General features: G+C 40.6%; 1 protein-coding gene across 1 annotated transcript; it reads right to left on the bottom strand.

Annotated features, from left to right (window-relative positions):
* Positions 1-30,374: 30,374 nt before the first annotated feature.
* mtpap (mitochondrial poly(A) polymerase) lies at positions 30,375-67,848 on the bottom strand. The gene is made up of 9 exons (XM_072253914.1): positions 67,715-67,848; positions 57,624-57,796; positions 56,777-57,010; positions 51,974-52,198; positions 47,375-47,586; positions 45,183-45,409; positions 37,169-37,258; positions 35,716-35,789; positions 30,375-31,671 (listed from the first exon to the last, which is right to left on the bottom strand). Exons 1-9 carry the CDS (start codon positions 67,836-67,838, stop codon positions 31,306-31,308), a joined length of 1,725 nt encoding a protein of 574 aa, XP_072110015.1. The 5' UTR covers positions 67,839-67,848; the 3' UTR covers positions 30,375-31,305.
* Between the last annotated feature and the right edge of the window lie 4,241 nt (positions 67,849-72,089).

Raw genomic sequence — 72,089 nt, 5'->3', positions numbered from 1 at the left:
TCGCGTGCTGCTTTTTTTTCGTAACAGTGAAAACACCCCTGAAAGCGAAAACAGGGTACTAATGTAGGTCTTTCGTAACAGTGAAGTTTCGTAAAGTGAACATTCGAAAAGTGGGGGACACCTGTATTGCATACAACCCCATTGTAGGAAGGATGTCGAGGTTTTGGAGGGGATGCAGAAGAGGTTTACCATAATGTCTCCTGAATTAGAGGTCATATGCTATAACGAGAAGTTGGACAAACATGGGTTGTTTTCTCTGGAGCGATGGAGGCTGAGGGGAAATCTGACAGAAGTTTACAAGATTATGAGAGGCATAGAGTAGACAGACAATATCTTCTTCCAAGGATTGAAATGTCTAATACCGGAGGGTGTGTACTTGAGGTGAGAGAGGGTAATTGCAAAGGAGATTTACCTGGAGAGTGGTGGGTGCCTGGAATGCACTGCCTGGAGTGGTGGTAGAGGGAGATGTTCAAATATACATTTCTTATTGTAATTTATGGGGTTTTTATGTATTGCACTGTACATCTGCTCCAGAACAACAAAGTTCATGACGTATGTCAATGATATGAAACCTGATTTTGATTCCTTGCTGAGGTAGACTCTAACATTTTGCAACGACAGAAAGTAGTTAGTCACATGATACAAAGTGATACAACCATAAAACAAAGAGCAATGTAACCATATGCGATGTGTGTTACGGAAGCCATGTCAGATACCTTTGGAGTGAAGATCCTAAGCCAAGCCACAGCTTGCTGCTCTACTCATTGTATATGTGCTGATTATGATGAAAAACTATACATGAACAGGAGAAAGAATGACAAACAGCCAATGTACAAAAGAAGATAAACTATGGAAATAAAATAATCCTGAGAACATGAGTTGTAGAAAGTCATTGAAAGTGAATTGGTAGGTCATAGAATCAGTTCAGATTAGTGGTGATTGAAATTATCCATGTGGGTTCAGGAGCCTGATGTTTGTGGGTTAATAATTGTTTCAAGCTGAAGGGCCTATTTCTATCATGTATATCACTATTACTCTAAAAATCCCTGATTAGTCAGAAAAGAAGAGACCACTTTTGAAGAAAATCTTCTCTCTCTGGCAAAGAGGAAAGTACAAAAACTGTCTTTTGGATATTGTGACTGAACCCTGCTTTTGACAACAGCTGCAATTCGTGCGAACATATTCACAGTTCAAAGATTCCTAAGTCACTTAATGTCCCATGAAAAATAAAACCTATTAAAAAGATTAATCTCAGCCCAAGGGATCACCAATGATGATGTTATTCTCCAAGGTACAAAGACTTGATTTTGCTGTGAATTGATGTGAAATGATAGATTGATTGCCAGGCCTCAGGAATTTGTTTGTACAATTTTGTACTTTTGGTCAAAAGCAGGAGGTTGTTACATGGCTTTATGTCTATTGCTAATCACAAAGGGGGCAGCACAGAGAATTTGTTTCAGCAGGCCAGCGTTTCTGAGATTACCATGGCTTCTCATTGCTGGTATGTACTCCTGTGCCCTGATGTACTGCCCACCCAAATAACCCAATTTACTCCTTCCACTCATCAATTCCCACCCGTCCTCACCAATCCTCTTTCAGTGCTTTGGAGACATATATTTCAGCTGGTCACACTCTAAAGAAACAATAAGGACTTTGCCACACCTGCATCTTCTATATTCTTATCAGCTCCGGTGACTGAAGTGTAACTGCATAATTTACCGTACATTCGGGCAGATGTACATTTCTGTCATGTATTGAAATTGTAAGGTCAGTTAATGTAGCTTGACACTTGTCAAGTTTGGTGATGATTTCGTTAGAACAACATATGATGTGAGGGAGCATGGACACATTCTAAGCATGAATCATTGAGTTAGTTAGTGATATATGCACTAACTAAGTACTGAGCTAGGTTGCAAATACACAACAGTATCGTGCACATTTCTCTCATGGGGCATTTCCTCCTTCAGTTCCCAGCATCTGAAGATTAAGATATAACTTATGAAACAAAAAGCTGCCTCAGTGTACCGTCATTACCCAGGTGACAGTCATTGCAGGAGGCATGTCCTCCCATACTGAAATGTTTCTGATGATGTTGCATCAACCTACTTGCTTGGAAATTGCACTCCAATGCACCAGGGGCAAAGGTAGAATTCAATTCTCATTGTGTGTCTCGAATTCTTTGCTTCCAGTTTTCCAGTTTTCCTAACATAAGAGGAGATTTAAAAAGCCTGTTCTTCCCAAAGCTGCAAGACATTTTGCATTCTTAACTAAAACGCAATGATTTCGATGCACAATGCTTCCGATGGTTCCAATTTACTTCCCACCATAGATGCTGCCTGGCCTGCTAGGTTCCTCCAGTGCTTTTTGTGTTTTACTCCAAAGCACAATCGGCCTTCCAACTGAACCTCTTCAACTGGTTTGCCATGAGAGGAGAGGTTGAATAGGCTGGGCTGATTTGGCCAAATTTAGAAGAGTGAGTGTCAAACTCAGTGGAACTTGAAAAATACAGGAACCAACTGACAGGGTGAGTGATCCTCTATCTCCTGGCTGAGGAATCTAGAACCAGGAGTCAGAGTATGAAATGGAAATGGTGATGATTTATTATTGCCATATTACTGAGTCAAAATGGTTGTTATGATGCGTCTACTGTGATAGTGCAGTGGGTAGTGCTTGTCGCTCTCATTTTCAGCTTCCACCGCTGGCTGGCAGTCTTGCGAAAAGGAGAGCTGAATGTGTAAGTCTCTCCCTGCAGGTACACAGCCTCTCCAACAGTAATCTTCATGTAGTGCCTCCTCGCTGGCGACACACGGAAACTAGGCTCCTTTCAGATTCAGGCTGAACTACAGAGGACGGGGAGGAGGTCTGGCCCCTGTATACGTAGCATGCAGGCCCACCAGTGTGTGGACACACCCTGGTGCCTCATGAACCAGATCCCCAGCTATGGGTAAATAGCCCCACTGCCTTGTGGGCAGCCTCGGAAGAGACAAAAGCTACGGGAGTAAACCCAGTCAGCAAATCTGGAGTGGAGCCCCTAAGGGTTCTTCTGGAGTCAAAAATGGCCGAGCAGTCTTAATTCCAAGATTTCAGTTTATTTTAGAGTATAAACTGGCATACAAATAGTAAGCAAGGTAAATAAGGAGCTGACAAACAATGCTAAGAGGGGAATTAATGCTTAGTGGTGTAAGACAAAGGAATAAAAGATGGCACTTTTGAAAAATCTATCAGTTTTATAGATAAGGTAAAGAAAATTCCTTAGATGGTGATGAATTAATTAGTAGGCTACATAATTAAAACAAGTACATCGTGTAGGTGATATGCTAATATGTAGCCAATGAAAAATGAGAATGGTGATACACCATTAGTTTAGCTGCTTTACCGTCTTCTGTCATTGAGTGTGAAAAATACATGATTTTGTTATAAAGTAAAAATCTTATAGAAAGTATTCCTAGTGGTATCCGTTAGTCTTGTGAGACCATGGATCTGTACCTGGAAAGTCTTGCTTCAGCCTGTGTTAGAGCAGCATCTGTTGTGGCTGTAGAGGCCCACACGGGAGTGATAGTCTCGGCTGCATGGACTGCATTTGAAGGCACTGTCCTCCAGTGTTGTCTTGGTGCTGTTTTTCTGGTGAGTGCGCTTTTCTCCAGCAGCAAGCCTCAGCTTCTCTTCTCCTCTTTTTAGACCTCTGTGTAGTTCCAGCCTCCAGCGAGAGCAATTGCTTGCGATGTCCTTCCATCTCTCGATGTTCTCCCACCTCTCGATGTTCATGTTCAGTGACTTCACGTCTCTCTTGCAGACATCTTTGAAACCAAGATGGGGCCGCCCTTGTGCTCTCTTGCTGGAGGCCAGTTGCCCGTACAGCAGGTTTTCCGGGATCCTCCTGTCTGACATGCAGTGTATGTGGCCCAGCCTGCAGAGACGGCGTTGTTGGAGCAGGGTGAAGAGGCTGGATATCTGGGCGTGGGCCAGGACCTCATTGTTGGTGACTTGGTCAGTCCACGTGATGTCCAGGATGCGTCTCAGGCTGCGAAGGTGGAAGGCGTTGAGATGCCGCTCTTGTCTGGAGCAGAGGCTCCAGGTCTCGCTGCCGCAAAGCAGTGTGCTGAGGATGCAGGCCCGTAGACTGCAACCTTGGTGTGCGTCGTCAGCCTTCTGTTCTCCCAGACTCTTCTTGTCAGCCTGGCGAATGTTCAGGCTGCTCGTCTGATCCGTCTGTTGATCTCGGGGTCTAGGGAGAGGCTGTCCGTGATGGTGGAGCCAAGGTATGTAAACTCGTGAACTATCTCCAGCTCGTAGTTGTTGATGGTAATGGCAGGGGGATGCTCAACGCCTTGGCCCAACACGTTGGTCTTCTTCAGGCTGACGGTCAAGCTGAAGTCCTGGCAGGCTCTTGAGAAGCTGTCCATGAGGTGTTGCAGTTGCTCTTCAGAGTGTGTTGCCAGTGCTGCATCGTCTGCAAACAACATGTCCCTGATGAGTACTTCACGAACCTTGGTTTTCGCCCTCAGCCAGGACAGACTGTACAGCCTCCCGTCTGATCTGGTGTGGAGGTAGACACCAGCAGTTGATGTTCCAAAGGCGTGTTTCAGCATGACTGCGAAGAAGATGCTGAACAGGGTGGGGGCAAGCACACAGCCCTGCCTCACACCGCTGCAGATGTTGAAGGCCTCCGACGAAGAGCCGTCGAACTGAACGACACCCTTCATGTCTGTGTGGAATGATTGAACTATCCTGAGGAGCCTCGGGGGACAACCAATCCTGGCGAGGATTTTGAACAGACCGTCTCTGCTCACAAGGTCGAAGGCCTTCGTAAGGTCAATGAAAGCGACGTAGAGTGGTTGTCTTTGCTCTCTGCATTTCTCTAGTAGCTGTCAAAGGGAGAAGATCATGTTGATTGTGGAGCGTTCTGACCTGAAACCGCACTGAGACTTGGGATATACCCTTTTGGCTATTTTCTGCAGTCTGTTCAGGACCATGCGGGCGAAGACCTTCCCAATGATGCTCAGCAAGAAGATTCCCCTGTAGATGTTACAGTCGCTTCTGTCCCCTTTGTTCTTATATATGGTGACAACGTTGCAGTCTCTCATGTCCTGCGGCACTGCTCCCTCTATCCAGCACTGGCACAGTAGTTCGTGCAGGTGGTTTCGCAGGATGCCCTTTACATATTTGATGGCCTCTGGTGGAATGCCATCCAATCCTGGTGCCTTCCCAGTGGGCAGGCTGTCGATGGCTTTACTCAGCTCTTCAGCAGTCAGCAATGCATCAAGTTCCTCCATGACAGGCAGGCATTCCCCGGCGTCTAGCGCGTTGTCTGAGATGCTGTTTTCTCTGGAGAAGGGTTCAGAGTAATGCTCCACCTGTCTCTCCATCTGCTTGACTTTGTCATTGATGGTCTCGCCTGTTATGGTTTTCAATGGTGCCGTCTTGCTCTGGGTTGGCCCGATGGCTTTCTTGATCCCCTCGTACACTCCACAAATGTTGCCTGTGTCCAATGATGACTGAATGCTTTCGCATAGTTGTAGCCAGTAGTCATTTGCACAGCGTCTGGCTGTTTCCTGGGCCTTGCTTCTTGCTGTCCTTAGCGCTTGCAGTGTTGCCTGGGTGGGGTGGCGTTTGTGCTCTAGTAGTGCAACACGCTTCACCTTGATGACAGCGGTGAGTTTACTTGAGCTCGCTTCAAACCAGTCCTGTGTCTTGTCCCATTTCTTCCCAAAGGCCTTGAGTGCAGTGCTGTGGATAGTGTTCCTGAGAGAGTCCCATCTCTGCTGAGCATCTCCTTCTGGTGGGTCTGCAAGGAGAGCATCCTCCAGTGACTTGATGAACTCTGCAGCTTTGCCTGGGTGTTGTGTCTTACTGGCATCGATGCGCTGCTTGCCTGGAGGCTTGGCACAGTGCATCTTCTTTGGCCGAAGTCTGATCTTGCAGTAAACCAGAGAGTGATCCGTGTCGCAGTTGGCACTCTGAAAGGAGCGAGTCGTGAGCACGTTTCTCAGGTGACGGCGTCTTGTGATTATCAGATCTAGCTGGTGCCAGTGTTTGGAGCGGGGATGTCACTAAGACACATCATGCTGAGCTTTGGTCTGGAAGTAGGTGTTGGTGACACACAATTCGTGGAGCATGCAAAGCTCGAGCAGTCGTTGCCCGTTGTCATTCATGCTGCCAATTCCATACCGCCCCAGGCAGCTTGGCCAGGAGTCGTGGTCGGCGCCCACTCTGGCGTTGAAGTCGCCAAGTAGCAGCAACTGTTCCTGACTTGGGATCTCCTGTATCATCAAGTAGCTGGTCGTAGAACTTGTCCCTTGCGTTTTGTGTAGAGTAGAGGGTTGGGGCATAGACGCTGACAAGGTTGACAGGCCCGTCGGATGTGTGGAGTCGAAGTGAGAAAATCCGCTCCGTCTCTTTCTTGCCAGGCTCTACCATTTAACAAAAATCAGTGGTTTCCAACAGTGCATTGTAGTGGCACAAGGAAAAGCGATGGCAGAATGCAAAATATTGTATTCCAGTTACAGAGAAAGTATAGTGCAGGTTGATAATAAACTATAAGGACCACGCAGAACGGACCTGACAGGCCGTGTGGTCCACTCCTGCTCAAGATTTTTATGATACTCCAATTACATGGGCTAGCAGTGAATGCATGGCACTGAAAGTTTGTAATCCTTATACTTGCCTGTAGGCTCCTGTGGGCCTTGGAACAGGAAAATACTATAGTTTAAAACCAAAAGGAGAGTCTCCAGAGTAGTTAGGACCTGTGTGAGCAGGACAACCAAAACAGTGAGCCTCCGTCACCAGCAGGGTGAAGAAACCTTACCAACACCAAAGGAGACTACAGCAGGAAGTGTCAGAGTACAGGTCATCTCCAGATTTCAGCAAGGGTCCATTCCTGAGAATTGTTTGTAACCTGAATAGTTGGCAGCTTGGAAATGCGGCTTCCAAGGGAGTTCCCAAGCAGTGGTAGATACCTGTCGCTGTGCAGCTGGCAGCAAATCTGTCCCACTGCCCTCTGTTCATTTGAATAGATAGGCTGTACAAACGTCAGGCATCTGTAAACTAGGGAGGATCTGTAGTTAATCCAATTCCAAAATATGGGCAGTTAAAAAAAGAGAAAAGGAAGGATTAAGAATTAAGATTGAAGGAAACAAAGTAAAACATCAACAAACTTTTTTCACTGTTTAAAAATCTCCAAGAAAAATTGCAGTCTGAAAATTATGAACTGTAAGATATATATTTTTCAGTGATAAAGAGATTACCAACTGGAATTAACATTAATTACACCATTTGAATTTCAGTTGCAGGGAGGTGGGCTGGCCCTGAGTTTTACAGATCTGTTTGCTCAGTGGGTATCCATCATATAAACAGCCCAGCTGTAAACTGGTGCATGCATTTCTATACCAACTGTCTGTGCCAGTTACACAATTTTAAATCATTCATGCAATGTGGATAGATTTCCAGATTTAACCCAGCTAAACTTTGGCTAGGCCATATATAGAGCACTGAGTGCAGTTCTGGCCAATACATTATGGAAAGGATATGGGGGTTTGGAGAGGCTGTAGAAGTTGTTCACCAGGATGTTGCCTGGATTAGCTATAAGGAGAAGTTGGACAAACTTAGATTTCTTTCTCTGGAGCATTAGAGGCAGGGGGAGGCCCGAAGTATATAACATTATGAGGGGTAGAGATGAGGCAAATGGAGATTTTTCTCCCCAGGGTGATAATGTCAAGCATTAGGGACTATAGATTTAAGGTGTGGGGGAGAAGGGTTATGAGGCAAATTTTCCACACAGAGAATGGTCCGTGTCTAGAATGCAACGCCTGGGAAGGTGGTAGAAGCATACATTCTAGCAAGGTTCAAGAGGCAATTAAACAGATATATGAACAGCAGGAATGAAGAGGTACAGACCGTGTGCAGGCAAACAAGATTAGTTTGGATTGGCATCGTGATTGGCACAGACATGATCGACCAAATAGCCTGTTCCTGTTCTCACTGTTCAATGTTCTATATGCGGGCGCCAGAAGTCTTTCTTTGGTTTGCTTTGTAGTAAAAGTGTATTTGCAGTTATCTTGTTGCCTCTACTACATACTTTGGTATTTTCGGCACCCAATTGGCTTGTGTATAATTTATAAGATTTTCTTCGTTTGTAAAGTCCTCTTCTGACCTCTAGTGGTAGACCTAGGGCTAACTTAATATAGTCAATGAAGTTTTGCACAATTTCAATGGTTTTAATTTACCTTGACAGAGAGCAGATTTTCATTTCACAGAGTATTAATAGAAAAGCTATAACATATGCATAATACATACTGTAAAGACATTATGTTAATTATAGATATAATCAGCAATACTGCAAACATTCTAATATCACATACTTCCTGTAACATGCACTCTTATCTGGTAAATTTTATGGAGCACATGCAACTAATGTATTAAGTACTCTGCTATCTTTTCAGTATTTAATTACATCACTGGTGAATATTTCCAAACAGAAGCCTGCTGTGAAAGTATGTCATCAAGTGGAAAGAAAACTACACTTGCTACACGGTAAATTTCATGTCTTTTGATCAACTTGCAATTAGAGCCTCGCATATTACAGAGTGAAAGCTTCTTTTGGTTGCCCAGTTTACACCAGCACGTAATGGGCAGCAGAAAATCCAGGTTGTAATTAGAGCTCAAGCTGATGCTTGCTTTGGTGTGACCTGACAATATCGGGGCTCAGACATTCCCCCTACAAGATGAATTGGCGCCTCCTTGGCCAAGTCCTCACATTCATTGAATCATAACATTCCCCCATGTTTCTCCAAACGTACTTTGAATTAGATCATCTGCCCTCTTGCTCGTTTTGCTTGTCTGTGTTAAATGTTTGATTCATTTTTACATTCAGTATTATCTATCGAGGTTGCAGAGCTGAACCTAAATCATTAACTAAGGATTAGGAACAATGAGGACCCCCACTCTGCTTTCTAGTACTCTCTTGGCAGCAACTTGACGGTATGTTCAAAACTCATATTCATATGTTTCACTCTCTGAGCTAGTTCCTTAGCAATTTCCAGGTTTTAATTAGATACTCTATCTCTCAGGTTTAAGTGACATGCATTCACCAGAGGTGTCCTGGAGTTCTGGGTATGTTACATCACAGGACTTTGCAGCCATACAAAGCTTTGAGGTGATGTAATAGAAAACTTTAAGACCATGAAAGAATTTAATGAGGTACAGTACATTCTGGGTCTGTTGTTATTTGTATCAACGATTTCAAAGTTCAAAAGTTCTAAGTAAATTTAATATCGAAGTACATATAGTCTTTTCAAGTTAGATCGGGAGTAAAACAGGGATGCGTGATTGCCTCAAATTTGTTCACCATCTTCATTGCGACAATCATCCACATTATCAAGGACGACCTACCCCCAGGAATCGAAATTGTCTACAGAACAGATGGCAGACTTTTCAATCTTGCCCGTCTCAAATCCAAAACGAGTTCCCTCATCGAGTTCCGATACGCAGATGACAACAGTGTTGCAGCTCTTTCAGAAAACCACCTACAACAGATTCTGACTGCCTTCAACTGTGCATACACGAAACTTGGACTTACCATCAATTCCAAGATGACTCAGATCATCTATCAACCGTCACCAATTGAGACAAATCAGATAGAACCATCAATTCAACTTGGCGAAATAACCCTGGAAAACGTGGACCACTTTCCGTATCTTGGAAGTCACCTCTCCTCCAATGTCGACCTTAATGACGAGATCCAACATCATCTTAAATGCGCTGGAACAGCTTTTGAACGTTTCTGAATAAGAGTCTTTCATGATCATGACATCTGAACAGACAGCAAAATGTTAGTGTACAAAGCAGTGGTAATCCCAACGCTCCTGTATGCATCAGAAACCTGGACAACATACCGACGACATCTGAAGGCACTTGAAAGGTTCCATCAACGCTGTCTTCGAAACATCATCTGGGAAGATAGAAGAACCAACGTCAGTGTGCTAAATGAAGCAAAAACAACAAGCATTGAAGCCTATGTCATCAAGAACCAATTAAGATGGAGTGGTCATGTTGTTTAGATGAAAGACAAACATCTGCCGAAACGAATCTTCTACTCCCAGCTTAAAGATAGCAAACGTAAAAGAGGCGGACAAAAGAAGACATTCAAAGACGTCTTAAAAGCCAAAATGAAGAAATGTAACATCGACATCAACAATTGGGAAACCAATGCCAAGGACAGGAAACTCTGGCAAGCCATCATCCGAGAAGGAACAGCAACTTTCGAAGCCAACAGATGAGCAGAATTAGAAGAAAAGAGAAGAAAATGGAAAGAGAGGTGGCAACAACCAAAGGCTGATCTGCCATCTGGAACTACCTGTCCTGAATGCGGAAGAACTTTCAAAGCCAAGATTGGACTCACAAGCCACTTGGGAGCCCATAAGTAGATCAACAGAACGAAGACCATCATCCTCGACCTTGAGGGATAGCCACGACGGCATATATGTCACCATATACTACCCTGAGATTCATTTTCTTGCAGGCATTCATAGTAAATACAAAGAAACACAACAGAAACAGTGAAAAACCGCACACAACAAAGGCAGACAAACAACCAATGTACAAAAGACAACAAACTGCAAGTACAAAAGAATAATAAAATAATAAGTAAGCATTAACTATGGAGAACATGAGTTTAAAAGTGACTCCATAGGTTGTGGAATCAGTTCAGTGTTGTGGAGGGTGAAGTTATTCTCTCTGGTTCAAGAGTCTGATGATTGAGGGCTGATAACTGTTCCTGAACCTGAGGCTTCTGTGATTTGGATGAGGATCTACAAAACATGACTAGTAATTTTGCCGATGGCCCAAAAATAGATAGCACCTTTGAGAGTGAGGAAGGTTATCAAAAATTACAGGGTCAGGTGAGTAACTGAGCTGAGAAATAGCAAGTGGAGATTGATTCAGGTAAGTGTGAGGTGTTGCATTATGTAAAGTCAAATCCAGTTAGGACTTTTGTAGTGAACAGTTGAGCCCTAGTGAGAGTTGCAGAACAGAGGGAGTTAGGTACATGGCACCCTGAATGTGGAGTCACATAGAAACAATGTGGTGAAGAAAGCTTTCAGCACATTGACCTTCATCAGTCAGGACACTGAATATAGTAGTTGTGACGTTATGCTGCAGTTGTACATGATGCTAGTGAGGCGGCACTTGGAGTATTGTGTTCAGATTTGGTTACCATGCTATAGGAAAGATGCTATGAAACTGGAAAGAGTACAGAAAAGTTTCATGAGGATGTTGCAGGGACTCAAAGGACTGAGTTAAGGAAGAGGCTGGACAGGTTGGGACATTTTTTTTCCCTGGAGCATGGGTCACCGAGAGGTGATGATGTTAAAATCATGAAGGGCATTGATATGGTTAATAGCTTCATTCTTTCTCCCAGAGTTGGGGAATCAAGGACTAGAGGGCATGGTGACAGAGGGAAGATTTAAATGGGAATTGAGGGAAAACCTTTATACACAGAGGTGATAAGTATAAGTAAGAAAAAAAGGTGGAGCAGTCTCGATGGGCCAAATGGCCTAATTCTGCTCCGGTATCCTATGGACTTGTGGTTTATAGAATGAACTGCCAGAGTGAGGGGTTGAAGCAGGTTCCGTAACAACTTTTAAAAGACAATTGGACAGATTCATGGATAAAAAAGGTTTACAAGAATATGGGCCAAATGGGCAGCTGGGGCTAGCTTGGATGGGCATCTGGATCAGCAGGGACCCATTGTGCCAAAAAGACCTGCTTCCCTGCTGAATAATTCTATGACCCTACGTACAAATATTTCCATGTAAGAGACACCAGGACCAAAGGTCACGAATGTGTCAAAGTCACTAAAAATAGGTGAATTGGCTCTACCCATGTAGTGGTTGGGATATAAGACGAACGCCGGCAGACAGAAATGGAGCTAAATGCCATGGAACAATTTATGAATGTTAAATAAGCCAAGCCTGTAATGAAGATAGGGATAGAAGTTAATACTGCTGGGAAGGGGAGATTCAAGGTAATTCTACCATCTACAACAAAGGAGATTTTTCTCTGTACTGTAATGTTGAGTTCATTCTTTGTAAGCTTCGTGGTTTCTAGTGTGTTTCACTTATGGGAAATGTTGCTTTTTTATGTATCCACAAGCGTGATGATCCTAGTGGACAGCAGATTCTTCTGGTACACCTGCTTGTCATCAAGAACTCGGCAACTCAACATGTAAAAATTGTGCTGCCTTGCAACTAACATCGGCACTTTGGATATATCTATACCATGTCAAATGCACTTTAAAAACTTTATTCAGCACTGACTTGCTTATGCTAGGCAGTGCAGAGACTTTTACTCTCTTAGAATCAAAGATGTTTATGGCACAAAAGGAGGGCATTTAGCCTCTGACATTTGTACTCACAATCCAGAACCACTTCCTATTCCTTTCTTTCCCAGATTCCTATATCACCTTCTGGATTATGTGCTTACAAATCAAGCAATAGTTTCAGCATCAGCCAATTCCATCCGCCCCCACCCCCCACAGAGGTTCCTCAACCGGCTGAGTTCATCCAGATTGGTCCAGGTTCCAGCATCTGCTGAGGAAATAATCTTTCATTTTTCATATTACCAAACCCTTAATCATTATATTTATCTAAATGTTTGAGATCTCTTGCTGTATTTTCTCAAACCTTTTGACATTTAGTGTAAATAGTCCTTTCATCCAAACACTCACACAGAATCATTTCAGGAGAAGGGAAATCATCCAGTACATTGAACCTACTCTAGACTTTCAAAAAGGCATTCCAGTGCATCTAAATCACTGGCTCTTTTTTATCTGTAACCCTACTGACTTACAGAGTCATAGAACACTACAGCACAGAAACAGACACTTTGGCCCGTCTAGTTAGTGCTAAACTATTATCAGTTCCATCAACCTGCACCCAAACCACAGCCCTTCATTCGTCTAATCCATGTACCTATCCAACTTTTTCTTAAATGTCGAAATGCAACCCTCGTCTACTACTTCTCACCCCCTTCTGAGTGAAGAAGTTTCCCTTCATGTTCTCCTTAAAATATTTCACCTTTCACTCTTAACTCATGACCTCTAGTCCTAGTCTCCTCAATCTCAGTGGAATAAACTTGCATGCATTTACCCTATCTGTACTCCTCATAATTTTGTATACTCCTATCAAATCTCCCTCAATTTACTATGTTCCAGAGAATAAAGTCCTTAAGGTACAGAATCCTGAAGGCACACACTCAGCAATTCAGGAACAGCTTCTTCCCCTCGACCATCCGATTTCTGAATGGACATTGGACCCATGAACACTACCTCACTACTTTTTTATTTCTGTTTTTTTTTTGCATTACCTATTTTATTATAACTATTTAACAGATATTTATATATATACTAACTGTAGTTCAGTTTGTTTTTATTCCTTCTATATTTATTATGTATTTCATTGTACTACTGCCATAAAGTTAACAAATTTCACCGGTGATATTAAAGCTGATTTTGATCTATCTTTCCTCAAATTTTTATCTGCTTTCCTTTGGAAAGCTAAGAAAGATTCTGTTTTCAATGCACTTTGGCTGTGAATTCCAGATTACAACTCACCGTATTGTAATGACTTCCCCATGTCATGGTGTAGCAATCCTTTAGCTACAAAATTAATAGACCTTGAATTCCAGGCTCTGATTCTTGCGGTTTCCACGCTTCTCTTTAGAGTGAAATCGGCATAACCAGAGCAGGATTCTGCTCTAATGAAGAGTTGTGTTAAATGGGGTATTGAAGGACCTGGCATGCCTCTGCTCCAGCTGTAGAGTAACCTGCACCCTCAGGACATCTTACTGCCCATGTGAGGGAGTAATTCCATGATGTTCGTCACATCTGTGGCTGCTCCCTTGAACAGGACTACCCTAGCCCTCTCCTGGCTGGGCGGTGTGAGCATGGTTCTCTTGGTGCATCTCAGAGTTCTGTCCCTTCCTGTTGCTATGTACCCGTTCTGGTTTGTCTGCCTTTAAGGGCTGGTATGCCTCTGTGAGTGCTGTGCAGCAAAATGTCAACAGCTGTGCCGAACGGTGTGAAGTTCTGTAAAGTTCCTCTTGGGTGTATTACACCATGATGTTATTTCAAACATTTTTAACCGATTTTAAATGTTTTGTAATTTTTTGAGGGAGTCAAGGTTTGTTAATGACAATAAATGCAAGTACACATTTTCCAGGCTTATGTTTTTAAGCCCTCAGCGTCACCTTTTCCTTTACCCTTCAGCAGCTTTCTATGAAATGAATACCTTTATTCCTTTATTCTTTGCTAATGCTTATTACCCCCCCCCCCCCCAGCCACACACACACAAAGTTTTGGTGCATCTGGCTGAAAGTTAAGGCCCACAATTGTTCTGTTATTATTCACTGATTTTTTTAATATTACTGTTCAGGTCAATGGGACCTGTTTCCACCTTATCTCCTCAATATTTTCTATGATTTTGTTTTTTTTCTGTGGTTAATGTAATGAAGATGTTTAAACAATGCACTCAAGGAAAATGCTTTTGCTTGTGGGGCAGAGAATACCCCATAAGCCATTAGTGTCAGATAGCCATTCCGCAATCCAATATCGAATTCAGAATAAGCTTCTTTACCTGAAAAGTTGTGGATGAGTGGTTATGTGGAGCTTGCCAATAGTGTAGAAATATTTAAGGTGAGGCTGCTCAAGCAGACAGGAGTTAAGGGAAGGGAAATATAACCATATAACAATTACAGCATGGAAAAAGGCCATCTCAGCCCTTCTAGTCCGTGCTGAACTCTTACTCTCACCTCGTCCCACCGACCTGCACTCAGCCCATAACCCTCCATTCCTTTCCTGTCCATATAGCTGTCCAATTTAACTTTAAATGACAACATCAAACCTGCCTCAACCACTTCTGCTGGAAGCTCATTTCACACAGCTACCACTCTCTGAGTAAAGAAGTTCCCCCTCATGCTACCCCTAAACTTTTGCCCTTTAACTCTCAACTCAAGTCCTCTTGTTTGAATCTCCCCTACTCTCAACGGAAAAAAGCCTATCCATGTCAAGTCTATCTATCCCCCTCATAATTTTAAATACCTCTATCAAGTCCCCCCTCAACCTTCTACGCTCCAAAGAATAAAGACCCAACTTGTTCAACCTTTCTCTGTAACTTAGGAGATGAAACTCAGGTAACATTCTAGTAAATCTTCTCTGTACTCTCTCAATTTTCTTGACATCTTTCCTATAATTTGGTGACCAGAACTGTACACAATACTCCAAATTTGGCCTTACCAATGCCTTGTACAATTTCAACATTACATCCCAACTCCTATACTCAATGCTGTGATTTATAAAGGCCAGCATACCAAAAGCTTTCTTCACCACCCTATCCACATGAGATTCCACCTCAGGGAACTATGCACCATTATTCCTAGATCCCTCTGTTCTGCTGCATTCTTCAATGCCCTACCATTTACCATGTATGTTCCATTTTGATTAGTTCTACCAAAATGTTGCACCTCACATTTATCAGCATTAAACTCCATCTGCCATCTTTCAGCCCACTTTTCTAACTGGCCTAAATCTCTCTGCAAGCTTTGAAAGCCTGTTATTATTATTATTATATAATAAACCATTATCCAGAACTCCACCTATCTTAGTATCATCTGCATACTTACTCATCCAATTTACCACCCCATCATCCAGATCATTAATATATATGACAAACAACATTGGACCCAGTACAGATCCCTGAGGCACACCACTGGACACCGGCCTCCAATCTGACAAACAGTTATCCACCACTACTCTCTAGCGTCTCCCATCCAGCCACTGCTGAATCCATTTTACTACTTCAATATTAATACCTAACAATTGAACCTTCCTAACTAACCTTCCCTGTGGAACCTTGTCAAAGGCCTTACCGAAGTCCATATAGACACCATTCACCGCTTTACCCTTGTCAACTTTCCTAGTAATCTCTTCAAAAAATTCAATGAGATATGAAGGAAATAGAGAATTATACTGGTAGATTTAGACGAGGAAATTTAGAGGGAGGATTTAATGGACCATGTGCTCTACCCTTGACCTGATGGGCTGCATGGCTTATTTCTGTGCAATGAAGTATATACTTCAATTCTTTCAATCTCAGCAAGATGTGTGTGGAGGGATAAAAGATTAAAACCCTTGTCCAATAGCCATTTCTCTCCTCAATGAAATTCTAGTTTAGTGAGAAATTAGATTCCATAAATAGGGACAAGTCTATCTGGGTAAATAATTCAGTCAACCAGGATTTATTCTTGGTGAAGGACTTTGGATTATTCTATTCAGAGGACATATCTATGAGCATCACATAAATAATTTATAACTGAAACTTAACTAGTTATAGTCAACCTCATGTCCACTAGAATGTTGAGAATGAGCACTCAAGCTGGTTGTCTTTGGTGGGGGAGGGAGGGGGGGTATCAATAAGAAAACACCCATTCCAGAAAGTTAGCTTTCTCAGTCTGAAATGAAAGTTAGATACGAGGCCTTGGTAGGTGTGCAGAATGGTTAATGGACATCTGTGTGAATTATATTTACCTGTAACGTACTGAATCTTCAGTAATCAAACTCAAGATTGATGTAAAGAGAACCCCAGAAAAAAAAACAGAAAAATGATTAGACGATTTTTCCCTCTGAGCCTGCTTCTCTATAACATATTCCCAGTCTCTTCCCAACCTCTTGAAGCTTTGGGACCAAAAATCTTCTTGTCTTCTTCTGAAATATATCCAATGCCTTCTGTGATAGATTATCCCACCCCAGTAGTTCCAGAATTGGACATCAGTTTAAAAGAACTTGTAGTAGAGAGCAAACAATTTGCAGGGCTATGGCAATTCCAATACAAGTTTCAAAGGGTATGGGAAAGTGATTGATGGCACTGGTCAACAAAAAACTGGCAATGACGCAGCAACAAAAACTAAGATATAACTTCTAAAGTGTTTTCCTCCAAAGAAACATTCTGGAACAAGCCTGGTAGTGCTATGTACTATATATGTGAGAGTTTCATCTTGATTTCACTGACTTAGACTCTTTTTGAGAAAGGATAGGTGTTTCCTGGTGCGAGTGTGTTAACAGGCTTTGATCAAGTATTCCTTAGGTGTATTTCTGTATATGGAATGTAAAGTTAGCTCACAATTTGGAATATCGTGAGCAGATTTAGGTCCTGTATCTAAGAAATGATGTGCTTGCCCTAGTGAGGATCCATAATAGGTTCACAAGTATGATCCCAGGAATGAAAGACTTAACAAATGAGGAGCATTTGATGTCTCTGGACCTGCACTCGATGTAGAAAAGGATGAGAAGACATCTTGTGATGGTATTGGGTTTGTTGAGTGCAAAGTTCTAAACTCAAATGAAGCCCCTAAGCCCTATGAGATATAATTAGCCATAAATACTCTCCCAAGAGGGAGATTGTCCTGTAACTACACAATCTTCAAAGACTAGTTTACTTCCCCGTTTATTCTCCATGGAGAGTTAAGCTACCAATACCCACTACCCGAGTGGTGGGTCCCCTCTCCCTACCAAGGAGAAGATACTTCAAGCTAACATGATATCGTATCTGTTAAATAGGGGCTGTGGACAATTCTGATTTGATGGAGAATGGACATGAAAGCACAGAGGAACATCTGGAGAAATTTCTGAAATGCCCGTCTGCTGCTGTTGTTACTGTGTGGTCAGGAATCTTTCGGAGGGTAGGCCTCAAAATCCCCGGCCTTGCCTGCTTTTGGTGACCGAGAAGGAGGTTGAATCGTTCGGACAGAGATGGCGCTCAGTACTTGGTGTCGGACACCTGATCAGAGCTCGAAGTTTTCGGATGACTCAGAGTCTGATTGTGGTCAGCATGGCAGGGAGAGTTTTTTCTTCCTTCTGTCTGCGTGAGATGTGGAACATTTGAGAAACTTTGAACTTTACTGTGCTCACGGACTTCTTCATCAAGTTATAGTATTGTTACACTGTTTGTAACTATATGTTATAATTATGTGGTTTTGTCAGTTTTCTCAGTCTTGGTTTGTCCTGTGTTTTGTGATATCACACCGGAGGAAATAATGTATCATTTCTTAATGCATGCATTACTAAATGACAATAAAAGAGGACTACGAGTCTTCATAATCATAATAACAAAGTAGTTTAAAACATACTTTTATTTTCAGTGATAACATTTACATCCAAACAACATTCTTAAAACACATTTAAAACTCCAATGATTTTTTATGTGAAACTTTTCCAAATTGCAAATCATTTCTAAAACTCAAACCATTTCCTAAACATTAAACATTTCTAAAACATAAAGGATAAAGCACAAAGGATTTCCAAAACACAGGTACAATTCCTATAAACTAAACGATGCAGACAAACAAGATGTCCATCACTGAAACTGAAGCTGGAGGAATGGATTCTAGTTCACCCCATGTTTCTTCCACATTTCTCCTTGATGTTCCTTATCCCATTCCTAATAATCCTGAACTGCTCTCCATATTTATACCCTTTTCTCCAACTTGGGTGCCTTCATACAAATATGATATTTCCTCAGATACACTTTCAACACAAATGGTTTAAAAGCATCTTGGAGATATAGTTCCACAATTAATGCTGTAAGTGCAGTGAAGCTAACTTCCTTGAGTACATAAAACCTTCCACCAATAAACACATCAGTTATTGTTATTCTAAATGATATTATTCATCTGTTCTACAAGCTTCCTTGAACTAAGCAACTTTAGAGTCAGCTAGTCTGCTTGAAACCACCAAATAAAACAACCCATTGTCTTCTACTTGACTCTTGAGCAACAAGACAGGAACTAGCGTCTCCTTTTCACAGACAGAACATTTGTGCAATAAACCAAACTTGTTTGCAAAACTGCATTTTAACTTCAAACAGATTACTGCTTTCCACTTACATTTTAAGAACTGAAGGCTGACTTCCTTTTATGACCAGAAAGTAAATAAATTGCTACTTGGAAGCTTACTTACATATGTTTTTGATCTTACAAATAGCTGATGCAATGTTTAGAAAGCCAAGATGAGCAAACAACCACGGGGCCTCTGGCCAAAGAGTGAATATCAATCACAATCTTTTTGAAACTTACCGGATACTGAAAATTAAGTGGACCTGGATTGGTTGTTTCCATTAGCAGGAGAGTCCAGGATCTGAAGGAACAGTTTCAGAATAAAGGGACACTCCTTTAAAACTGAAATGAGTCAAAGTCAAAGTAAAATTTATTATTAGAGTACTTACATGTCACCAAATACAACCCTGAGATTCTTTTTTCTGTGGGCATACTCAGCAAATCTATAGAATAGAAGCTGTAACCAGGATCAATTAAAGAGCAAAAGTACAGAAGGCAACAAATTGTGCAAATACAAATATAAATAAATATAAATGAATAACAAGAGCATGAAATAACAAGATAAAGAATCCTTGAAGTAACATCATTGGTTGTGGAATCATCTCTGTTGTGGCGCTGATGAAATCACTGGAGAGACAGATCCACGGGTAGATACAAAGCAGCTTCTTTATTCGACACAACAAGGCATCATATGGACGGAGACGCTTTCGGTAGAAATGTCTGCTAGCCCAATGTAGGCTCGATATTTATATGCTAAACACAAAAGGCAATGGCTACTTAAAAAGTTACAGACAATGCATAGACAATGCTTCCTTTTGAAGCTACATACGAACATCACACCTTCGGATTTCATCCTTTCCTTCTGATGCCAGCATGTCTGGGTTGGTATCCACAACCTTTATGAGTGCAAGTTAAATCCACAATACATTTATTTGGCATTTTACGTGCTAACATAGAAGACAATTAATATTTATAAAGTATGGATAATACTGTCTTCGAAACTACAGCATCTGGTCAAACTACAGCGCCAGAAGCATCTGGTATTCACACCTTTTGAAATGAAATATCTTTATTGTCATTGCATAGTACAATTTGTCATGCACCAATACAGCAAAAATGAGTTTGCAACTCCCATACTCAATGCTATAAAACAACAAATAAAATAAATAAACAATAAATAAAATCAAGTAACCAGCCAATACAACCAGCAACCATAAAACCAGTATTAAAGTAGCAATATAACAAATTTATGGATGATGCTTGATCGATTGGTTCAGAGCAATTATAGCTCTGGGAAAAAAGCTATTTTTCTGTCTGGAAGTGCGGGCATAGAAAATCTTATAACATCTGCCAGATGGAAGAAGTTCAAACAGATGATTGCATGGGTGTGTATTGTCCTTACAGATGCTTGTAGCTTTCCTTAGGCAGCGAGAGCTGTAGGTGTCCTCCAGGGCTGGGAGCTGTGTCCCGATGATCTTCTGTGCGCTAGAGACGACCCGCTGAAGTGCTTTCCTATCAGCTGCTGTACAACTGAGATACCACACAGAGATGCAGTATGTTAAGATGCTCTCTATGGTGCAGCGGTAAAAGGTCACCAGCTTCTGTTCAGGTAAACCAGCTTTCTTCAGCGTCCTGAGGAAAAACAAGTGTTGCTGTGCTTTCTTAACTATTGTAGTGGTGTTAGTGGACCATGTAAGGTCTTCTGAGATATGTATTCCCAGAAACCTGAAACTGGATACTCTCTCCACTATATCTCCATTAATGTAGACTGGAGCGTACTGGAATCAATGGTTGTATGCAGTAGACTCTCTGCATATTCATTGTTTCCACGTCTATTTTTAAGCAGGAGTTTCGAGCAATTATTGAAGTAATTGGTCAGTACTTACGGATTTTCAAAGCCAACACTTCTGAATGCACACATTGTCCATCATCACATGTAAAGAGAAATGAAGCTGTATTGACCTTCTAAGTTTTCAGCTGTACAAATAAAATATTGTCTAACTGTGAAATCAGCAAAATCTAACATGATGTCATTGCATTGGGCGCCCTGTCGCCCACACTTCCTGAACCCTACACTAAAGCCAGCTCTCTCCAGTACTGCATCTACTTTCCAAGTGCCCACAAATATTTGCTGCTGTTGTATTAATAACAGTCACTCCGGGTGGCAGAATAAAGCCATGGTCACAAGCACAGGCATCACAGCAGCAGGGTTATTGAATGCTTTCTTCCATTTCAACAATGCAGGTTTTTTTAAAACAAATGTTTGCGGTTTTCATCAGCTTGATAGATTTTACTCAGTGTGTATCATTCACGTGCCTGGGCATTGTAAGTTATATCCCATGGACATGACTTCCTGTTAACTGATTATACTCCAGTGTAATTGGCAACATCTCATAAAATTCTCACTTTATAATGAGTGACATTTAATTATATAATTCATTGAAATGATACTCCCTTTGGGATAGATATTCTCTTCACTTTGTCCAAACAGGATCCAAGTACATGGACCAGATTAAACAGAAAACACCTCAATCAAAATCCACCAACCACATCAGAAAGGACAGAATTTCAGTCCATTCACTCCACTCAACATAGCAATCTACATCCATCACTTTCCTGTCTAATGTCCTACAGTCCAAACCCACCACTCTACTCTGCACAATATGGTCCAAATCCATCTGCTCAATTCAATGCAAAACTCTCTATAGATGTAAAGAATAGAACTAAGATGCATAAAAGGAGGAAAGATGCTGAAACACAGGGGAAAGGATGAGGTATCATATCAGATGCAAGCAGAGAGTGAATGAGGAAGACGATTAAAATCTGGTGAATATGGTTGGTAAGCTACAAGCACATGCAACTATGCAGTAATATGATTAGACAATATGATAAGAAATTCATGAATCACCACTAAAAAGTCTGAGATACAGAATACATTCCACTATCACTAAGTTTATGTGAAAAGTAACAAAATAAACACTTTCTTCAACTTACATTACTTGACTAATGCACAGATGATGTAGCTATATGTCATTGGAAAGTGTGATGAAGACAGTTTTCTATAACACAGGAATTGCCTGCATTGATTGCAAATCTCCATTTTTTGAGGAGTTTGATATTTGTTGTCCATGTGACAGAACTTGGTACTTGATTTATTAGCGTCACATAAACTGAGGTACACAACACAAAGGAAGGCAGGAATTACTGCTGCCTTGGCAGCATTTGAGGACTTGATCTTCAAATATTCCTTTCTTCACGTGGACAAAGACTGTGGTGGAATTGGTGTCATTGATGTCTACCATTGTTGAGATTTATGGCTAGAACCAAAAGGTAGTTAAATAGGATGGACTATTTAATGAGAACTTTGTATTAATGACCCATCCACAAACTATGTAAATAACCTTGCAGAATGGGCATTCGTTGCTGACTAGCTGTAGGGTATGAGTAAGAAAAACTTAGTTACTTATTTAATGGAATTTTGTGTTGGGGATCAAAATGATTCCTGTGCATAAATACACATTACTAAGGGCTGCAATGCTGGCTGTCTTGCTCCACATTAAGAAAAGCTGCATAGGTGGCCTAACAGGGGTGATTAAAATCATGAAACACAGTGATAAAGTGTATGCAGAGAAGAGCAATGGTAAAAGCCACAATAGGAATTCTGCAGATGCTGGAAATTCAAGCAACACATCAAAGTTGCTGGTGAACGCAGCAGGCCAAGCAGCATCTGTAGGAAGAGGTGCAGTTAGTTAACTTCCTTCAATTAGTCCTGACGAAGGGTCTCGGCCTGAAACGTTGACTGCACCTCTTCCTACAGATGCTGCTTGGCCTGCTGCGTTCACCAGCAACTTTGATGTGTGTTACGTAAAAGCCACAATATAAAGTTATGCAATAGACATTTCACTGTATAAGGCTGATTATATACACTCTGAGACTTCTGGGCAATAGCTGTGTATATCAATTAGTGAAGGACAGGCAAAGCCTCTCAACCAACCCAAATCCAAATCACCATAACTGAAACAAACATTATACGATACATGAGGTGAGACAGAAGAAGTTTGAAGGTGATCTGAGGGGTAAATTATTCACACAAAGAATAGTTAGTATCTGGAATAAGCTGCCAGAGAAGGAAATGGAGGTAGAAACAGTAAAAAAAATGACAGAGGCATCCAGACGTAGTGAAATGAGTAAGGTATAGTAGAATTTGGAATTTATGCAGACAAATTGGATTACCATAGACGTGGTGAGTTATAGGGCCTGTTTATACTATGTATGACTCCACACTTCCTCCATGTCATACAAAAACTATCTAATCTCCTGGGAGAGGAGAAAACCAGATTTAAAAAGCAATCTGGTAGAAAAATAGATCTTGAAAATTCCTCACTCAATCTCTTAAGAGATTAAACTTATTGAGTAATACATTCCCATACTCATCTTGAGTTCTCTGTAGTACCTGCTATTTGGATTTATCATAGAATCAGTTACACAGCACAGAAATGCTCCTATGGCCCATCAAATCCATGCCGATGGTCACCTGTTAATACCAGACCCAGCTGACGGCATTAGCTCTGTAGCCTTCCGTACTTTGGCTATTTAAATGCCTGTCCAGATGTTTCTTAAATGTCATGACTATATCTTTCTTTCCCACCTCTGTGGCAGCACGCTCCGGGGATCAACCATTCTGTGTGAAAAGTCTTCACCTCTAATCCTCTTTAATCCACCTTCTCACCTCAAAACTACACCCTCTTGTTTCAGACATTCTTACTAGGGGAAAAAGGATTCTTACTACCTACCCTGCTCATCCAATCTCTCTTTCTAATTTAAGTCTTTCAATTAAGGAATATGCTGGTGAATCTCCTCTGCACTCTCTCCAAGATAATCACATCGATCCTCCAGTGTGGCATCAAAACTGAAGACAATGTGCAGCTTAACCGGTCCTTTGCAAATTTGCAACATAACATTCCAGCTTTTACATTACATGCCCCATTCAATTCAATTAATTTAGATGCATTGTCACATGCACCAGGGTACAATAAAAAAATCCTTGTTCACATAGATGGTAGAAACATTAGTTATCGCTGTATAGATTATGGATCAGAACACTGTATCAGGAGAAATTTGGTTAACTTGATTTAAATCAGGAGAAAACAGAAAGCTTATCGAACTCTTAATCTAACATTAATCATGGGGAAAATAAAGGATGAGCTCACAAAATACTTGGCAAAAATCAATAGGAATTGACAAAGCCAAGATGTATTTCTGGAAGGATAATTATTTTTACAAAACCTATTCTGATTTTTTTGCCCAGTTCTGTCAAAGGGTTTTTGATCTGAATCATTATCCATTTCTCCTGGCACAGATACAGTCCGAACAGCTGAGTACTGCCAGCATTTACTGTTTTTTTCTAAATTTTAGATTTCTAGCATTTGTAGTTTTTTTCTGGTTTTTGTTTGTTTAGGGATATTTTGTAACTGGTTGAATAGGTTGGGTAATAAGCAACAGATATAGCACATGTGGATTTTGGAAAGGCTTTTGTAAGTTCCCAAATAAAATGTTAATGTATAAAATGTCATGGAGTAACAATTGGTTTGACAGTAAAAAGCAGGAAAATGTGGGGCTTTGCTGGGATGGCAGGCGATGGCTAGTGTGATACCATAGAGATTAGTGCATGGGGTTCACCTATTCATGATATATGTTTCAGTGATTTACATAACCTAATATTTTGGGAATTTGCTAATGACACTAAATTGGGTCAAGTTGTGAACAGGATGCAAAGATGCTCAAAGATAATTTGGATAGATTAAGTGAGTGGACAAATACATGGTAAATGTATCACTTTTGGAAGAAATAACAGAAAGGTAACACACAAAAAAAATGTTGGAGGAACTCAGCAGGTCAGGCAGCATCTATGGAAAAGAATAAACAGTTGACATTTCGGGATGAGGCTCTTCACGAGTTCTGATGAAGGGTCTCAGTCTGAAACCTTGACTGTTTACTCTTTTCTATAGATGCTGCCTGGCCTTCTGAGTTCCTCTGGCATTTTGTGTGCGTTGCTTTGGATTTCCAACACCTGCAGATTTCCTTGTGTTTATAATAAAAGGTAATATTTTTGACTGGGGATAACTTTTGTGTGAGATTTGGGTATTTTGTGCATCAGTCACTAGAGCGGCAAATATTTTGAGCACAGAATCAATACACCATGTTACAACTTTACATGGCCTTGGTGAGACCATACTTAGAATATTACATGCATTTTTCATTTCCTATTGGAAAGAGGATTTGTATGCCACTTAGGTAGTGTAACAAAGGGTCACTGAACTGAATCCTGGAATGTTAGAACTGCAGCATGAGGAAGGATTGATCAACTAGGTTTGGATTCACTAGAGTTTGGAAGAATGAGATGGTAAGCAGCCTCCCCTCCATGGATTCTGTCTACATTTCTCACAGCCTCAGGGAAGCAACCAACATAATCAAAAGCCTCACCCATCCCACATACTCTCTCTTCTTCTCCCCCACCCCCCATTGGGCAGAAGATACAAAAGCCTGAAGGCACCCAACACTGAGATCAATTACAGCTTCTTTCCTGCTGTTGTATGACTATTGAATGGTCCTCTAGTATAAGATGAACTCTTGACCTCAAAGTTTACCGTGTTATGGCCTTGCACTTCAATGTCTGCCTGCACAGTCCTTTCTCTGTAACACTTTATTCTGCATTCTGTTATAGTTTTACCTTGTAGTGCCTCAAAGCACAGTTGTAATCAAATGATCTGTATGGACAGAATGCAAAACAAGTTTTTCACTCTACCTTGGTACATAACAATAAATAAAATATTAATAAGAACTGGGGAATTAGGCGAAGGAAATGTCAAATCTATGGTCTGTGGATGCAAATTGCGAAGGCCTGGGCTGCAGGATTAGAATCAGGTTTATTATCACTAACATATGTTGTGAAGTTTGCTTTGCGGCAATAGCACAGTGCAAGACAAAAAATTGCCACAAAGTTACAATATTACACAAGTAGTGTTCATGGAGCACCCAGAAATCTGATGGCAGATGGGAAGAAGTTGTTCCTAAAACACTGAGCATGAATCTTCAGGCTCCATTATCTCCTCCCTAATGGTAATAATGAGAAGAAGACATGTCCTGGATGGATGCGGCCTTCTTGGGGCATTGCTTTTTGATAATATCCTTAATGGTGGGGTGTGTTCTGCCTGTGATGGAGATGGCCAAGTCCACAAACCTCTGCACTTTGGATCTCTCCACCATACATCTATAGGAATTTGCAGACGTCCTTGAGGACATGCAAAAGCTCCTCTGAAAACCGAATGAAATATAGCCACTGGTGTGCCTTCTTCCTGAATGCATCAATGTAATGAGCGCAGGATAGATCCTCTAAGATGTGGGCAAGAGCTGTGAAGGAGGGCAAGAAGAGGACTTAAAGGAGATGGAGGAGAATAGGAGGAGCTCATGAGGGAGAGAGTCAGCAGGAATTGTAGAAGCAACACAATTGGATGGGGTGTGGAGCTGTGGCATGAACTGGTGTAGGATGAGGCAGTTAGAGTGGCTCAGTTGGATGGGGTGGTGGGAGAGATGGCGAGATGGTATTACACAGTCCCTATTCTACCAATTTAACAAAACAAAAAATCAGTACAAAGTATGTTGGTCATTTCCCCATTAATGCAGCATAGGTGTTGCATTAGGCTGAATGGTGTCACAACAACCAGCTCTCTCTCACAATGTCAGCAAGGCCAAAGAGCTGATTACTGACTTCAGGAGGAGGAAACCAGAGCTCCATGAGCCAGCCCTCTTTGGAGGGTCAGAGATGAAGGTCAGCAACTTTAAATTCCTTGGTGTTATTATTTCAGTGAACTTGTTCTGGCCCCAGCATTAAGTGCAATTATCAAGAAAGCACAGCAACACCTTTATTTCCTTAGAAATTTGTGAAGACTCAGCATGGTATCAAAAACTTTTGACTAAATTCTATACGTACACGGTATAGAGTATATTGACTGGTATGGAAACACCAGTGCCCTTGAATGCAAAATCCTATAAAAAGTAGTGGCTATGGCCCAGTCCATCATGGGTAAAGCCCTCCCCACTATTGAGCACATCTACACAGAGCACTGACGCAGGAAAGCAGCATCTATCATTAGGGACCTCCACCACATGGGTCATGCTCTCTGCTCGCTGTTGCCATCAGGGAGAGGGTACAGAAGCCTCAGGACTCATGCAACCAAGTTCAGGGACAGTTACTACCGCTCAACCATCAGGCGCCTGAACCAGCGGGGATAATTTCTCATACTCAACTGTTCGCACAACCTATGGGCTCACTTTCAACAACGCATCATCTCATGTTCTAATGCAAATCTCAGGGATGTATATGGTGATATATAAGAATGTACTTTGAACTTTGATGTTGCTACTAACCATTTAACCTTGTTGCATTCTATGTTGTTTCTTTTCTGAAGCCTCAATGCTACCATGATGAAGTATGGCCCAGGTGAGGCAGAGACGACTCTGCCCGTTCCGGAGCCAGGGTTGGATCAATCTCATCCACAGCTGTTCCAACATGGGTGACCTGAGTTGGCATCACTTGATGGAGCCACTGAAGCACACAAGCCTCCACATGACGTCAACATGTTGGTCCAGGTTGTGAACGTCCTCCACCTGGTCTCAACAAGATCGAGATGGCTTTGCCACGGTCCATAGATGCAGCCACGAGCTGGGGGGAGTGGCTTGACAAAAACCAATTAGAAGTGTGAAGAGAAAACCACCTGCCATACGAAACATTACTACCATATCCAACAATTTTGCCTAGAGCATTTAAGTGAATTCAATACTTTCAGACAATCAGACGTTTCAGTCTTCTAATTTTCAGCAATTCTTCTTTTCCCTCTCTCCAACCCCTTTTGGAATTTTAACTTTTTCACCTCCCTCAGAAGAGGTGCTGTCCTTAGCCATTAACAATTCAGCTGTTACGGCTGTCCTATTTTTCACCCTATCACATCTCTTGCCTCTTTGCCTGCAACTGAAACCTTATTCTTAAACTTTTTCTATTCCAAGGTTAAAATAGATAACTTCTTTCTCTGCATTTGCTGAATGGTCTGCGAAGTAATACCAGTATTTTCTCCAAAGGAATATAACATAGAACCCTACAATTTTCTAACTAAAGGAAAAATCCCAACAGAATAGAAAGCAGTGACATAGAGCTGTAGATTGAGCCATGAATGGAAATGTGACAAGTTCTCAGCTGCAGTAGCCAGCAGCAGAAAATGTACAAGTATAATCGATAACACCATTCATAAAATGAATGAAACACTAAAACACAATAACAGCTGTCCAATTGAATACTATTTTTTGGACAACTTCCTAATTCTACCACATCAAAACCTACATTTGACTGCTTGTAATTAGAGGGCCATATTTTTACAATTATAACATTTTGATTCCAAATATGGTCCACATATCTGGATTTATAAGCAACTGTAGTGTGAACAAAAGCGTATAATTGCATCTGCTATTTGCAATGAATGAGCGGTGATGAATTACTTCTGCATTTTTAATTTCATCAACTTTGCAACATCCAGTGCCATTCCACAGAAAATAGTTCAAACTATGCCCATATGGTGAAATCCACTCACCAGCAGCGGAATTAGAATTAACTTCTACAGTTGATGTTGATGAATATGATCTTTGGAATATCCTCAACACTGACCAACTAGCCACAAGCTTTAATTTCCCTGCACAGGGCTTGTATTGTGAAACTATACAAGTGTAAACCAATATTTATATTGTGCCTGTGATAATAACTATATTCTATCAGCTAGTATTGTTATAATCACACAGTTGTACAGCACAGAAATAGATCTTTTGCCCCAGCGGATTTCTACTTATACTACAAGAGATGCAAGTGACTAGATACCAGAACCTGAAGCAAAAATCCTAATCTAATATTTGCCTACATTAATTCCATAAGTCTGTCCTGCTCACTCACAATCTCTTAAAACTTGATACTGCTCCTGCCTCCACCAACACTTCAAGAAGCACATTCAAAATGCTAACTACTCTGTGGAATATTTACCCCTCGGATTCCTTTGAACCAATCTGTAAAAGCTGGAAAAATGGCAAATGGAATTTAATACAGACAAGTGTGAGATGTCACACTTTGAGGACCAACCAGGGCAGGTTTTACATGATGAGTGGTAGGGCACTGAGGAGTGTGGAAGAACAAAGGGATCTCAGAATACAGATACATAATTCCTTGAAAGTGGCGTCATAGGTAGATAGGGTCATTAAGAAATCTTTTGGCACACTGGCCTTATAAATCAAAGTATTGAGAACAGGAGTTGAGATGTTATGGCGAAATTGTGTAGTACTTTGAAGAAGCCGAATTTTGGACTGTTGTGTGGAATTTTTGTCGCCTATCTACAGGAAACATGTGAATAAGATTGAAAGAGTGCAGAAAAAATTTACAAAGATGTTGCCAGGACTTGAGGACCTGGGTTCTAGGCACAGTTTCAAAAGATTAGGACTTTATTCCCTAGAACATAAAAGATTGAGGGAAAATTTGATAGGAGGTATTCAAAATTATGAGGGGTATAGATAGGGTAAATGCAAGCAGGCTTTTTCCACTGAGCTTGGGTAAAACTAGAACTAGAGATCACAGATTAATGGTGAAAGGTGAAATGTTTAAGGGGAACATGAAGGGATACTTCTTCACTCGGAGAGTGGTGAGAGTGCGGAATGAGCTGCCAGGAAGTGGTAGATGCAGGGTCAATTTCGACACTTAAGAAAAATTTGAATAGGTACATGGATGGGAGGGGTATAGAGGCCAACGGTCCAAATGCAAGTTGATGGAACTAGGCAGGGTAATAGTTCAATGCCGACTAGACGGGCCGAAGGGCTTGTTTCTGTGCTGAGGTGTTCTATGACTCTAATTGGTGAGGCAGAGTTAGAGTCATAGAACACTACAGCACTGTTTTGTTCTGGCAACTTGGATATATTTGAGTATATTTGAATTTTTTTTTCTGAAAACCAGAAAGTAGTTACCCTAAAATTATTAAAAATTTGTTATTCAATTATCTGCTTTAATCAAAGATTTGAAATCTTGCAATATCTGTAAACATGGTGCTTTTAATCCATGCTATTTTTTGCTGACATTTTTTCCAGACATCGGGCCTCTAACCTTAAGTCCCAGATGCTCCTGATCTGACTTGACTGTATTCTCAGCATTTTGTTTTTATTACGATTTCCAGCATCTGCCATTCTTTTGATTATTCTGAAAAAAATCTTTGGTCAAGCTTTTGGTAAACCACCTTGAAGGACCCGTGACTGATAATGCTTCTGCAAAACACATGATAAGCTTACTTACAAGTTTCCAATAATACATGCTCTTTTTTTTCCTTCTTCATATAAGCTACAATACTGATACCCTGGATTCCAACAGTTATTACACTTCAGTTTCATTAGCTAAGAAATACTTAAGATCCAGAAAATACTTTTGTAAATCCCATATCATTTTATTTTTAATCTGCATTACAAAGTAATGCCCTTGATATAAATCATATTGTTCCACTTCTGGAAACTGTCTGATATTTGTTTCAATATTCATTGCAACATATTAATAAAAGCAATTATTTATTTTAACATGGGATGTTTACCTTGTACTTACAGCATTGAGTTCATTTGTGCAAAACTGGGAGAGTTGGTCTTATTACTGCCACAGCAGGGTAAAATAAATTCCCACTAGGAGGAAAAAGTTAGCCATTTATAAAGGGCTGAGGCAATGAGATTATAAAAATCCATTTGGATGGGAATTACAAACACAGATGCTAACAAAAATGAACAAATGCAAAAAGACCTAATTTAAAGTTCGTAAACTGTTACTGATCATTTAAAAATGCACCACTGGTAATTTAATATTACGAGACATTTGTCTCTACCTTTCTAAATTTTTTGGGCACATGCAGTGAACTTTATTTGAACATGGAAATATACAGGAATTACTTCTTTAGGGCATCTTTTGGATTTCAAACCAATACTGTTCAAAAGTTACAAATAATCTTCTGGAGGAACTCAGCAAGTAAGCAGCATCTGACGGAAGGAAGGGAACTGTGAACATGTCAGAGTTCCTCCAGTAAATTGTTTGCTGCTCCAGATTTCAGCATCTGCAGTCGTGCACTTGAATGTTTACCCTTCGGATTAGCTAGAATGAAATTCAATTTGTGCACTATTGTTCATTAAAACAAATTCAGACTAAGTGTTTAGGAAATTACAGGCAACTAAATGCTTCATTCAATAATCCCTGAAGCACCTTGTACAAAAAAATCCATAAATTAAAGTCTTCAGATTCTTGACATCTTATTAGTCATTTGAGCCACCAATATTTCAGAAGACACAAACTCCTTTTTTGTATCCAGTGGGCTGCTACCGTGTAACAGTGGAACTAAACTCTCGAAAGCCATTTGGCCTGTTCAAATGTTCAGTGGCTTGATTGTTTATCTTTAATGAATCCAACAAACTTTTAATTCTCTCACTGGCTGGCTGTTTCCTCTTCTTTTTGCTCCTTCCACTGAACGTCCGAGAGTTGGGAAGAAGCAGGGCAGCTAATCCCCAGGCACTGCCATTTGGATGCTTTCGATCTTCATGCTGTAAGATCCAGGCACTCTCTCTGGCTGCTGTCACAAACCTATCCAGTTGGGTTTGATTAACATTCTTGCTAACATTTTGTGCCTGTTCAAATGGATTCTGGATGTGCAGTGGTGATGCTTCAGATTTATTCTGTTCCTTTCCCTGGAACAGTTATAGAAAAAGTAAGAATTTTGTAGTATCTACTATTTATAATACTATCTAAAAGCAACAAAAAATTAATTCATAGAGTTTAATATATTTGCAAGGACATATATAATCTCAGGTTTATTTCTGCCTTGAGTACTGGAACAACTGAGGATAGAAGGGAGCATCAAAGATTAAACTACATCAATAACTTCCAGAATTCCACAACTTCAGGATTTACAAATTCATAAGTACAAGAATTTGTTATATTTATTAATATAGGTATATTAATAATACACATTGGTACACAAAATACTTATTTAGTATCTGCTTTAATATTCTTGCTCATCTGTACCATGATGACACCTTTTAAGCTTTTATTCCTGTACAAAGATTTTAAAACAGCTTAACATCAAGTAAGCATCCAAAGCAACATTGTATAAATGAATTGGACTGCTACCCAAGATAAACTGATGGGTTTTTGGAATTCTACGTGTGTTTGTATTAAAGTGTAGGCTTTTGGTTGCATATTCAAACTCTATACATCATCCAGTAAACTCACAGTTCACTCCAATGTGTTCATAGAAATAAAATCCTTCAAACTGCTTTGTGTAAACCCACATTAAGCTTCTTTGCATTAGCAGCATTGACTGCACCTAAAAATCAAGCATTAGATAGAAGCTCCATCATACCACTCAATTTTATTTTGCAACGTTGGCCAGAAAGAACTAGAATCTTTGATAGTATCGTATGCTGCTATAATACTAATTTTATATATGTTGATAATTGTAATGATTAATGTACTACAACTTAGAAGGTGGAAGGCTGAAATTTTGCAAAAAGTTAGAGGATGATACTCTTAGAAAACATAAGAGATAATTGGTGGTATAAAGAGTGTATGATTTCAGCAAGTAAATGTTACCTTTACCTTTATATAATTGAAGTGTGGCACACCTACTAGGAGTTCTTGGCAGTCCAATGGGCAACCAACAGAATGAGAGGAAGGTGATGATCTTAAGATAAATATCTTTGGATCAAGAGGGAGATGTTTGCCAGAAGGAACGAGTCTACAAATCAGTGAATTCGAATGAGTCAAGGATAGTGAAAGTAGGCAAACCAATTTTCTTTGTTCTTGCCATGTGGTTGAAAGAATGGAGGGGGCCATTCTGTAACCTCCATTTTGTGAGCTGGTTTTGCTCAGGATTAGCTGTATCAAAGTGTTTTAAAGTGGACACAGTGATGGTCTTGATAATTTGCTGAACTAGAAATCATTTTCAAATAATACATTATTTCTGAGTTATACTTTGGTATGATAGAACATGCAGGTTTTTGAACAGGTGAGTCAGTGTCTGACCTGAGTAACTTGGGCCTAGTAACTGATTGGTCTGCTCTGATTGAGAACAGAGATATTAATTACAAGTTGTCACTTGTGAGAAGTGCAATAAAATGATGCTGTCTTTGACCAGAGCCAATGGGGTGGTGACACACATTAGCCAGTAGGTCAGAGCAACAAGATTGAAACACAACATTTGAATGATAATGTATAAAATGGAGAGACTTTGAATTTAATGCAACGTGGGCAGTTTTGGGGTCCTTATTTACGAAAGGATGTGCTGATGTTGGAGAGGGTACAGAATGATTCCGGGAATGAGAGGGTTAACATATAAGAAATGTTTGTCCGCTCTTGGACTGTATTCCTTGGAGTTTAGAAGAATGAGGGGAGACCTCAGAAACATTTCGAATGTTGAAAGGCATGGACAGAGTGGATGTGGCAAAGTTGTCTCCCATGATGGGGGAGTCTACGAGAGGGCATGACTTAAGGATTGAAGGGCGCCCATCCAGAACAGAAATGCGAAGAAATTTTTTTAGCGGAACCAAAGGAAATGGGGGAGATCTTAAATAGGTTTTTTGCGTCTGTATTTACTAAGGAAACTGGCATGAAGTCTATGGAATTAAGGGAAACAAGTAGTGAGATCATGGAAACTGTACAGATCAAAAAGGAAGAGGTCCTTGGTGTCTTGAGGAAAATTAAAGTGGATAAATCCCCGGGACCTGACAGGGTGTTCCCTCGGACCTTGAAGGAGACTAGTGTTGAAGTTGCAGGGGCCCTGGCAGAAATATTTAAAATGTCGCTGTCTACAGGTGACGTGCCGGAGGATTGGAGAGTAGCTCATGTTGTTCCGTTGTTTAAAAAAAGATCAAAAAGTAATCCGGGAAATTATAGGCCAGTAAGTTTAACGTCGGTAGTAGGTAAGTTATTGGAGGGAGTACTAAGAGTCAGAATCTACAAGCATTTGGATAGGCAGGGACTTATTAGGGAGAGTCAACATGGTTTTGTGCGTGGTAGGTCATGTTTGACCAATCTATTGGAGTTTTTTGAGGAGGTTACCAGGAAAGTGGATGAAGGGAAGGCAGTGGATGTTGTCTACATGGACTTCAGTAAGGCCTTTGACAAGGTCCCGCATGGGAGGTTAGTTAGGAAAATTCAGTCGCTAGGTATACATGGAGAGGTGGTAAATTGGATTAGACATTGGCTCAATGGAAGAAGCCAAAGAGTGGTAGTAGAGAATTGCTTCTCCGAGTGGAGGCCTGTGACCAGTGGTGTGCCACAGGGACCAGTGCTGGGTCCATTGTTATTTGTCATCTATATCAATGATCTGGATGATAATGTGGTAAATTGGATCAGCAAATTTGCTGATGATACAAAGATTGGAGGTGTAGTAGACAGTGAGGAAGGTTTTCAGAGCCTGCAGAGGGACTTGGACCAGCTGGAAAAATGGGCTGAAAAATGGCAGATGAAGTTTAATACAGACATGTGTGAGGTATTGCATGTTGGAAGGACAAACCAAGGTAGAACATACAGGGTTAATGGTAAGGCACTGAGGAGTGCAGTGGAACAGAGGGATCTGGGAATACAGGTACAAAATTCCCTAAAAGTGGCGCCACAGGTAGATAGGGTCATAAAGAGAGCTTTTGGTACATTGGCCTTTATTAATCAAAGTATTGAGTATAAGAGCTGGAATGTTATGATGAGGTTGTATAAGGCATTGGTGAGGCCGAATCTGGAGTATTATGTTCAGGTTTGGTCACCAAATTACAGGAAGGGTATAAATAAGGTTGAAAGAGTGCAGAGAAGGTTTACAAGGATGTTGCCGGGACTTGAGAAACTCAGTTACAGAGAAAGGTTGAATAGGTTAGGACTTTATTCCCAGGAGCATAAAAGAATGAGGGGAGATTTGATAGAGGTATATAAAATTATGATGGGTATTGATAGAGTGAATGCAAGCAGGCTTTTTCCACTGAGGCAAGGGGAGAAAAAAACCAGAGGACATGGGTTGAGGGTGAGGGGGGAAAAGTTTAAAGGGAACATTAGGGGGGGCTTCTTCACACAGAGAGTGGTGGGAGTATGGAATGAGCTGCCAGACGAGGTGGTAAATGCGGGATCTTTTTTAACATTTAAGAATAAATTGGACAGATACATGGATGGGAGGTGTATGGAGGGATATGGTCCGTGTGCAGGTCAGTGGGACTAGGCAGAAAATGGTTCGGCACAGCCAAGAAGGGCCAAAAGGTTTCTATGGTTTCTAATTGATTGGCAAAAGGAATACGAGGCTGGGAAAGGAGAGGATCATGGGACGGGAGGCCTAGGGAGAAAGGGGGGGGGGGACCCAGAGGATGGGCAAGGAGTTATAGTGAGAGGGACAGAGGGAGAAAAAGAGAGAGGAAATAAATGGAGAAATAAATAAATAAGGGACTGGGTACGAAGGGGAGGTGGGGCATTGACGGAAGTTAGAGAAGTCAATGTTCATGCCATCAGGTTGGAGGCTACCCAGACGCAATATAAGGTGTTGTTCCTCCAACCTGAGTGTGGCTTCATCTTGACAGTAGAGGAGGCCGTGGATAGACATGTCAGAATGGGAATGGGATGTGGAATTAAAATGTGTGGCCACTGGGAGATTCTGCTTTCTCTGGCAGACAGAGCATAGGTGTTCAGCGAAACGGTCTCCCAGCCTGCATCGGGTCTAGCCAATATATAGAAGGTACAATTGTCAAGCTACTAACCTTTCTGATATTGATGGACATTTTGCTAAAAGGAAAGGAGCCATAAAATTCAAAGAATTCTTGTAAGAGTTCCTCTGCAAAGAAATTCAATGAGTGCCATTAGATTTATAAACCAGAGTTACATGGTACTTCACACAACCAATTTAATATTTCCATAAACACCATGGAGAAGGTGATGGAAGCTAGAAAATTCAGGAAAATGTACAATGATAGTACAGATATTAAGAAAGATGTGGTCTTGAAGCATATTAAAGTGGCTAAATCCCCAAGGCCTGATCAAGAGTATGTTCGGACGTTGCGGGAAGCAAGGGATGAAAATAATGGGGAATATTTTTATCTTCCTTAGCCATAGGTAAAGTACTAGAAGAACGGAGGATGACTACATGTTGTGCATTTATTTAAGGGGGGCGGGGGCTGCAAGGTCATGGTAGGGAACTAAAGACAGGTGAGCTCAATCTCAATGGTCAGTAAGTTACTAGAGGGGATTCAGAGAGATAGAATCTATCTTCACTTGGAAAGGCAAGGACTAATTAGGGACAGACAGCATGTTTATTGTATGGGAAATCATTTATCACAAATTTAACTGAGTTTTATTTTGAACAGGTGACCAAGAGGATTGAAAAGGACAGGAGTAAACATTGCCTACATAGACTTCAACAAGACTTTTGATCAGATCCCACATGGTAGACTGACCTGGAAAGTTAGGTCACATCAGATCTAGTGTGAGCCTAGTGGATCCAAGACTGACAGTGGAGCAGAGGAGAGTTGTTCTTCAGATGAGAGGCATATGTGCTGCAGTAATCAGTGCTTAGCCCTCTGTTGTTTGCCAGACATATGAACATAATGTATAAAAATGTTGGGGGCATGAACAGCAGCTTTGCAGCTGACACCAGGATTTTTGGTGTGGGGACGATGAGTAAGATTATCCAACGCTACAGCCAAATCCAGATCAACTGGGAAAGTGGGCAAAGGAATAACAGATGAATTTCAATTCAGAGAAGTGTACAGTGATGCAATTTGGGAAGTTAAACTAGGAAAAGTCACAGTGTTAATTACAGTGTTCTGCGGAGTATTGTAGAACAGAGGCACAAGGCAATCTAAACCATTTTATTTTCATGTTAAAGTAACAGTCTCCAGAAAGCAATTAAAATGGCAGACAAAGTGGTGAAGAAGGCATATGGCATGCTTACCTATATCAGATGAGACACAAAGCTGGTACAAAAACAGAGGGCATATCCTTAAGGTGCGAGGGGAAAGATTTGAAGTGGGCCTGAGGTGCATGTTTATTCAAACAGAGTGGTGAATACAAGGAATTAGCTGTCAGAGGCAGAGGTGGGCATGGAAGATTTAGAGGTAAATGGACTAAGTAGATGAAAGTGGGATGAGTTCAGGAGGCATGAGTTGGACCAAGAGGCCCGCTTCTGTGCTGCATAACTTTGAGAACCTTACTTACCCAGTGTCTCTGCATTTTGGGAAGGCTTGATCTTGATATCAGAAGCAAATGTGCAATCGTGACTTTCAATAATATGTTTATCTTTTTCTTCTAAAAAAAAAGAAATTAATGTCATTGTCAATGGTGCAGTTAACACAAATTATAATAAAACAGAAGGGAAGACTGATCAGAAGTTGCAATTAAAGCTGTAATATTGTCAGAAACAGGTTTATTATCACTGACTTGTATGTCATGAAATCTGTGCTTATGAGGCAGCAGGACATAGCAGTGCACTGACTGGCCTCCAGTACGAGATGTTCTACCATTCTTCAAGGTAGAACTTTTACACACCAAAAGGAATTGCAATGCGATGGAATGAAAATGTAGTTATAAACATTCTTTTAAAAGTGATTATTCTGCATATTTCAAATTAACAGGTGTAATATTTTTCTAGTAGAAGTGAGGAAGAGTGGAATATAGATTCCTATTCCTTTAATAAAAAAATTATAAACTATTGCATTATTAAGTTTGCTACCAGCAAAAACCATAGTATTATTGCAAATTGAGGGAGATGTGGGGGATCCAGGAGTGCCCCTATTAACTGTTTGGAGAGAGGCATTTATCATCGATGGTTTGTTTGGAAAGGAGAGAGAGACAGAGTTATTTACCACCGATGTGGGGGGGGGGAGAGAGAGGGGGAGAGGGGGAGAGGGGGAGAGGGGGAGAGGGGGAGAGGGGGAGAGGGGGAGAGGGGGAGAGGGGGAGAGGGGGAGAGGGGGAGAGGGGGAGAGGGGGAGAGGGGGAGAGGGGGGAGAGGGGGGAGAGGGGGGAGAGGGGGGAGAGGGGGGAGAGGGGGAGAGGGGGAGAGAGACAGACAGACAGACACGAAGATCAACGGTTGGACTGTCACTTTAAGGCATTGGAAGTAACTGGATTTTTACTGAGTTTGGAGTTGGAGACAGCACCGAGCAGCTCGGAAGTTGCTATGGTGACCAAAGGCAGATTGTTGATATTTCTTCAAGGACTTGTTGCCTGTTTGTGCACTTCTTCACAGACGAAGGAGGGAGGGACTCTTTGAGTGACAGGCGATGCTCAGCACAGAGAAATAAATAGGAGGTCAGATGATACAGACCTCAGGACACATGACCTGGACGCTGAATGAGCATTGTTGTGCCCGCAGAGAAAGTGGGTTTTGGAGGATCGATCAGGCGGATCGATCCAAATTGCTATTCTAACATAGCAGAAGGGGTTGACTGGTGGGGAGTTGCCTATGTGTCCGCCCTTGCCTGGGTGATAGCTCCACCACAGGAAGACCAGTCCCCCTGGTTAAAGTCACAGTCGGTGACTTGTAAAGGATTTCGGAGGACGACGAGAAGATCGACGGCATCAGCTCACCTGAAGACTCAACTCACTCTCTCTCTCTCCATCACTACTCAACCAAATACCACGAACTGAACTGAACTTTACTTAACATCGTAAGACTGTATCTTTTTACCCCTAGACTTAAAGAAGCTTGGTTTTCATACATATATATTCCACACTTACTTTTGTATATAATCATTGCTAACCTGTTTGATTTATCTACATTTATATTACTGTATTGCGTAGTTACTAATAAATATTATTAGGTAATAGCAATACTGGACTCCAAAGTGCTTTCTATTTCTGCTGGTTCTTTATCCCCGTCACGGGGTACGTGACACTTAGACAAGTGAACAAATACATGTAGACTCAATATAATATGAAGTTCTGTAGGAAAGGTAGGCAGAGTATTCATTAAATGGTGTTCCTGTGCATCAGTCACAGAGAGCAAACATGTACGTGCAGAAAACAGATAGGAAGTCAAATGGTTTCTTGGGCTATATTACAAGTGGTTTTGACTACAAGAGCAAAGATACCTTAGTATAATTATAAAGATTTGTACTGAGACCACACCCAGAATATTGTGTGCATTCAATTTGTACACTTTGCTGTACTGGGAGTACAAGGAAGGTGACCAGGCTGAATCTCTGGATGGCAAGATTGTCGTACGCAGAGAGATTTGTTTGAGTATGCCTCAATTTACTGAGTTTAGAAGAATAAGAGAGTGTTTCATTGAAACATACAAATCCTGACAAGGCTACACAGATTGGATGAGGGAAGGATGATTGTTGGAATTAGGGCTAGGATTAGATTAGATTATGAGGACACTCAGTCCTCGTTTATTGTCATTTAGAAATGCATGCATTAAGAAATGAGACAATGTTCCTCCAGAGTGATATCATAAAAAAAAAGGACAAACCAAAGACTAACACTGACAAGACCATATAATTCTAACATATAGTTACAGCAGTGCAAAGCAATACCGTAATTTGATAAAGAGCAGACCATGGGCACGGTAAAAAAAAAGTCTCAAAGTTCCTATCGACTCCCGATAGTACCGATAGCAGGCGGCAAAAGGGAGAAACTCTCCCTGCCATAAACCTCCAGGCGCCAACAACTGCTGATGCATTGGAAGCACCCGAACACAGCCGACTCTGAGTCCGTTCGAAAACTTTGAGCCTCCGACCAGCCCTCCAACACCAAGCACCATCTCTGCCGAGCGCTTCGACCCCGCCCCGGCCGCCTAGCAACAAGCAAAGACGAGGACTCGGGGCCTTCTCCTCCGGAGATTCTGGATCACAGTGGCAGCGGCAGCAAAGGAGGCATTTCAGAAGTTTCTCCAGATGTTCCTCTGTGCTCTCACGTCTGTCTCTATCAAATCAGGATTGTGCACGGCACCCTACTTGACAGATAACAGATATCATTCACCGGAGTGGCCGCTGTGCACTGTGTCACGTCGCCATCTTCTCCTCCTCCTAACAGGATTATTGAGCTTATTGTGTTAAATAGTTGGATAAACTCAAAGGCTGAATGGCTTCTCGCCTGAAAGTTTTCCATATTTAACTACCTTCACTAATTCTCCCTCAAGAAGCTACAATTCCCTAAACATGATCTCCAAATGATGGAAGCCATTTGCATTTCACCTAAGTGGCCATGAGTTATGAGAGCACAGAGGTGAGAGATGGTGGTTAAAGGAGGCACAGCTAAATGGACTTTCAGCAAGTCTTTGTGCAAACCTCATGTAAATTCATTTCCAACAAGGTTCTATCAGGAGCGATAAGCAATTATTTATAAATCATTTCAGGATCCTCCAGACTGAAAAAATATTGAACAATTGCTTAATTGGTGCCACAGAAACCTCAGATACCTTGGCATATTTATCACAGCCCTGAAGTTAAATTTGGGACAACCTTAAACATGCTATATTATGAACTTATCTACTGGGCTGACAAAAGTGGAAGAGCATTGCTAAATTGTGCGTCCAACTTTAGGATGAAGTTCAAGATCCTTATTTTCACAAACAGCCACCCCTGCAAGAGCTGTACCACTACAGGGCAAGATCTCCTGTGGCATGATATTCAAGCAATTGTTCGTGTGAAAAAGGTCTGATTTCTAGGAAGAATCCTCAAGTCACTTCCTCTGGGGTGAAGTTAATTTGCAATTACATTCTGCACTGGAGTTAACCTCTCTATTTGTGATGGATTTGCAGAGTAATATTCAGAGCTGCAATGGCCATGTTATTTATTGTGGCGCAATCTTTAACTCACGTGTCTGGGACTACAAAATACAGCTATATTATTTGTACTTAATTTCTGCAATTATACAATTATGTTTTTCATCTATATTTGGGACATGATTAATCACATCCATTGTTGGAAGAGAGCACATGATGAATGCCGCCATAAAAAGATTAACTCATTTCTGTCATGTGACACATACCACAATTTAAACAGAATTGGATTAGCAGAATAACATCTTACTTTTAAACAGTAATCGTACACATTATTAAATGATTTACTGAATTTTGTAGATATAGAAATGAATATCTCAAAACAAATTAAGTAGTATCTACTTTGCTTGGTTCTGTATAGTCAGAGCTTGAAGTCTGTACTCATGTTTGAATGAACTCCTATGTCACTATAAATATTGCAATGCTTAATTTTTGAAATAGGAATCAAGGAAACCTCAAAAAATAAGACAAAAACTAGAAATTAGACTCATTAGAGATGAATATGGTTACCTATGCGGTAAACAAGGATATTCAGTAGTTCTAAATAAATGCTTTCTCCCTGTTTTCATAAAAAGTAACTAAGAAGATTGTGAAATATTAAAAGGAATAGGAAGGAAATGTTACTAGTTTTATATCTTTAAAAATGTATAAAACATCAGACCCAGCTGAAATTATATCTTTTGAGAAAAGAATGGAAGTTATAAGCATTTCCTAATCCTCTCTGGATAAAGTTGCATGGTCAGAGGATTTAAGGATTCCTCATGATACACTGCTGCTTCAATAGAGAGAACAGGCAGCACTGTGGCCAAGTATTTAGTGGCAGCTCCAGGGTTTGATCCTAACCTTGGAAGCTGGTCAGCATGGAGTTTGTGTGTTCTTCCTTTGTCTGCGCAGTTGTTTCCCTCCATATCTCAAAGATATGCTGGCATCTGTAAGCTATCCTTCACTAGGTACGTTTCAGCGGAATCAAAGAGTAATTGATGATGGTACAAGTTGAAGGGCTACAGGGAAGAGGAGCAACAGGTCTGATTTGCTGGGAACTAACAATGGATCTGATAGACTAAATAGACCCTTTGATGTAATACGAAAACAGAAAAGGGATAATTATCTAGGTGGCTAAAACAGCATAATGTTTATGTTTACAGACTAGCAAAAATCTATTGACTAAGAAAGTGGCAAATTTAATCAAATTTGGAACAGGAAAAAATGAAAAATAACAGTCAATGTGGGGTTCAAGAGACCTTAACACCAGACTCTGGCTTTTTGTGGTATACTTTAATTCTAAAGCACTGATAAAATGTATGGTGCATGAGTAAGAAGTTTGTGAAACAGCTGGCCATCTGCCTGAAAGTGAAGAAAACTATACTCTGCAGGAGATACTACAAATTGGCCAGGTGGACAAATGTGAAAATAAAACTCAATCTGCTGAAAAGTAAAATTAGAAAAAGGCAAGCAAGGCAGCAGTACGGCGGATTAGCTGGGTTACTGAGAATTCCAGAAGAACAGAGAGGCTCTGGAGCGCAGTCTAAAGATCACCAATGGTAGCAGGAGAGAAATATAAAGATTTACGGAGAACTTTCATTAGCTGAGGCACAGAACATAAGTATTTATATTTTTAAAATCAAATTTTGGGAGGTGTTATTGTTGGCAAGGCCAACATTTATCGCTCAAACCTAAACGTACTTGAGGTAGTAGCAGAGAGACACTTTCTTCAAGCACTTAAGTCCCATTGCTGAAGGAATGATCAAAGGCAATTGTTTAGGGACCCTTCAAAGAAAAATGAGGTACATTTCAAAGTCAGGATAGTGTGCGAGTTAAAGGGGACACTGCTGCTTTCAATCTTCTTGTTGGTAGGCCTTGCAGGTTTAGAGGTGCAATCAAAATGCCACAGGTAAGTAAAAACAGTGCATTTGTAGGTGCCACACAATACAGCTGTTGTGCACCTGTAGTGGAGGGAATGAGTATTTAGGGAGGTGAATGGGGTGCCAGCTCAGTAGGCTAATTTGTCTAGCAGAACAGAGACTTCAGAGCACAGTCTAAAGATCCTAATGGCTGCAGAAGAGAACGATAAAGACCTGTGGAAAGCTTTCCTTTATTAGCTGAGACACAGAACACAAGGTTTTTTTGTGTGATATGGACATCACTGACAAGGCCGGTGGCATCAAGCTTTGCGTTTTGTTGAAGCAGCATTGACTACGTAAGCACAGATCATTCAATCACATTCATGATCTGTGCCTCGTAGATTGTGGAAATACTTAAGGACAACTGAAGACATGTCACTCACGGGATACTCATCTCTGATCTGCTCTGATAGATTTACGTCCTTAAGTATTTCCACAATCTACGAGGCAGAGATCATGAATGTGACTGAATGATCTGTGCATACCCAATCAATGCTGCTTCAACAAAACTCAAAAACTTGATGCCATCGGCCTTGTCAGTGATGCCCATATCACACAAAAAAATGTGGCTGGTCCATTAGAGTTTCCAATTAATGTAAGTGGGCACTGATTGCTTTATTTACTGAGCAGTTGTGAATGGACTTTAATAATGTGCAATCACCAGCAAATTTCCCAACACCGATCTTACGAAGGAAAGTACTGAAGATGGTTGGATGATGGACACACACTGAGCTAATTCAGTAGCAATGTTCCCGGACTGAGATGATCAGCCTCCACAACTACAACTATATTTCAATGTGCAAATTTATGACTCCAGCTATTGAAGTGTTTTCTCCCTGAAACCCATTGACTTCAGTTAAACAAAGGCTCTTCAGTGCTGCACTCAGTCAAATATGCCTTGATATCAAGCAAATTCAACTCAACTCAGCTCTGGAATTCATCTGCAATTTTGTTTGGGTCCATCAATTTGGTTTAGTCAAAGATGCCATACTTTTGGATGGCATTGCTGAGGGCCAGCTTGTGATGCAAAACAAAAGGGGGGAGGCGGGGGGAATTCAGAAGACCTTTGGACAAAATAAAAAGATATGATAGGTGCAGACAAAAAGATTTTTTGGATACAACCGCTGGATAAGGTCAGAATGGTGCGGTCCTAACCCAAGTAGACTGTGGCAGAGGTTTTAGAGGAGGATGCTGCAGTCAACTACTTTCACCGGCTGTAGCAAATTTCAGTGAAATAATGAAGAATAGATTATCTTTGTCATATCACATAGAATCTCACTTTGAAATGAGCTGTCGGGGAAGTGATTGAGGTAGATAAAATATCAACATTTAAAAGACATTTGGACAGTTATTTGTATAGAAAAGGTTAAATAGAGATCAAAAGTGGGGCGGGAAAATAATTGGACTAGCTGAGAGGGCACCTTGGTTGGTGCATTAAGTTGGGCCGAAGGTCCTGTTTTCTCACTGTATGATTCTTAATAGGTGTTTAGCCTATGGCAAAAGTGTAAACTAGATTGGAAGAATTCAAAAACTGGGAATCAAACATGAATCTGGTAGACTACACTACATTTAAAACTTGAGAGAAGTTAGGACAGAACTGGGATGGTAGTTTCCAAAGTTACGGGATTAAGGGTTGGTGTTTGGAGCAGAAGATTGACAACTACAAATATGGAAGAGAAGGGGACAAACCCAAAAGTGAAGCAATGGCTCAGAAGCAAAACACTGCTCTTGCTGGGAATTTTAGTAAGTCAAGCAGCATCTTTAGAGAGAGAACCAGAATTAACATTTCAGATCACTAATCTTCATCAAAACAGTTATCTAATACAGAGGCCAGGAAGAGGAACCAGAGTAGGAACAAGGATAAATATATGTAGTAGTATTTTGGATAAACATAACATTCAGAATCGGTACTTAGAAATAAACTGGAGAGAAGTGAAATATTTGCTTCAAAGTGCTCTTCAAATCGCGCATCATCGAATGCTGTATCACAGATGTAGAAGCGCTCATTTGGGTGTATAATCAATTGAAAAAATGAAGCAATTCAATGAGGCCACAGACTAACTTTACAAGAGCGATGAGCTTTGAATTACTTGGCTTGATGTCAACATCCACTTAAAGATTGAATGTGCTTTTTAAAAACAAAATTAATTAGTTGTGGGAACAATGAAAGAAACTGAATCTTTTTTTATTGGGCCACATTGAGACTCTCCTGAAAGGTGTGATTTGATACGAGAATACTTCCATTGTTCACAATATAAGTATATAGTCAATAATTAGAAGGATAAAGCTATTAGAAGAAACTTTTACTTGTATGTGCAGGGTTGTTAGGACAAGAAAAACCATTACAAAAAAGTACATTAAATAGAATTTGTAATTTATTTTAAAAGGCAATAAAATACCAGAACATGTTGAGGGTATATAAATAAACTAAAAGACATAGAGCAGAATGGGCAGCTCTTTCAGAAGCACATTGAGTAAATATCAACACCATGTATGGTATGAAACCATTGTCAAAGGATATTGAAATCTATGTCTATATTACCTGCTAGGTCTTTTAGCTGGTCTAGTGTTGGTATAATTGGTGGATTTCTCTTTTGCAGCAGAAAAAGAATCATCATAGTCAAGGAAAAATTAGTGATCCAGGCTCCAGGAATACTACTGGTGATACCATGGACACGAGCCCAACATCGAATGCTGAACACCAGGGCCCGAACCCGAGGGTCAATATTAGAATAAATATAAAGGAGTTCTGTGCTTCTCATAGCAATTCTGTGACAAAAATAGCAAGTTAATTGAGCATATTAATAAATGTAATCAATGTGTTAATTCCCTATCATTGCCACCCTTCAGCTTCCGAGAGAGCAATCTAAATTTGTCCAACCTCTCCTTTTAGTCATTGTACTCCAATCCAGCAAGATCCTGGTCAACCTCTTCTGCACTCTCTGCAAACTCCCAAAATTGCTCCTAGAGTGCGGTGACCAGAACTGCACATCATATTCCAAATGAAGCCTAACCAAGGGTTTATCCTTTGCAACACAACTTTGCAACTTTTATTCTCAATACTCCAATCAATGAAGGCAAGCATACCCTATGCCTTCATTTTGCACTTTCAAGGACTTACACCCCAAGATCCTTCTGTACATTAAATAAGGGCCCTGCCATTTACTTTATACTTTCCTTTTGCATTAATTTCCCAAAATGTAAAATCTCACACTTGTCCAGATTAAATTTCACCCAACACTTCTTTGTCCAAATCTCTTAGATTCTTACTCTGCTGTATCCTTTGAAAACCTTCAAAACTCAAAACTTCATGTTTATGTTTTAAGCAATTCATTTTTCCCAGTGAATTTCTTTATTTGCTACCCCGTACAAGTGCAAAGATGTCCTGAAAATTTTAATAATGATGAATCAGAGGTCACATAATGGAATTTGTTTTCATTAATACCCATAAATAAACTCTTCGATACATTTTTGTTGCATTCTTTAACTTTCTGTTAAGTTCTGATGAAGGGTTATTAATCTGAAATGTTAATTGTTTCCTTCTCCACAGATGCTGCCTGACTTGTTGATCGTCTGCATCATTTTGTTTTTATTACAGATTTTCAACAATATCAACTTGTTTTGTTTACATATAGTTGCAGATAATGCAATTAATATATGCCATTGTATTTCCTGAACAAGTATTGATTTTTTTTTAATGTCAAAGCAAAAGGAGCTTCAAATAATTCAAAGCTCAACTCAAAACAATTAACTTTTTAAATATACAGAAAACTAAATTGCAGAGTTTAGTTCCCACAACTAAGTAATTTAAATTAATACTTGAAATGCTTAACTAAAACACCTTATGACAAATTAACAGTTGACAATGAAATGGTGAAAACCTAATGCACATGATTGTGAGGAGGCTGACAAAAGAAAATCAAATGATAACTTCCATGATTTAAGGGTGTCAGTTGAGAGCAGCTTTTAAATATCAGTTCCTCTAGGTTGAAAATCAGCTACTGCGCAAATAATCTTGCAACGTGCAAGATATGGGAACAGCTTTGACCTTGAATATATGGGAAAATGTCCTCTTCACAAAGAAAGCCATTTTAATTCCTAATCTCTTTACCTCACCTCTTCATAAGTTTGCTAAGAAATGCACAATAGTAAATAAACAGTAGCCCAAAAAAAATTATTTTTGTCACAATTTCAAATTCTGAAAATTCAAAGAAAAATGAACTGATAATCTTGCTGTTTTTCATGAAAAGTTAAGTACTTTTAAGATTAGAGTAAGGTGCAGGAATGCAATAATATATAATTGCATACTGCTCTGAAAAGTTATGTTTGTTGATTGCTATCCATCGGCTTCAAAAACCTCCACAGCTCCTTTTCAGGGCAAATCTTACAACCATCCATGAAAACAGAGAACTTCTGATGAAACTGTGGCTTAACTCTGACATAAGAGTAAGAATACCGTCACTAAGCCAAGGTCAAAACCATAGTTAAGCTTGAAGTATTTAGAATCAAATTCAATTTCCAAATTTCAGGTATAGCTTTTAGAAAGGAGACCTAGAATGATTCACTTGCAGCGATCACGGTAACTACAGTGGTGCAACAACTAGCTCTCTTTAGTACCAGTTTTCAATGCCTGCCATGAGTAGAGTTACCTCAAAAAATTAACATGCAAAGAGTCAAAAGGTAATACAGATAAATTAAGTAAAAGAAAGATGTTTTAACTTTGGTATTTCTCACCTATTATTGGTAGTGAGGTCACATTGAAATCCTGAAGGCTGATGAGAAAACCGCACCAATGGGCATCGAGCATTGAGTATCTTCTGCATTCCTGTACAACCGGGGGCAAACTGATCAATGCATTCCCCTATCACAGAAAGGATGCTCTGTGTTGCCACCCGCTCTGATGCCACCCGTTTCGTCTGGTACTCCATGGAGAAAGCACCTCCTGTCTAAACAAGAAGGAAACTATTCAGCAAATAGCTCTGCTTATTATCATTCTTCAAACTTCCAATGATGTGCACGGACATTTGACTCCTCTGATTGCACACCAGATCTCATGTTATTGTAGGTGCAGCTGATAAATGCTACAAATGGAAATAAATGTAAGCAATTAACTTAATCGTAAATTACACTCAGAATCTACAAATTCTGATTCATCCTAGGCATCCTTAAAAATCACAAAACATCAACTTAACAAGGGAATTAAAACATTGTGCAATGCATGATGCATTATTTCTACCCTTTAACATTTATTGCAAGAACAAATTTTACTCCACATGCATAATTCTTAGATAATTATTTGAAAATTCTGTAAGGGTGAACTTTTGTTATCCAAAGGCAATAACGTGGGGGGTTGCCTGTAATTGCAAATGAAGTCGATGGAGATTAGATACCTCCATGATGTCAAGCACATGAAGCTCCAAGAAGTGGAAAGCCAGGAAGAGCTAGAATCTTCAAAAGGAGAACCGAATTGCGCCAATTCTTTTTTAAAATGCTAAGATCTGTTCATTACAGGAAATAGCAAGGTATTATACGAGGGGTAATTGATAAGTTCGTGGCCTAAGGTAGAAGGAGTCAATTTTAGAAAACCTAGCACATTTATTTTTCCTACATTTACACACTTAGTCCAGCAGTCGTGGAACATACGGATCCCTTCTTTATAGAAGTCAGCGTCGTGGACTTCCAGGAGTGGTCCACAGCAGGGGTGATGAGGTAGAAGGAGATGAGTTAGTAACTACAAACTTTCTGCATTTTCACTCAAAGAGTAGAACTGAATGTGCATGCAACGAGAGCTGTATAACTCATCTCCTTCTACCTTAGGCCATGAACTTACCAATCACCCCTGCTATGGACCACTTCTACAAAGAAGGGATCCGTATGCTCCACGACCGCTGGATTAAGTGTAAAAGTAAATGTGCTAGGTTTTCTAAAAGTGACTCCTTCTACCTTAGGCCACAAACTTATCAATCACCCCTCATACTTGTCTAGCTGCAATATTTTTAAGCCTATTCACTTTGTCAAGGCGGCCGCATTGCATAAAGCCTACTATTTATTTCCCATTACCCTTTGACCTCAAAAATAAAGGTTAGCTCCTTGATCAGCCACAGTGCTTGTGGTGAAGGTATTCTCATAATTCCACTGATGAGCCATTTCCAAGGTTTCGCCCAGGGAAAAACATTTCGATACGAGGTACTTCTGCCTTGGGTCTGAACTCCACAAAATACACGGAGGGAAACAAAACAATGAAAATCAATTAAGATACCTGAAGTCTGTTCAGGGATTTCTGAGAGACCAAGGATGTACTTCTTTTACAAATGTGTTGGTAAAGTTGAACGCCAGACACTGGTAGGACCATTTTATATCACCATTTTCCCTTTCAACTGATTTTTTGTCATTTTCTTCTCAGACATCATCAGAGAATATACTGTACATGGCTTTAAGCATGTATCTATATTTACAATGTTATTTACAAATAGAAGGCAAGTGAGGCATGTTATATGGCAGATTCCATAAGCAACACTTAAAAGTAACTAATAATCAGCTTATTAAAATATTTTTCTGTGATTGTTTTTCATATTCTTGTAAGTAACATTAGAAATAACACTTTTAATTTTCATCAGCTCGATGGGCTGAATAGCATAATTCTGCTCCTATGACTGACGATCTATTAAGGAAAGGTAAAATGACTTTTTATTTATCAGTAAGTTATTTCAAAATCAAAATTTACAAAGAATATTAATCTACATAACCTAAGCACCAACAGACTACAAAGGGAATTCATAAAAGTCAGCTGATAGGTTCTGATGAATCATTAAGGACAGCTTGCAGCAACAATTGTTTTCTAACACTTTGGGATTAGCTGTCTACTCCGCCTCTGCACGTATGAGCAGATAGTGGCTCAGACTTCAGTAATTGCAACTAATGTAAATATAGCAGTGACTCGATTTTCTAGGAAAGCAGTAAACATCCTGACTCATGAAATAACATTAAAAGCAGTTTTCAAACTCTGAACCAATACTCAAGGATTTTGTCTTAATACTTTATACTCTTACAAGATTATGAAAATGTCTTACGTCAAAGCATACAATATTAATCTTGCTATTATACTACCGAACAAACTCAGTATTTTGCTCCCCAAGGATATCGGGTAACATTTTTATTCTTCAGGTTTAATGATCAGTATTACTTTAATCAATTGTGACCAAGCACACTACCTAAGAGCTGCTACATTATTGGATATAGGATTCTAATTTTTCAACCATTACTTCAACAAACATCGGTATAGACCTTTACAGGCAGCAGCAAAGTTGCAGTACTTGCTTGCAATGTCAAAGAAACAATCTACAAAGATTTGCCAATTTATGTTGGTAGGGTTTTCATGTTTTCCTTTGCCAACAGCGGCTCTCCGGTGTTCTAATTCTCTCTTAAGAGTACAATCTCCTATACTTTGCACAAAAATTCCCTCATTTGTTGTCAATTTTCTCCAGTTTTGGTAGATCATCCTTTTCCAAAATATCCTCTGCTTGATCTTCAATTGCTCCTTCGATATAACGTTGAAGAGGACTTCACCACTTGGGAGACTGATTCCTCGAGCAACAAGAGCATCTGCAGTCCATTTATCTGCTGCCTCGATTCTGTCTGCTGGCCCTTTGCCATGCCCGGCCTCCAGTAAGTTCAGGTCACACTGCTGAATCCATACTGAAATGGCAGAGTGGATAGAAAGTAGTAATCCTTTGTAGAGTGGTACTGAGCTGTTGGGCCGTCACTTATGGCATGGAGAGTGGTTGCAGAGGAGTTCTACTCCTTGAAGTAGGCAAGCACATGAGAGAGATGTGCCCATACAGCTGCAGGATCGTGCCTCGCTGATAAGTGAGAATGAACACTGAGATTACACCACTGCCAGTGTAGGCTACTCCTTTGTGGAGAGAGATTTGTTTGTGTGACTCTCCAAAATGCACCAATAATTCCTGTAGAACTTAAGACCAGCAGGCCTTTTTTTCTGTTTTACACATTATCTTGGCAGAGCATCCAAGTTGCTGTTCTGCTTTTTACAGCCAGAATCTTCGACACTATTTGCTTGTCTTTCATGCCTAATTGCTGATTCGTTTTTTTAAGCACAGAGAGCATCACATTGTGGAAGAGCCGTGTCTTCCTTAGGCCCTTGGGATTTGGATGTATTTGTTTCTTCACCTTCATTTTTGAGGATTCTGGTGTTCAGCTTTATACTTTAATAGAAGTAAAGCTGATAAAAAATTGATCTTCTGTACCACCACTCTGTGTTTACCATCACAGCCAGTTGTGTGATGATAATGAGATACGATGGTAATGACATTACTCTTTTTTTTAAAAAGAAAAAGTTGGCTAAGTCTTACACTTGCTAATGCGACTGGATAGCTAGCTTGTAAGTGTAATTCAAATATACAGAAATATAGTGAAGTTATTTATTTTTCAATTAAAACACTCAAATAGTAACTCATTTGGTGGTAACATGTAATAAACACACTCTCAGATCAGGAGGTATAAATCTTTAAATTACTCACACTTCTGGACATCAAAATGTCAGTCTTCTGCCATGACAGCCACATGCTTCCCTGTGACTTCTCATTTCCATGGCAACCACATAAGCAGTTGTTTGAAAAAACTTGACTGGTCTCTAAAATGTGTTGCATGTGGTAATGACAGAAGTGTTGGAGCAGCAGTTCTTTGTCATAAAAAATGTACAAATTGTATAAAAAATAACTCACATGAATTTGACATGTGTTTTAAAAGTTCTGATGAGAAAATACAAACTAAAAGTTTCATGAATTTAATATTAGTTTACTTTGAAGACAAAGTTACAGAATCCGGGTAGGAGACAAACCCAAAATAGTGAAACTCTTGGCATATTCATGTTTTTAACTCACTTTAAAAATTAAGAAAATATTTATGAAGCATACTGAAAAAAAAGTTTGAGTTACTATCACCTAACTTTTAAAACTACAGTACTTGTTTTTGTAAAAAACTTTTTTTTAAATCTACCACAGAGAGAAAGGTTACCCTAATTAAAGAATCATCCACATACAGACTTGATACCATTTCCATGTTTGCTTCCCCTGTGACCTTCATTGTCTGTGATCCATTAAACACTGCTAACATTTCCATTCTGCTTCCTACCCCAATACCGCTTGGCACCATCAAGCAGTCATTACAATTGAGAAATACTGTAAATCAGCAGTTTCAATTGCTTGAATATATTATATAACTAAAAACTGATAAATAGAATGATTTTATGTAATATGATTTTGATTGAAAAGCATGAAAATTCAAATCCCTCTCTTGAATTACAGTACTTTTTACCTTGGTGTTATTTCTTCCACTAATGCTGTTCAGATCCAAAAACATGTCTAGATCACAGCCCATCTTGCCGAAGTTATTCACAGATGATCCAAATGGTTTAATTGAACATTCTGGAAAGTAAGCTGCTGCAACTTCCTTCAGCAAGGAGCAAACAAGGAAACGAAGGCGTATGTTCTCTTCAGTAAGCTGGCTCTCGTTGAGGACAGTGTACAATTGTTCATCTATCTGAGAGAAAAAATCCCAACAATAGTAAATCTACAGCCCTCAGGTAAAACACATATTACGTATCCAATTAAAAGACTTGTACAGCTTATAAAATCTTGTTTTTTCCTGTACTTGAAGTGCTTAAGTTCTAAGCACACGCCTCAATCTAGGTGTGGAAAGGCAAATCAAAATGTCACAGGTTGTTTTCTTACAAAACATGGATCAACCTCACACTCCATCATTACTAATCCAATTACTAACATGTACATGCATATTAAATAGTTAAATTAAAAATAGTGCAAAAACAGAAATAATAAAGGTGAGATAGTGTTCATGGGTTCAATGTCCATTTAGGAATCATATGGCAGAGGGGAAGAAGCTGTTCTTGAATCGTTGAGTGTGTGCCTCCAGGCTTCTGTACCTCCTTCCTGATGGTAACAATAAGAGGATGTTGTCTTCCTGAGGCAGCGCTCCTTGAAGATGTCTTAGGTATGATGGAAGCTAGTACCCAAGATGGAGCTGACAAATTTTACGACTTCCTGTAGCTTCTTTCGGTCCTATGCAGTAGCCACACACCCACCCCACCAATACCAGACAGTGATGCAACCTGTCAGAATGCTCTCCATGATACATCTATAGCAGTTTGAGTGTTTTAGTTGACAAACCAAATCTCTTCCAACTCCAAATAAAATACAGCCACTGTCTTACCTTCTTTATAGCTGCGTCAATATATTGGGACCAGGTTAGATCCTCAAAGATCTTGACACCCAGGAACTTGAAATTGTTCTCTCTCTTATCCCTCTATGAGGATTGGTTCACGTTCCCTTGTCTTACCCTTCCTGAAGTCCACTATCAGCTCTTTCATCTTACTGAAATTGAGAGCAAGTTTGTTGCTGCGGCACCACTCAACTAGTTGGTATATCTTGCTCCTGTATGCCCTCTGATCTCCACCTCAGATTTTTGTATCATCTCAGATGATGGTTGTATCATCAGCAAATTTATAGATGGTATTTGAGCGTTCCCCAGCCACACAGTCATAGGTATGGAGAGAGTAGAGCAGTAGGCTAACGCACACCTCAGAGGTGCGCCGGTGTTAACTGTCAGTGAGAAGATAATATTATCACCAATCCACACAGATTGTGATCTTCCAGTTAGGAAGCTGAGGATCCGATTGCAGAGAAAGGTACAGAGGCCCAGGTTCTGTAACATATCAATCAGGATTGTGGGAATGGTGGCATTAAATGCTGAGCTATAGTCAACAAACAGCATCCTGATATAGGTGTTTGTATTCTCCAGGTGATTTAAGGCTGTGTGAAGAGCCTCTGAGATTGCGAATGCCCCAGACCTATTGCGGCGATAGGCAAATTGCACTGGCTCCAGGTTCTCACTGAGGCAGTTCATTCTAGCCACATCCAACCTCTCAAAGCATTTCATCACCATAGATGTGAGTGCTACTGGGCGATAGTTATTAAGGCAGGTCACACTACTCTTCTTAGGCACTGGTATAATTGTTGCCTTTCTGTAGCAGGAGGGAAATCCTGACCATAGCAGTGGGAGGTTGAAAATGTCCTTGAATACACTCGCCAGTTGGTTAGCACATCCCTTCAGAGCCTTACCAGGTACTCCATTGGGGCCTGCCACCTTGCGAGGGTTCACCTTCCTTAAAGACAGCCCAATATCAGCCTCCGAGTCAGAGATCACAGGATCACTGGGTGCAACAGGGATCCTCACAGCTGTAGTTATTTTCTCTCTTAAGTTGGATAGGGTAAGAGTTCGGCATGGACCAGAAGGGCCGAGATGGCCTGTTTCCGTGCTGTAATTGTTATATGGTTAAAGTGGGCATAGAAGGCTTTGAGCTCATCTGGTAGTGACGCATCGCTGCCATTCATGCTGATGGGTTTCACTCTGTAGGAAGTAACATCTTGCAAACCCTGCTACAGTGGACATGCATCCTAATTCACCCTTTAAATAGCCCTCTACAAGTCATACCTGGTTTCCTTAAACTTACCTGGGTCAGCAGATTTAGATGACATAGATCTAGCTCTCAGTAGACAACATACCTCCTGGTTCAGCCATGGCTCTTGGTTTGGGAATGTACTGCAAGTTTTTGTAGGCACACTCATCTACACAGATTTTAATGAAGTCGGTAACAACTGCGGCATACTCACCCAGATGCAAAGATGAATCCCTGAATACAGTCCAGTCCACCAAAACAAAGCAGTCCTGTAAGTGCTGCTGAGCTTCCCTTGTCCATACCTTCTTAGTCCTCACTACAGGTGCTGCAGTCTTCAGTCTCTGCCTATTCTCAGGGAGTAGAAGTAGAGCCAAGTGATCAGACTTTCCAAAGTGAGGACGTGGAATAGCACAGTAGGCATTCTTGATGGTGGTCTAACAGTGGCCCAGTGTGTTGTTTCCTCTGGTACAGCAAGTGATTTGTTGATGGTAATTATTTAGTGATTTTTATTTTCAGGCTAGCCTGGTTAAAATCCCCCAAAATGATGGTAAAGCTAGCGGGGTGTGCCGTTTTGTGCATGTGATCCCATTGCTCAAATCATTTGACATTGCCTGAGGTGGAACACAGACTGCTACCAAAATGATCACGGAAATCTCCCGCGGCAGGTAAAATGGACGGCACTTAATTACGAGATATTCCAGGTCTGGTGAGCAGAATTGGGACTTCACTGTTACATGTTTGCACCGAGAGGAGTTGATCATGAGGCATGCACCTCCACTTCTGCCTTTCAGAGACTTGATAGCCCTATCTTGACAGCGTGTAATAAACCCATCTATTGAATCGCTGCGTCCGATAAGAAAGGGATTAGCCAGGATTCTGTGAAGCCAAGGACATACATGGTCCTTATGTCCCTCTGATACAGCACCCTAGCTCTGAGATCTTTGATTTTATTTACTAGAGACTGTACATTTGCCAGCAAGATAGTTGGTATTTGGAGTATAAAACCTTGTTTCTTAAACACACTTGATACCTGACCTGCAGCCATGCTTCCTACGTGGAATCCGGCGAGAAGTACGGCCACAACTGGCATTGTTTCCATCGGTTTTAAGCAGTGATAGTTTATTCAATCACATTAAGACATCTTTATTAACCATACAGACCAGTTGTGATTTTCAGCCCTATCAGGGTGACACAGGAATATTTAATCGTATCCATTGAGCTCGGCAGCTCATGATCACTAGAAGATGTCCTGGACAAAGGAGGTTAAAATGTAAAATAAATTAAAGAAAATTATTTGAGGTTTCTAAGCAACAAGTTCAAAATCCATCACCCACATCACAGCATATAATCAAGATCGTCGACTTCAGAAGAGGGAAACCGGAGGTCCACAAGCCAGTAATTATCAGAGGATCAGAGGTGGAGAGGATCCGAAACTTTAAATTCTTTGGTGTCGCTATCTCAGAGGACCTGCCCTTGACACATCGTATAAATATTATTGCAAAGAAAACGCCACTACTTCCTCAGGAGTTTGTGGAGGTCTGGCATGTCATCGAAAACCTTGACAAACTTCTATAGACGTGTGGTGGAAAGTGTGCTGACTGGCTGCGTAACGGCCTGGTATGGGAACACCAATGCCTTTGAATGGAAAATCCTACAAAAGTCAGTGAACACAAACACAAGGAAATCTGCAGATGCTGGAATTTCAAGCAACACACATAAAAGTTGCTGGTGAACGTAGCAGGCCAGGCAGCATCTCTAGGAAGAGGTATAGTCAACGTTTTGGGCCAAGACCCTTCGTCAGCCAGAAAGGTCGACTGTACCTCTTCCTAGAGATGCTGCCTGGCCTGCTGCATTCACCAGCAACTTTTATAAAAGTTAGTGAATTTGGCTCAGTACACCAGAGGCAAGACCCTCCCAACCATTGAGCACATCTACATGAAACTTTGTTATAGAAAAGGAGCATCCATCATCAAGGACCCTCACCACCCAGGCCATGCTCTTTTCTCGCTACTGCCATCAGGTAGAAGATTCATTTGCCTCAGGACTCACAGCACCAAGTTAAAGAACAGATACCACCCCTCAACTCTTGGACAAAAGGGGATAGTTACACTCATTTAAGGACTCTGTTATACTGTTATTTCAAGCTCATTATTTATTTATATCTGCATTTACACAATTTGTTTACAGTTCTAGATGTTTACAGCTCACTGTTACTGTTCTATAGATTTGCTAAGTATGCCGGCAGAAAAAGAAAACAAATCTCACAGTTGTATGTGGTGACAAGTACGTACTCTGATAATAAATTTGACTTTGACTGAGATATTGAATTCCATCATATTATTGAACAAGTGAAGTTACTTAGCAAGTTTCACTGCCGTTTCAATATAAATGAAACACAAAGTTCTCACTGTTGTAATATTATGGAATGGTCCTCTAGTATAGTAAGATGGACACAACCTCAGATTCCACCTAATCTACCTTCCATTTTATTTTCTGCCTGCACTTTCTCTGTAACTCTAACACTTTATCTTGCATTGTTATTGTTTTTGCTTATAATGCCACAATTCACTAATGTAATGAAATAGTCTGCATGGATAGCAAGCAAAACAAAGAACATGACAATAATAAATTATTTACTAACTTACACTCTTGGCCCCAGAAAGTTTCTGTTGGAGTTCATTAAGAGGGATGATGGATTGTTTAAGCAGTGGTAGAGAAGGATGAGTGGAAGTCAGCGATCCAAGATAGGTATTCCTCAAGTTGAAAAATCTGGATTTGAATGGAATAGCACATTCATGCCGGAGGCTTGGGATAGCGGAAGAGTGTTGGATTGCTTCTATACTTTCCTTATTAGAGAACTCCACAAGTGCATAAATGCCCTGTGGAACATTAAGGAAAAAGTAAGAAATAAACTGTGATTGTTCTTAATCACACAAATTTGTACACCATCAAAACTAAAACAGTAATGCAAAACTCATCCTACTAAAGAAAGGTTGTATGACATTTCAAAGAATTTGCAGTAAGCATGTTACTAAGCACATTGTTGCATGCATTAAACATTAATTTTAGCATGACATAAATAGGTTCTGAATACAGCTGAATCATTGAAAATAAAAATCATTATTAAAATGAAAATATGCTGAATCGTATAATTAATTGAACATATAGTGGACAAAGTACATGATTTCAAGAAGTATCACGCACATAAAATACTTCAGCATTTTTCTTACAAAATCAGGGTATAGAAGTATACTGCACTACATTATTGTACATTTTCTCTCTATAGAAACCATACTAGCATTAGAATTAAGTGTGATAATAAGGTATTACACCCATTGTTGTTATTTGCCATTCAATAGCATCATGACTGTCTTTTACTTCAGAACCACTTTCCTGTAGTAACATTTCTAACTGTAGTGTCCAGGGGGCAATTTTACTTAAATTCGTAATAGTTTATAACTCAATTTTTAGGTTCTGGTTTACAGCACTTACGAAAGTTTCATAGAAGAAATATTTATTGATCGCTCCATAGCTCGCTAAGTATTTGTAGAATTTCTTTTCAGTGACATTGGGAGGACAGTTAATCAAAATAGTCCGTTCTGCTTGCTCATGCCTTGCTGCTTGCAGTGATGAGAATGTCTTTGCGACAGTTCCCTCAGGTAAATCTGAAAATAAAAAGTTAAGTAGTGCTTACAATGAAATGAAGCATACAATTAACAATTATTTCTCAAGTGGCAAACTTATGAGGAAAATAGCACAATGCAAAATCAGTATACAAATGCATTACTACAAAAGCCCTTTGTCAATTTTGTGTATTCCTATCTCTATCAAAGTGTTACGGAGGCTAATCACTGGAGGTGTCGTGGGAGATTGGTAAATTTTTTGAAAGTTCAGGAAATTGAGAGCCAGTGCATGGGATGAAGTCTAAAAGTATGGAAAGGTACAGCAGGCTTAAGAGACCGGTGGCCTTTTTGTGCTCCTATCTTGTGTTTTGCATTATATATTTTTAAACAGGTCTATTTATTTAGAGATACAGCACAGAATAGGCCGATCTAGCCTGAGCCACGCTGTCCAGCAACTCAACGATTTTAACCCTAGCCTAATCACAGCACAATTTCCAATGACCAATTAACCTACTAACCAGTACATCTTGGACTTTAGGAGGAAACCCACGTGGACACGGGAAGGAACCTACAAACGTACTTGCAGAGGACACCAGAATTCAACTCTGATGCCCCAAGCTGTAATAGCGTCATGCTAACCACTTCACTATTGTAGCTATAACAGTGAGAGAAATAAGATGGGAACATGTTTGCTCGTGCCACAGTAGTCTTTAAATGATCAGTAACAAATATTTACAAAGCTTACACACACAAAATGAATCACTGCCACAAGTTGGTTTGCGTATTTGGTTCTTTAAAAAGTTTATTCATTCTTCGTCAAATTTAAAACCATTTAACTGCTAAGTGCAACAACTTAGATTACTGTAATATTCTAAGGCACTTTCACAGGAGTATTCTCAAACACGTTTCTTTTCAATCCACAAATGGAGACAGATGGTTAGATACCTGGTCTAAATAAAAACTATTAAGCAGCACAATATAGGAGTAAAAAGAACACAGCAATCAACCAAACTTCCAAATAGCCAACCCGAGCTACCAATACTCCGCAGATGGTGGAATAACAGCAAGATTTAGAAAGAAATGTCCAGAGCATAAGTGTTGGGATGTTAGTGATAAAGTGATTAAAATTAGGAATTGCTAAAAAGCCAGAGAATATTTTAAAGATGAAGGGCAAGGTCATGGCAGTCAGGTAGGGGTGGAGGTGCGGTGAATATTAAGCTGAGAATTTTTTTTAAAAAAACCTACGTGGCTCAGTGAAATAAGGGGCTTGGTTTCTTTCTTGAATAATTTTGTATAATTTATGTCTCTCCTTTGTTATGTATCTGATGCCAGGTGCCTGTAATGCTACTACAAATAAGTTTTTCATTGCCCCAGCGCACATATCCTTGTGCAGATGACAATAAACTTGACTTTAAGAAGTCCCCAACATATGAGACCTTGTGAGTGCAAAAAGGACAGGAGAATTTCAGGTGGGTCGAGTTAGTTAAATAAAGGAATAATATAGGGGGGCAGAATCTGGTGATGTTTTGGAGATGAGAAACAAAAAAAAGTCACAGTGTTAGTAGAGATATACAGTATCCAAAACCCATCTAGTCATCAACCATGTTATTACCAAACAGCCCACGGATAGAGATCAAATCAGTGGTTGGGAAATCATGTTTTGCAGTGGCTAGTTAAGTCAATGGTTTCAGTGTCCTTAATGTTAGAAATTTCTGCTTGTATTTCACAGGATTTTCCCCAAGTTAACCAAAGTTGGGGAGCACGTAGTAAATACCTTGAAAGAGCTCAGCTGAGAAATAGGAATTAAGAGACAGCAGACTTTTGAAATAAATAATCTGTGTTCATTCATGATCAGGGAACTCCAGGAGAACAAAGAAAACCTCCCTGTGAAAGTGTAAAGTCTTTACAAAATCACATCTAGTTCCTGACCATCAAAAGTGGTGGAGAAACAGCAGCCAGAAAAACTATACAGGCCTTGAGTTTTGTGGCCACGCACAAACAGCAGCTGGAGTACATAGCATACTAAATTACCTACTCACACATAAAATCCACATGCTCTACTTATACCAGAGTCCCCAGATCCTCAATAGTGACCTTCAGCCTGGCTATCAAATCCAAATATACCCAAAATAATTCAATTTTACATTTGATATGGTTTGGCTGGTGTACACTTTTATAAAATATTTAGGTTTCAGTCACATCCAAGCAATGAAACATTTGGGGGATGCAGTAAACAAAGCTTTCCCAAGTTGCTGCAGTGCATCTTATGGTATAACATGATGCAGCCATGACAAAAGGAATAATTGCTGAAGCTGGTGGGCAGTTGTACTTGCACTGATTAATTCTGAATTATTTTGGTCCAACACTTTATCCATCTTAGGCTAACTTGCTTAGTCTCACAATAAAAAAGTAGTTTGAGATGTTTAAGATTATGTTTAAGATCACCGTGTTAACTTCAGCAGTTGAAATGGACCAAGCTGACTGTGTAAAAAAAAAATCAGGGATCTTCTCATATTCAATAAGTTTTAATGTTATATCTGAGTCATCTCATACAGAACCCAGGGAAAAGTGGAAGCAAGTCATCCCTAATGCTGCACAACTGCCTAGGAAGAAATTGTCAGTGGTGTTATACAGGGAAATTCCAATATTTTCACAACTTTAATGAATAATTGCAAATACATTTCAAGGAAGGATCATGCCTTCCCTGAAAGCTTGCAGTTGAGGTTCTCATATGATTAGTACCCTTTTTCTCTGGCTGGTGATCATTGATTTGGAAATTGTCAAAATTTGAATAGTGGAGCACCTTATACAACAAATTCTGCAACTGTGGTGCACTAGCAAGAGGGAATAAATGCTAAAAATGATGGAGAGTGAAACTCTATTGCCTCATTCAGGACCGAGGTTTAGTTAACAAAAGGCAGGACAGATTTCCAAGATGTAAAGTGGTTGAACTGAGGGACTGGGATATTCTGGCCTTAACAGAAATGTAGCTGAGTGAAGGACAGGACAGGCAGCTCAATAATCTGGGTTACCAACACTTTGGGCAAGTCAGAGGAACAGGTAAGAGTGGATGGGATGTTTCCTTTTTGCTGCAGGTGTACATAACAGCAGTGCTTTGAGAAGATATTCTTGAGGGATCATCTAGCAACCCATTTGGGGAGACCTTAGAAATAAAAAGGGGCTGGTCACCTTGATAGGACTATATCATAGACCCAATAATAATTAACAGGAACTCAGGGAGAAGATGTGTCAAGAATTTGCACATAGTTGTGAGAATAGTAGCATCAGGCTAGAGGAAGATTTCTGTTTTTCTGATATCGACTGGACCACCTAATACGCAAAGGGCCTCAGAGACAGCATTCGTGCAGTGCATACAAGACAGTTTCTTCACACATAGGAGCCTACTTAGGAAAGAGCAATACCTCATCTTAGGGGATGAGATGGGCCAAGTAACTGAAGTGGCTGCCATTATGTGGAGTTGCAGAAGGCCAAGAATTTTAATGTGCAAATACAAAAATAAACAAATAATTATAATAAATAAGCAATAAATATTGAAAACACGAGATGAAGAGTACTTAAAAGTGAGTCCATAGGATGTGGGAACATTTCAATGATGGGGCATGTGAAGTAGAGTGAAGTTATCCCTTGTGGTTCAAGAGCTTGATGGTTAAGAGGTAATAAGTGTTCCTGAATTGGTGGTATGAGTCCTGAGGCTCCTGGATCTTCTTCCTGATGGCAGCAGCGAGAAGAGAGCATGACCTGGGTGGTGGGTGTCCCTGATGAAGGTTGCTGCTTACCTGCAACAATATTTCGCCCAGAAGGGCCACATTCACTACTTTTGTAGTATTTTCTGTTCAACAGTATTGGTGCAGCCAGTCAATATACTCCCCACTATACATCTATAGAAGTTTGTCAAAGTTTTAGATGTAATGCTGAATGTTCGCGAACTCCTAAGGAAGTAGAGACACTGCCGTGATTGGATAGTCAACGCCTGATCAGGAATAATCAGCATGGTTCTCTGCATGTGAGGTCATGTCTGATGAATTTTTTGGAGTTTTTCAAAGAGGTAAGGGATAGATGAAGGTCGAGCAGTAGAAATTGTTTGTACCGACTTTAGTAAAGCTGATCTGGAAGGTTAGGTTGCAAGGGATTCAGGGGAAGCTAGCAAGGTGTATTCAGAATAAAATGCACAAAATTCTGAAGAAACTCAGCAGGTCAGGCAGATCTCTAGAGAGGAATAAAGAATCGATATTTCGAGACAAGAATTTAGTGTCTTCAGAATTCGCTTGACGATAGGAAGAAGAGGGTGATGTGCAAAGGCTAATAGTTGAAGGTCAATTCTCTGACCAAAGGAATATGACTGGAATGGTGCCCCAGAGGGTCAGTGTTAAGACCTCTTATTCTTTATATTTCTGGGAGCAACACAGAAGGCACATACATACATACCAAAGAAGAAGTATCTTTATTTATGCAAATCATTTATATATGAATATACAGGGCATGAATAGCAGATTTGCTAATGATACTAAATTATGGAGTCTTGTTGATAGTGAAGCAGGTTACAATGAATTGTAAAGAATGGCTAAGGAATGACAAATAGACTTCAACTTAGTTAAGTCTGAGGTGATCCACTGCCAGGGTAGGACTTGTACTGTGAATAGCAGGCCACTGACGAGCGTTGTGGAACAGAGGGAACTAGAAGTACAAGTGCAGTTCACACAAGTAGACAAGTGGCCTTCAGAAGCAGATGACCACAAATACACAGTCAGTGGCCTTGCTAAAGTCCATGTAGACAACATCCACTGCCTTGCTTTCATTAACTTTCCTGTTAACTTCCTCGAAAACTCTTTAAGATTGGATAGACACAACTTACCATGCACAAAGCCATGTTGACTATCTTAAATCATTCCCTGATCACCCAAATACATATCTGGTCCCTTAGAATACCTTCCAATAGCTTTTCCACTACTGATGTCGGGCTCACCGGCCTATAATTTACAGGCTTATTCTTAGTCTTTCTTAAACAACAAAGGAACATTAGCTATCAACCAATCACCCAGCACCTCACCTGTCGCTAAGGAAGATTTAAATATCTCTGCTTGGCCCCCACAACTTCGCATGCCTCCCATGGGGTTCCAGGGAACACCTTGTCGGGCCCTGGGAATTCATCCACTCTAATTTGCCTATTACAAGCAAGCAGCTTCTCCCCTGTAATTTGTATAGGGTCCATGACCTCGCTGCTACATTGTCTCACATCTATATACTCTGTGTCCATCTTCTGAGTAAATACAGATGCAAAAAAAAATCCATTCAAGATCTCCCCCATCTCTATGCATAGATGATCACTTTAATCTTCCAGGGGACCAATTTTGTCCCTTGCTCTTAATATATACATGGAAGCTCTTAGGGATTCTCCTTCACTTTGTCTGCTAGAGCAAACGCATGCCTTCTTTTAGCCCTCCTGATTTCCTTAAGTGCTCTTTTGCACTTCTTTTTCTCAAGTACCTCATTTATTCCTGCCTGCCTACACCTGCTATGCACCTCCTTTTTCTTAACCAGGGGCTCAATATCTCTTGGAAACCAAGGTTTCCTAAACCTGTTATCCTTGCCTTTTATTCTGACAGGAACATACAAACTCTGCACTCACAAAATATTACTGTTGAAGGCCTCCTCTTTAACAAGTACATCTTTGCCAGAACACAACCTGTTCCAATCCACACTTGCCAGATCCTTTCTGATACCATCAAAGTTGGCTTTTCTCCAATTTAGAACCACAACCCGAGCACTAGATCTATCCTTTTCCATAATTACCTTGAAACTAATAGCATTATGGTGGCTAGACGGTGCTCTCCTACACCAGGGGTTAATGGTAAGGGTCCATGGCATAAGAAAGGTTGGGAACCTCTAACCTACAAAAACTTCTGTCACCAGCTCTATCTCATTCCCTTGATAGGAAATCTATCACTCTCGAATAAGGACCTCTATGTACTTATTCAGGAAACTTTCCTGAACACATTTGACAAACTCTCTCCTATCCAGCCAGTTAAGAAATGGCAAGGGTAAAAGGACCCTGATGGCAATTGTATACAGGCATCCAAACAGCAGCCGAGATGTGGATTACAAATTACAGCAGGAGATAGAAAAGGCATGTCAGAAAGGCAATGTCATGATAATCATTGGGGTTTTTAACATGAAAGTGGATTGGGAAAACCAGGCCAGTACTAGACCTCAAGAGAGAAAATTTGTAGAATGTCTAAGGGATGGCTTTTTAGAACAGCTTGTTGTTGAGCCCACTAGGAGATCAGCTGTGCTGGATTGGATGTTGTGTAATGATCTGGAAGTGATAAGAGAGCTTAAGGTTAAGGAACCCTTGGGAAACAGTGATCACAATATGATTGAGTTCACTTTGAAATCTGAGGAGAAACTAAATTCCAATGTTTCGGTATTTCAGTTGAATAAAGGAAATTACAATGGCATGAGAGGGGAACCGGCCAAGGTTGACTGGAAAGGGACATTAGCAGGAAGGACAGCAGAGCAGAGCAGCAATGGCTGGAGTTTCTGCAAACTGCTGCGGTATCATTTCCTGGATAGTAGCAGCTGGAACAGTTTGTGGTTGGGGTGACTCGGGTCCCCAGTGATCCTTCAGGACCTTTATTCTCACCTGTCTCTATAAACATCCTGAATAGTGGGATGTTCAAATCTACAGATGTGCTGGGCTGTCCGTACCACTCTTTGCAGAGTCCTGCGATTGAGGGAAGTACAATCCAAGCAATGATGCAGCCAGTCAGGATGCTCTCAATTATGCCCCTGTAGAAAGTTCTTAGGATTTGGGGGACTCATACCAAACTTCTTCAACTGTCTGAGGCGGAAGAGGCGCTGTTGTGCCCTTTTCACCACATAACCGGTATGTACAGTCCACGTGAGATCCGCACTGATGTTTATGCCGAGGAACTTAGAAGTGTTCCCCCTCTCAAACCCAGATCTATTGATGTCGATAGGGGTTAGCCCGTCTCCATTCCCTGTGTAGTCCACAGCCAGCTCCTTTGTTTTTGTAACACTGACAGAGTCAATGTGACTATGTCAGGGGATGGTCTATAATACAATCCCATTAACATGGTCATATCTTTCTTGTTCTTCAATTCTACCCATAAAGTCATATTCAAAGAACTCTCCAGTCTGTCCTGACCGAGCACTGCTGCGATATTTTCCCTGACTGGTAGTGCCATCCCTTGCCTTTTAAATCCCTCCTGCTCTAAAACAACGGATCCCCAAACATTGAGCTGCCCCTCCTGCAACCAAGTTTCACTAATGACTGCAATTTCATAATTTCACATGCTGATCCATGCCCTAAGCTCATCCACCTTTTCTGCAATACCTCTTGCATTGAAACATACAGAGCTCAGAACATCAGTCCCCCATCCTCAACCTTTCGATTCCAGACTTTACATGTAGGCTTAACAACATTTTTCTCCACAACCACTCAACTATTTGTTCTGAGCTCTGATTTCCATCCTCCTTAAACTCTAGCTTAAATAATCCCCCACCCCACCCCCACACAGCATTAGCAAACCTTCCTACTAGGATATTAAGCCCCTCCAGTTCAGGTGCAAACCATCCCTTCTGTACAGGTCCCAAGCTCCCTGGTAGAGAGCCCAATTATCCAAAAATATGAAGTCCTTCCTCCTGCATCAACTCCTTAGTCATGTGTCAAAACTGTTATGAGCTTTCTATATCCAGCCTCACTAGCACGTGGGAGAGGTAGCAATCATGAGATCACAACCCTTGAGGTCCTGACCTTTAACTTAGCACCTAACTCCTGAAGTCACTTTGAAAGACCTCATTACCTCTCCTACTTATATCATTGTGCCAATGTGGACCACAACCTCTGGCTACTCACCCTCCCACTAAGAATGATGTGGACTTGATCCGAGATGTTCCTGACCCTGACACCCGAAAAGCAACAAATCATCCGGAAATCTCATTCTCATCCACAGAACCTCATTTCTGTTTCCCTAACCAACGAATCCCCTATTACTACAGCTCATCTCTTCTCTCCCCACTTCCCTACTGAATCACCAAGTGAGACTCAGCGCCAGAGACCTGACCACTGTGGCTTTCCTCTGCTAGGCCATTCCACCCAACAGTATCCAAAGCGTTGTACCTGTTGTTAAGGACAATGGTCTCAGGGGTACTCTGCACTGGCTGCCTATCACCTTTCTCCCTCTTAATGGTCATTCAGTTAGCTGTGTCCTACACCCTGGGTGTAACTACCTCATGTATTTCATGTCTAACAACCCCTCAGCCACCTGAATGATCTAGAGTTCATCTAGTTCCAGCTCCTTAATGCTGGAACTAGATGGTGCAGCTGGGGCACTTCTCGCAGGTGTCATCTTCAGGGCCACTGGAGGTCGATCTATCTTCCCACATTCCACAAGAGGCGCATTCCATTATCCTGTCTAGCATTCCACTGCTCTAAATGTGCAATAACAAATAAATAAATAATGGGAAAAAAAACTATGGCTTAGCCTCTCCTCACCAAAGTCTCAATGAACCAAAACTTAAAATCCTCACTCCCACAAGGGACACACTGGAGGCAGTGGTAAAACAAAGGACCCTACGGAAAATCCTGCCAATTCTGGACAATGTTTCTCACCCTGTGCATGCCACCTTGGCTGAACAGAGGAGCACTTTCAATAATAGACTAAGACAACTGCGCTGCTCCAAAGAGCATGATATAAGGTCATTCTTAGCCTCAAACATTAGGCTCTATACTGAGCCAACCTATTGTCGGGGAAGTGATGACCCCCCCCTCCTGTTAGACTGTTTGAGGTAACTTCTTTTTATTCTTTCTTACTTCTCTTCTAATTTGTTTATTTGGATATCTGTCCACTTTTAATGCTACTGTGACACTGATTTCCTTTGGGATGAATAAATTATTTATCTATCAATGGCTGCTCCACTTAAACCTAACTTTTTTTAAAATTAGTCCTTGCCAAGTGCCTAATTATGTGCAACCCAATGTCTCTTCAGGGCTGTGGCACGCAAAATGCGTCGACTGTCCTCACTCACTTCTTTTAAACACTCCCTCCTTCCAAGCAACCTGATTGTTTCTTGGGACTGTGCAATGCAAAAAAATGTCCTTTTCAGACTCCCTGCTTACTTAATGCTACTTGCATCTCTGCCTACCTTTGTATTGTCTGCGAACTTGGCCACAAAGCCATCCACTCCATTAGCCAAATCAATGACATAAAACATAAAAAGGAATCCAAATACCAACCCCCTACAGAACATACTAGTCACCAGCAGCCAACCTGAAAAGGTCTCCTTTATTCCCAGTCTTTGCCTCTGCCAGTCAGCCAATCTTCTACCCATACTAATACGTTTCCTGCAATACTAAAGGCACCTTGTCAAAGGCCTTCAGAAAATCCAAACATATAACCACTGAGTCTCCTTTGTCTATCTTGTCTATTATACCCTCAAAGAATTCCAACAGATTTGTCAAGCAAAATTTTCGCTTAAGGAAACCATGCTGCCTTTGGGTACTTTATCATGTGCCTACGAGTACCCCGAAACCTCATCCTTGGTAATGGACAATACACGTACACCCAACCCAAATTGATGGCCCCTGACGAAGGGTCTCGGCCCGAAACGTCGACTGTACCTCTTCCTATAGATGGTGCCTGGCCTGCTGTGTTCACCAGCAATTTTTATGTGTGTTGATGGCCCCCTGCCCTGTCTGATGTAAGTTACGCCCCCTGCTCTCCCAACCCACCTCTTCCCACGGATTCCTCCATCCTTCCCTCCCTCCTCCTCATTTCCACCCCAACTCTCCCTCCTAAACCCATTACTTTGCCGCCACTCCCGGGTCCCCAAAGGACTCCCTGACTCCATCCTCCCCAAGACTCCTGGTCCCAAGCGAATCGCTGCCCGTGTACATCCTGCACGAGATTTAACCGTCACCTGGCTCCTGGCTGCTATCCACGACGGGCACTGCCTTGGCCGAGCTGTTACTTCTGTAGGAGCCGCCAGGCCACAGCCGCCGCTCCACCGCCTTCAACCCGCGAAACCACACACAGTTCGCCATCTTCGCTAGTCCCACTGCGCCTGCGCACAATCGGTACGGGCTGCTGCAGGAGCCGAAATGGTTCAGAAAATCCTGGAAATGCTCGGCAGAGCAAGCAGCGTTCACGGGAAGAGGAACGGTTAACGTCTCAAACTGATCATCATTCAGCAGAAGCGATGTTTAATATCTGAAAGGAAGGAGTACTTATTTGTTGAAGCACCGGATACAAACATATGTTGGAGGAGTGGAGCCCTGGGCCACTTAAGTCTCCTTTATTTGATCTGGTAGTATCTCCACATTCCTCCTCCCCACCCCCTTACAGACATCCCACCTTGCAAAAACTCATTTCAGGGAGATTGCACCACCACCCCCGCCCCCTGCAACCCCATATCCCCCTCCCCGGTCGACCTCCAAGGGTGTATGTATACAGGACATGTGATTATGAAAGAACACAACAATTTTAATGTGACATTAAAATATGTACTTATATTATCATGGAGTCTTTTTTTTATTCTATTACAACTTTAAGCAAGTCTGCAGGGTTTGGCCTCATCACGTAGGACAATGAATGAATGACACCTGTTAAACTCACCTCAACATGTCTTTTACAGTCATTTAACCCACCATGGGCAATAGAAAAGTCACTGTTGCAAACAGTGCAGCGAGCAACACTGTCATTATTTTTGATCCCTATTAGGCAGGGGTACACTTTAGCCTGGGGTGAAGTACGTTTTTCATTTTCTTTTTTTGGAACACTCTGCCATGGTACTGCAGGACACTGAAATGATGGAGAATGAAAGAGAGGGTGAGAGGGGTCAACTGTAAAGCCCACCCACAGAGAAAACTGATTGGTCTCGCTTTGTGCTAAGTAGACCTATCAGGATGCTCTCTCTGTCACTCTCTCGCTACGTCTGTCACCTGCTCTCTCTATCTCTCTCTCGCTTGTTCTCAAAAAATGGATTTCCGGGATATTGTATATAATTTGTGGGCATCAGGGAACCACTATCAATATGCGTGAAACTCCCAGAACTTCTGGGAGAGGTGGGATGTCTGCCCTTACCCCAGTAACATTTTAACTTATTAAAAAATACTGTGAAGGATAAAGTGGATATGTGGACCAGAACAATTTAATAAAAGAGCTTGAGCCAGAAAAGGGTTTAAAAAATATCTATTATTAGAGAGAGCTATCAAGGCCATGTTTGTGGTACTCAGGTAGATGTCGGAATGCAGAGTGCTTTGAGAAATGCTGACTACATCGAATTTGCCTGTAATCTTGGCTGGAACTTCTGTAATTTGAAAGATGGAATTTCAACTGAATCCATGAGGCGTAAGTCAAAGCCAGAAACATTAATTAATGAGTTGTGACTGTGGAAATGAGATCAGTAAAAACAATAAGGAAGCAAATGTAAAACAAATGCAGCTGAACAAGGTAATGGAAAGAAGTAGAAATCTCATCAAAGAAAGGAACAGAACTTCTTCAAAGTTTCATTTAAGAAAAGTGGCAAAAAAATTCTCAGTAATGAAAATGCAAAAGAACACATGCTAGAAATTCTAGGTTAAGCAACATCTGTGAGAAGGAAAAACAGTTATGATTTAAAGTTTCACAAACAAGAGAAAATGTGCAGATGCCAGAAATCCAAAGCAACACACACAAATGCTGGAGGAACTCAGCAGGCCAGGCAGAATTTATGGAAAAGAGAAAGCAGTAGACGTATTGGCCCGTGACCTTTCTTCAAGACCTTTTATTTATTGAGAACTCTCAACATTTAAAGTTGATGGTGTTAAGAAACAAAGAAACTTTGGAGTATCATATTCACAGGTTCTTAAAGAAGCCTGTGTATGGTAGTTCATAAAACAATTGAGATCCAATCCCCAAAAAGCCAAGAAATAGATAAAGGACCAGGATGATCATGCTAGAACTGTCTAATGCGCATGTTATACGACAGATTGATTTGCGGTTGGTTGGTTGAGACTTCCATCGGTCAGGGTCGACTATGGATGTTGCGTTCGAGCTGTCGAGGTACACAAGCCTGTGCAGCACGATATGGAGAGCAAACTGTTGCCCATGTAACAAGCTCACCCTCTCCACGGACTCAAAGGAAAGTCAGAGACCGATATATTTTGTTATCAGAAGCATCACAGGAGTTGCCAGTCAGCATTGAACTCAATGTAGGACTGCTTTAGGGACTCCAGCTCTGGATCTCCCGAAGCCTTCCCCGTGAGTGGGTATAACCACAAGGCAGTGGAGGTTTGAGATCAGAGTTTTCCTTCTCCTAGATGAGCTGCCAACCATGTCAGATGAGCCTCATCTGCCAGAAGTGACAGGTTTTAAGGCGCCAGTAACCCACCTTTGCCCCTTCTCCTGTCAGTAGAAACAGTTCTGTCGGGCTTATTAACTAAGCCACACGTGAAAACCAGGAGCTGGACTTAGCTATTTTAGGTGCATGCCATTGGGAGCATTTAATAGGTAGTGGGAGCTTGTCCCCATTACCACCCCTGGCTATAACGACCTTAAGGAACCACTGCATACATATCTGATCATCACATTACTGGGAACATGATTGCAAGGAACTAGTAAAAGGTTCAAAAACAATGAATCTGAGGTAATTATTGGAACGATTTGGTGATATTAGAGGAAACAGGTCACTCAGTAGATTGAAGAGACCTCAAGGTAATAATCTTAATCAGTAGTAGAAGCAAAAACCTTCATCACATTTACTAAGTGCCTGGATACATATGTGATGAACTGTGACCTGTTGGGCTACATATCTACTATTCAAAAGTGGGAATAGGTGAAGTTAGCTCCCTTTCAGACAAGACAGATGCAATGGGCCAAAAAATCATTTTTATCATAAATTTTGTATGATTCTACAACGCAAAAATATAGAACAATGAAATTATAAAGGAAAGCCCAACCATCAATAAGGATTTTGAAAGAAATGAGGGAGAAATGAAGTGGGCCTCAGGCGGCTAAAGGTTCTATTGCAGAGCAAGGAGTTTAAGAGAAGGATTGACCTTGTGGTATTGGATGAATGGGGGGGGGGGGGCTAAGGTTATGAACTGGGTGTGAAAGTGGCCTTTTTTAATTCATGACATTAACTATGTGAAAGAAAGGAAAAATATTTGCTTTGTCCCTTCACAACTTCGGAATATCTTAAGTTCAGCAAACAAGTTAGTCACTCTTGTAATATGCGAAATAGTTCTTTATAACAAAGTCATAAGAAAGATCAACAGTAACGCCAACTAGATAATCTGTTTCAGATTCAGTTTGTTGGAAAGAGTGAATATTGCAGGACTGCTATATAATAGGAAGTTTGATAAGGGAATTAAGAATTGATCAAAGACAGCCATTTTAGAAGTTGAAATGATGGCTGTAAGTAGGTCACAGAGCAGGCCAACCTGACATCGTTGGGGGCAAGGGTGAATATAAAATAATAGAAGAAAAATGGAAAGCTTTCAGATCAAGATAAAAGCTCAATGTTCTGAGAAACAAGGAATTTTAAAACATCTGCTATAAAGGATTTATGCTAAACAGAGAAAAATGGCTAGAGGTATTTAGGAAAAGCCTAACTATGAAGATAATCTGTTATATTGAGTTATCTTTTGGGGAGCTGAGCATTATTGCCAATGCTAGCATCCATTACCTATCCCTGATTGTCCTTGGGAAGTTGTTGATGTATGCTGTGACCAATGAGCCACATAGGCATTGAATTGTGGATGTACAGTACTGGCACAACTCTGCACAACAAGCAGAGCTGCAGCGAGATGCTTGATAGGAAAATCTCTGGTTAGAAGTTCTGATGTAGCAATGGTAATGTCAGGGGTAGGTGTTAAATACTCTGATGTTGATGATAGTTATCTCTGGTATTTCAATGAAACAAATTTTACTTGATTGTTTTTAGCTGGTGCCTGAATATTGTCTAGGTCCTGTTGCATGCAGGCATAGGCTGCTTTATTTCCTTAAGTTCTAAGGATGGAATTCTATCAAGAGAAGCAGGCATAATATTTCAATAATTCTTTCTATCTGACAGTTTTTTTCTGGAAATGGGACACCATGCGGGTTCATTAAATACAAATAAATAACTGTATAGAATTGTGTAAGCACTGAAAGTTTCCAGGAGACATAATAACCAATAAAATGAATATTCACTTAGGAAGGCAAAATCAATTACCATTATAAAGTGCAACACTTATGTGTGGAAATAATAGATTACATTGAAGTCTATAGAGTAGATTGGTGAAAGTTTTGAAAAGGCAGAGGTAAGAGATCAC

This window comes from Mobula birostris, chromosome 3 (genome assembly GCF_030028105.1).
Source record: "Mobula birostris isolate sMobBir1 chromosome 3, sMobBir1.hap1, whole genome shotgun sequence".
In the NCBI taxonomy this organism is placed as follows: domain Eukaryota; kingdom Metazoa; phylum Chordata; class Chondrichthyes; order Myliobatiformes; family Myliobatidae; genus Mobula; species Mobula birostris.
Note: the sequence above shows the minus strand (reverse complement) of the source record. Positions and strands in the feature narration are given on the sequence as shown.

Bases quoted from the DNA above. Each gene is read 5' to 3' on its own strand.
- mtpap (XM_072253914.1), bottom strand. From the start codon at position 67,838: ATGGCGAACTGTGTGTGGTTTCGCGGGTTGAAGGCGGTGGAGCGGCGG. The intron at 57,797-67,714 runs GTGACGGTTAAA...TTTTATTTTCAG, and splicing joins GGATAGCAGCCAGGAGCCAG to ATTTACCTGAGGGAACTGTC. The intron at 37,259-45,182 runs GTAATATAGACA...CTTTTTTTTTAG, and splicing joins CCAGCTAAAAGACCTAGCAG to AAGAAAAAGATAAACATATT.